The sequence below is a fragment of the Bidens hawaiensis genome, unplaced genomic scaffold (assembly GCF_021521415.1).
Source record: "Bidens hawaiensis isolate Kalapana, Puna unplaced genomic scaffold, B.hawaiensis_p1.1 tig00002772_1, whole genome shotgun sequence".
Taxonomy (NCBI): Eukaryota; Viridiplantae; Streptophyta; class Magnoliopsida; order Asterales; family Asteraceae; genus Bidens; species Bidens hawaiensis.
The window spans coordinates 1399838-1471926 of NW_027491150.1; the positions used below are offsets into that span (position 1 = coordinate 1399838).

General features: G+C 40.6%; 2 protein-coding genes across 2 annotated transcripts; both read left to right on the forward strand.

The window, feature by feature from the left end:
- Positions 1-22072: 22072 nt before the first annotated feature.
- LOC143621065 (axial regulator YABBY 1-like) lies at positions 22073-26200 on the forward strand. The gene is made up of 7 exons (XM_077092597.1): positions 22073-22473; positions 22693-22878; positions 23142-23253; positions 24295-24343; positions 25168-25243; positions 25343-25417; positions 25992-26200. Exons 1-7 carry the CDS (start codon positions 22360-22362, stop codon positions 26058-26060), a joined length of 681 nt encoding a protein of 226 aa, XP_076948712.1. The 5' UTR covers positions 22073-22359; the 3' UTR covers positions 26061-26200.
- A 5736-nt stretch (positions 26201-31936) lies between these two features.
- On the forward strand, positions 31937-34988 carry LOC143621228 (protein FAR1-RELATED SEQUENCE 5-like). The gene is made up of 7 exons (XM_077092726.1): positions 31937-32000; positions 32721-32855; positions 32964-33476; positions 33629-33758; positions 33836-34076; positions 34112-34750; positions 34845-34988. The coding sequence occupies exons 1-7, from the start codon at positions 31937-31939 to the stop codon at positions 34986-34988; spliced, it is 1866 nt and encodes a 621-aa protein (XP_076948841.1).
- The last annotated feature ends 37101 nt before the right edge of the window (positions 34989-72089 follow it).

Consider the following 72089-nt stretch of genomic DNA (forward strand, 5'->3'; position numbering starts at 1 on the left):
AGCGGTCCACCTATTGAGGGATTCACCGGATAAAACCCGACCCCCACGCACGCCAAATGGCACGACAGCGAGGAGCTAGTAAAACCGGGTGAGATCAAGACTCGAACCCTGGCAAGCCAGGATCGTCCCTCATATCTCCCATATAAATTGGTGATAGTGAGGTTTGAACCTCCTACCTCTCACTAGTAAAGTGAGTGCTCTACCATTGAGTCACAACCAATTTATCAAACCTATAATAATAATAATAATAATAATAATAATTGAAAAATAAAAGAAAAGAGGATGGAAGGTGTTAAGTATTGAAAGCAATAGGTGAAGGTGAGAGACCATGCAAAGGTCCCTTTCTTACCACCTCTGCCGCATCTGCAACCCCCAAAAACACATTCATCGGAAATGTCAACCATACATTCATTCATTCATTTTCTCTCTCTAGCTCATGCATGGTGGTGCGTGGTGGTGGGTACACGGACAACTTGTACATTTCACCATCTATCCTTCATTTATTTCCATCTATGCGACCACAAGAGACGAAATACACAACATATATATATGTTCCAAACATAATTATTGAATTATTATTATTTTGATAGCTGAAGAGGTAGGTCCCAGCAGAGCCCAGTTGGACCCACAGGACTCACCTTGAAGAGAGACGTCTGCGCAGAAACCAACTGGATCCGCAGGACCCACCATGCTCAGAGACGTGACGTCCTTACGCGCAGTACGCAAGCTGTTCCCGCAGGAAATGCCTCCCAATGGTGAAGTACTCCGCCTGTTCCCGCAGCTGCGGATACAAGCCATCAGGGAAGGCCACCCGCGCAGCAAGGCTACACGCACAAGGCACTTAGCTCTCAATAATTCAGTAGTCACCTGAAGGAATGAGCAAAGCCGGGAACAATCCCGCACAAAGGCGGGAGGGGGAATACTCCCGCCCAAATGAGCCAGTCCGTACGATACTGGAAGATCTTTTGTACTGTACCTGACGAGGTATGGGCAAAAGATCTGACCAGAGATACGACAGCCCATTGACAACAGTATGGCGAGCAGCATGCTCTTGTACTGTATGTCACTATTAGCCGCTACCTACTCACCAATGTAACACCCCGACCAAAGGCGGATTATACATCGGGGCGCCACATATTGTCTCATTACTCGTGACACTATTGGGTGTCAATATTTAATAAATATATTCATTCGCGCATGCGCAACGTAAACACAAGATAACATAAATCAACATAAATCAATATATTATAAGGCAAAATATTCGAACAACAATAACTTGTCTTGATACATTTTAATCTAGGTCCAAAAGTAAAAACGTCCTACGTGTCCACAAGCTCCAAATGTAGCTACAGCAAACCTGAACATGTGTTAAAATAAACGTCAAACACTTGCGTGTTGGTGAGAAATCAAGTTTAATACAATACATAGATAACAATAAATCTGCGCGCAACATGTGTATGTCTGGTTTTCAACAAGGGTGTAATCTGATCGGGACCAACTCTAAGATTCATAAGACTGCCAGTGCTCACAATTGAGCTCACAAACAAGACAAACTGTGCATGTGCAAACAAAAGAGAAAATCATAAACGATAGTTCTCCCGTGTTCATCTAATGGTACCATGAAAACTGCGGAATAGACCGACAAGACGGTTAATGATCCACACATACAAATAAACAGCCAAGTCTACGTCCTCAACACATGGGATACTGCGCGACTAAAGTTCATAAACAGTTTAAGACTCTAAGTTTGTATGAACACATGAACATCCCAAAACATTAAAAATAAAAAGGGATTAGGTACGAGATTACTCACTTGATAAACGATGCGGTGAAAGATAAAGCAAGAACCAACTTTAAACAAGCACAAGTTAACCTATAAATAAGATTATTGTTTTAATGATTTGTTTTAAGTCTTGATATAAGTTAGCATAATTATATATATAATATATTACCGGAAAAAGCAGGGTAGAGGAGAGGAGAAAACGGAGGCAAGAGAGGAGGCGGCAGAAGGACAATCGGCAGAGAGCAAAGGAAGAGAGATAATAAGTGTTTGTGTGTGTAGTGTTAAGAAAAATAAGATTATTATTTATAGAGAAACCCTAGGGAACACAATCCCTAGAAAAAGGGGAAAAGATCTCAAAAAGCAAAAGATTCCAAAAGCAAAAGATATCAAAAGATATGGCAGCTGCAGGGGGCAAGATAAAGCTGTCAGGGAACAGTAAAAAGCATGGGCGGATCAGATACAGGTACAGGTCAAGCATGGCAAAAGCAGATCTCCAAAGATAATGTCAGTCACTTTATCTGCCAACCAATGGGGTTGGTGCGCATGCTGCGCCGAAAGTAACTTTTCAGACATAAAGCAGATTAGGTCAACAGCTCAAAAGATAAGACATCACAAAAGCAAACGGCTAGATTAAACAGAAGAAAACTCAAAGGGTTTAGCGCGAGGAAGCTCGAGCGCGAAGGCAGACACAGAAGGTCAAGAGAGCGCGAGCGCGAAGGCAGACAGAACCAACCTTAACGCGTCGCGGAAAGAATTACATTTCTAAGCGCGCCGCGGGAAGAATCACATTTCTTAGCGCGCCGCGGGAGGAACTAAAATTCCTAGCGTGCCGCGGGAAGAACTATAATTCTTCGCGCGTCGAGGGATGAACTACGATTCTTAGCGCGCTGCGAGAAGAACTACAAATCCTTAGCGCGTCGCGGGAAGAACTACCGTTCTTAGCGCGCTGCGAGAAGAATTACAATTCTTAGCGCGCTGCGAGAAGAGTTCGTCTCGCGTATCGCTGTAACAGGTGGTCTTCACGCAGGATTCCTTGTAAGGGGTCTGGCGCGTGGAGCTGCGCAGACAACCTTAGGCGGGAAGGAACAAAGGACAAGCAAAGAGTTAGAAGAAAAAGAGGGAAACAAGGCGTAAGGGCGGGACGGCGACAAGAGGGAAAAGAAGGCGGAAAGAAAGGAGAGGGACGGGACGGCGGAAAGAAAGAGAGAAAGAGGCGGGAAGGAAAATATATACATTATTATTAAAAGTAAAATATAAGTATAAATAAATATTAAATCATAAAAGAAAGAGATCGGGTCAGAGAAACGGGTACCTGGGTCGGGTCGGATCGGGTCAGATGTCACAACCAACTCCTGTCATACCACGTGCATAGCCTGCAGTTGGTGGAAAAGGAATAGTACACAGCAGGCCTGGTCACTGTCAGCCGCTGCCTACCCACCAACTACCAGCATGGCACGTGCGTAGGCCACAGTTGGTAGAACAGGAATACTATTCAACCGGCTATACCCTCTTGGAAACCTACCTTCGGCTATAAATACCCCAAATGGTATGATCATCTCATCTTATCTTGTATCTTATATCTTATACCTGATATCTGCTCTAGCAATCTCTTAATATACACTTATATTTAAAAGCAATCTAGTCTGATTCTCACGCCGGAGGGTGGTCACAAGGAGGTACCCCCCCTTCTCAGTGACGAGATCACGGTGTCTGTTTTGCAGGTTATCAGAAGAACCATCTTTGCCGGATCTAACCCCTCGTGGGAAACATCTATTTAACCCCCAGATTATTCGTAATCTGCCCGGGGTCGATTAGTGTTTCTTCATTGGCGCCATCCGTGCATAAAAGCTAGAACTTCATTTCTTTTCAGTTTTTTCAAACTTCTGGAAAGATGGTTAAAGAAACTCCGGTAACCACAACCCCAGCTACTGGGGGGAATACCGGCGACTACACAGTTTTTACGAACACTACCCCGGTTACCCAAGCCGGGGCAAGTGCAGTAAATTTTACGAACACTACCCCAGTTACCCAAGCTGGGGCAAGTGCAGTAAATAATCGCTCACTGGGATTCACCGATACCCAGTTAGAGAGACAACGAACGAGGCTCCCCCGCCAAACACTCAATGAAGTTAAAGCGTGGGCGGAAGCACGTCAAAAAGAATTCCAAGCTGAGTTGGATGAACGCTTACGTTTACTCCAACAGGCTGATGAATTCGTAGAGTACTTTGACGATGATTCGGAAGAATCCGATAGTGACGCAAACCCTCGTCATAGGGCGAAAGGGAAGCGTAAGGAAACGGACTCCCAACCGAGAAGGCATTTTGGAGAAACCTTCAAACCAAAAAACGCGGGTGGAAACCCACGTGACTTCAAAACATTTAGACCAACTGCGGCAAATGCGGGAACGTCCAAATTTGCAAGGGACATTGCGGAAGCAATCGCCCCGAAAAGTGCCAAACAGATGTCCAACATCGGCACTTACGATGGTATATCTGATCCAGACGATCATTTAAACAGATTCATAGCGGGGGCAACCGTCAGTAATTGGACGGAACCTACGTGGTGTTACATGTTCCAAATGACGCTTGTTGGGCCAGCTAGAGCGTGGTTCGATCGTCTACCGGTCAACCACATCTACGACTGGGCAGACTTCCAACAGAAGTTTAGCCAACACTTCAGCCAACAAAGAAAGTATACCGAAGAGCAATGGACATTCCTCAATTGCATTCGAGAGGAAGATGAATCTTTGCCAGACTTCATCACTCGCTTCAACTCAAAGAAGCTAAGTCTGGGTAATATTAGCGAAGATCTTGTTCGCGCTGCTTTCATCCAGGGCGCGAACGACCCAGAGCTCATCCGCACCTTAACGGGTAGAGATGGCATGCCATCCACATGGGATGCCATCATGACAGCAGCTAAACGCTTTGCGGAAACGGAGAAGCAACTGGGTAGAGATCTCCCCCAGAGCACAAACCTCTACACCCAGAAAACAAGAGAAGACAACGTCCTTACCGCCCGACTAAACAAAAAGCGGAAGCTAGGCATTTGGCAGTCAAGGGTAAACTTTGACACCTCATCCGGCTTGCAACATTGGTTAGGCAGAAGGGATAACGTACAGTCGAACCAGAACTCCAGATGGACGCCACTCACCAAAAGCGTCACCGAGATATTCGCCACTGAGGAGCTCCCATGGCCAAAGGCTCCAATAATCCGACATCGTCACAATGCTGATCGGAGCAAATACTGTGACTTTCACAGGACAAAAGGCCACAACACTGAAGAATGCACAGACGTAAAGGACATCGTTGAAGCATTTGTCAGAGATGGGACGCTCGCACACCTCGTGGCGTAACGAACGCTGAGCAGGCTGATGCGTGTAGAACCCCAGCTGGGGAAAACACGAATAAAATTGCAGCTTCAATGCCGGAGACTAAATACTGCGTAAACAACGAGATCCCGAACCAGGTGCATATCGGCTCGATGGCACTCCCATCCCAACAACATGGAAGGGAGCTCAATTACACAGTTTGCATGTAGATCAATTCCAAATTTGTAAAGAAAAGGCCCAGAGCCACTTATAATGGAAATGATTCTCCTTAGAACATCGACCCTGATGATTTTACATTTATACTTATGAACTTTCCACACGGATATGCCGGTCTTCACCGCATACATAAGTGTGAAAGAAGTCGTTGCGTGGGGAAGGCGGCAAAACCCGCATAAACCCAAAAAAAAGCAAACCTTCACGCAGGTCAGTTAAAGGTAAAGTTCAGTCATCCCACTAAATGAAAGTGCCGGTCTATCCGCACGAATCATGATAGAGGAAACTGAACACTAACCTATTAACAACCGCGCGTCGAACGGTTAATTTATTCAACACTGATATGCCGGTTTTCACCGCATAATTACGTGGAAAGTCGTTGCGTGGGGAAGGCGGCAAAACCTGCATAAACCCAAAAAACGGCAAACCTTCACGCATGTCAGTTAAAGGTAAAGTTCAGTCATCCTACTAAATGAAAGTGCCGGTCTATCCGCACGAATCATGATAGAGGAAACTGAACACTAACCTATTAACAACCGCGCGTCGAACGGTTAATTTATTCAACACTGATGCCGGTACTCACCGCATAATTACGTGGAAAGTCGTTGCGTGGGGAAGGCGGCAAAACCCGCATAAACCCAAAAAATGGCAAACCTTCACGCAGGTCAGTCATAGGTAAACTTTGGTCATCCCACTAAATGAAAGTGCCGGTCCTAACCGCACAAATCATGAGAGGAAACCGAACCTATTGACAACCGCGCGTCGAACGGTTAACTTATTCAAAATACTTTAGAAAATTTCTAACAGAAGGATGAGGAAAACCTCCACGCAGGTTAGATGTAGGTAAAGTTTAGCCATCCTACTAAGTGCAAGTGACGGTCCTACCCGCACAATCACGAAAGAGGAAGCAAAACTTCAACCTATTATCTACCACGTTCAAAGGTTAACTTATTCTAAACACTTAGAAAATTTCTAAAAAGATGAGGAAAACCTCCACGCAGGTCAGATATAGGTAAAGTTTAGCCATCCTACTAAGTGCAAGTGACGGTCCTACCCGCACAATCACGAAGGAGGAAGCAAAACTTCAACCTATTATCTACCACATTCAAAGGTTAACTTATTCTAAACACTTGGAAAATTGCTAATTTAAACTAAAGTATGCATGAGCAAGTCATATAACGTTTATAAAGCAAGTCATCCAGTGAAAGTAGCGGTCTTACCCGCACAAAGATTTATATTTCATAATATTCATTACAAGAATGGCCGGGTAACTACCCGCCTACAAGAATATAAATCTATACAAGCTAAACCTATCCTAACAGTGGGAAGGGATCTTCAGGATCAAGCTTCAGGACCACTTCCACTTGGACCAGCACCATCAGTAGAGCGTGGCGGTTCAAGGAAAGCTTTAAGGATAGCTAGCCCATCATCAGCAGCAGCAACTTCGTTCACCTTCACCACCACCGGATGCGGGAAGGCGGCATACTGATTCACTGCTTGGTCATAAACAGCTTCAGTATCCACATCATACAAAGGGAAGTTGGAAGGCGGGATGCCTTTCTCAACGAACCCTAGACCAAGCAGGAAGCCGGCCTTTTCCCCATCCTCATGAGAAGCGTTGAGGGCTGCGCTCATGGCATCGTCGTATGATGTGTTCGTGAAGACTCGATGCACAACCTACAAAAAAAATATACAAGTATCAAAACCTTTTCTATTTACAAAGAAAAGCGTGAAGACATTATGAAGCTAAGCTTACCTGAGACAACGCTTCTCGAAGAAGGCATTCCTTGGTAACCAGATCTTCCTGGAGGGCAGCTTGAGCTTGGTTACGGGCGCGTTCGGCTTCACTTTTGTTAAGGTTGGCAAGCAACACTTCTTTAGCCGCAGCCTCTTCAACGCCCTTTAGCTTCCGCTCAGTATGGTCAAGCACCCCCCTCTGGTCCAAGATCTCTTGGAGCTTCTTGGCGTCTTCCATCGCCAAGGCATCATGAGCCTGTTGGAGCGCCTCTAGTTTGGCTTTAAGTTCCTCATTCTCGAGGCGTAAAGGCTCAGCAACAGCTTCAGCCTTGGTGGCCCTCTCGGTTGCGTTCCGTGCAGTTTCCTTAGCCAGCCGAAGCTGTTCGTTAACAGCTTGGGCAGCCTTGGAACGGGCCTCGAGCCGGGCCTGAACTTCAACCTCGAGGGCCTTGAAGGCCTTCTCCTTTTCCGCAGCCACTGCGGTAAGCCTCCTATTCTCCTCCCGGACAGCCCGCGCCTGAGCTACTTCTTGGATGCGAGCTGCTTTTAACTTGTCGTTTTCACGACAAAGCAGCTCGACGCGCGGCTGCATCCGGGCCAGGAGAACCCGAAGCTCATTGGTTAGCCTACCCTCCTGGTAGCTAGCCATGGCTTCCCCCAACGCACCACTGGGAGCTGCGTGACGAGCCCACTCCACGCACTCCACAGGCGTGCGAAGGGTTGTTCCTCGGCGGATGTTCCATCGTGGAACATACACTTCATTGGAATCCGACACTGCAAAAAACAAAAAGCAGTTAGGAAAAGATGATAAAAAAAAAGGCCAAAAGAACCCTACGCACCTGTAGGATCGACAACAGGCCGATAGCCGCCAAACCCATCACCTGAACCCAAGGGAAATCCATCCAAGAGGTCAGGCAGATGGGAAGGAGGCAGAGGTTGGCGAGAAGCCCCAAGCATACCTGGAGGTTCGGCCGTAGCTGCCGACGTCGGAGGAGGCATGGAGGCCGCCGCGGTAGAAACCAACGGAGGTGAACTCACCGGAGGTGAACTCACAACCGTGGTCGCCGCTGCGGAAGTACCCGCAGGAATAGTCACCGCCGGCTCAGTAACAGATTCAGTAAATATGGCACTGACAGCCGGCGGAGATGTCATCGCAGTTGTTACAGTTGGCTCAACTGGGTGAGCAACTGAACCAACAACTGAAGCAGGCGCAGCCGCCTGGGTCATCGCCTCAGGTAGGTTGACCAAACCTACCGTCATGGGTCCGGAGGTGCTCCTCCCCGCTCCACCCTGGAATGCGGTAGCATCCACGCCTGCACAAAGAAGATATAAGTATAATGGTGGAAAGATATGAAGTTAAAAAGTAAAGGAAGTTTGTACTTACGGGTTTTCTTGAGCCTAAAAGTGCGAACAGGCGGGGACGAACCCGATGGAGCCGGCCTCTTCACGCCGCTCACCGTCGTTGTCCTGGGCTGCTCGAAGGTGACAGTCGTCTCAGCCTCCGGAGCAGTGGTCTTATCACCACCAGGGTTCCCCGCCACCTCCTCGCTCTCGGTCTCTGAATCAGACCGAGGCACCGGATCGGCAGTGGAGGCAACCTTCGCCTTCCCCTTCCCGCCGGCAGCCTTCTTCTTCCGCACCAACGGAGGACCATCTGCGGATTCCTCATCAGAACACAAGATTAGAGGAATTCCAGCAGAGGTTTCAGCATTGAGGGGTCGAGGGTTGAATAACTCCTTACCTGGCTGCCTGGCGCTCAGGATCTCGTGGCCTGGCGGGTAGACCTCCACGAACCGATCCGCCGTCTGTTCAAGGATGGGCAACTCATTCTCATCTAGAGCACGAGTACCCATCCGAGCGGGACTATCAGCCTCCCGCGGATGCAGGAGCGACTGCAAGTCGTTCCCCTCTGAAATAAAAGAAAAACAGTTAGAAGACAAACCTATATAAACAAAGAAGACAGAGCATACCGTAAGGGACAGAGTTCAAACCGTATTCGAGGACGATGGGAACCTGTGACGCCTCCTTCCACACCCGGCTCATCCCAAGCATCACCATCCCAGACTCCGCAAAGCGGTAGACCGGAGTCTGGACCCGGGAGATCTTGGCGAACCACTCCGCTTCCTGGTAGTTGAGGGCGTGAAGGGCGGGGAGTGCTCTCCCATTCTTAAAGGTCATCGCAAGGGGGATGACGCGAGCGGAGATATAAAAAAACTCACGCTTCCACGACCGAAGACTGCACTCGGTAGCGCAGATCTTCAACCCCTTGATCCGATTGACCAAGGTGTACCACCCCTGGATGCACCTCCAATAATAGAAGGTCATCAACCGGTCAGGATGGGGCTCCACGCCAAGAATGAGGCACACCCACTCAAAGTGGCGGATCTTGGCGATCGCCATCGGGTGTACCTCTGTCAGATGCACGCCGTGCCTCTCCAAGACACGATATACAAACTTCGTCAATGGGAACCTGAGATTCCCATAAACGAAGAATGCAGCGTACACCCCTATCTTGCCCTGGGGGGCATCGTACACCGTCTTGTGTGGCTCCGGAAACTCAAGCTCGAACGACTCGAGCATGAACTTCCGGACGACGTACCGATAGAGGTCGGCCGGAAGAGCACACTGGCATTCGCCAGCAGTGCTCTTATCGTCTTTATCAGACGTAGACGTCGGGATCTCTTCGTGCACGTCAGATTCTTCGGCAGCAGCTTCAAAATCGTAGGTAGAAGACATGGTTTGGAGGTAAAGAAGAGTGATTTCAGGAGAATGCTTGGCAGAAAGTATTCGCCGGAAATCGTTTACAAGAAGAGAAGAGTGAAAGTGTGAATTACAAGAGACCCTCTCCCCCTTTATATACTCAACGCAATTAATGCGATGAATTTAATGCGGAAGAGAGAGAAATCGCAGGTGCAATGAAACTATGACACGTGGCAAAGTGCAAGCTGGCAACAGCTGTTGAAAGGACGCGTGCCATTAATTTCGCGGCCACGCGCCCGAAAAATCGCGCCCACGCGTCTGAAAAAGCGTCTGGAATGACCATGTACTGTCACGTCACCATAACTTCCTGCACGTCCTGACAGTCAGAAGAAACCGTCGGACGACGTTTCAACAGTTTGGACTGTTCTTATCCTTTCACCAACTCTTCGAATTTCAAAATTTCAAAAAGATTCAAATGTAAGCGGGAAAATACCCCTTACCTTGGCAACCAAGTAACTGTAAGACAGGTGCGAGTACAGTGTTAAGGCAAAACACTTCACATACTTAGCACCTGCAGGGAATTGAAGCCAAGAATACCTCGGCGACCAAGTAACTATAAGACGGGTGCGGGTACAGTGTTAAGGCAAAACCCTTCACATACTTAGCATCCGCAGGGAATTGACGCCAGGAATACCTTGGAAGTAAAGTAACCATAAGACGAGTGCGGGTACAGTGTCAAGGCAAAACCCTTCACATACCTAGCGCTCCGTAGGGAATTGAAACCAAGAAGGATCTTCTGGGCAATGCTTGCGGAAACGGGAATAACATCCCCGCATAGCGGGAACGTCGAGAACTACATTGTTTGAAGCTTCAAGATGGAATTGGTGGTTTTAACATAATTGATCACTATGTTTAAAACTACCAAAACCTCATGGAGAATCCACACAAGTGTGACTCAACGCTCCTGACTTGCGAGGAGGTTACAGACCTACCCGCATCATACCCAAAGATCAAGCCGGAAAGTCGGGAATTTCTGCAAGTGACATAAGGACTTCCGCGGGAAGAATCCCCATGGAAAACCTTAAAACTAAACCCTTTTCAAAAACCCTTTGCTTAAGTCCAAAAGTTCACCTCACTTATTAAACACTCATGAGAAGAACATTGGACTGGGGGGACTTGAAGAGGTAGGTCCCAGCAGAGCCCAGTTGGACCCACAGGACTCACCTTGAAGAGAGACGTCAGCGCAGAAACCAACTGGATCCGCATGACCCACCATGCTCAGAGACGTGACGTCCTTACGCGCAGTACGCAAGCTGTTCCCGCAGGAAATGCCTCCCAATGGTGAAGTACTCCGCCTGTTCCCGCAGCTGCGGATACAAGCCATCAGGGAAGGCCACCCGCGCAGCAAGGCTACACGCACAAGGTACTTAGCTCTCAATAATTCAGTAGTCACCTGAAGGAATGAGCAAAGCCGGGAACAATCCCGCACAAAGGCGGGAGGGGGAATACTCCCGCCCAAATGAGCCAGTCCGTACGATACTGGAAGATCTTTTGTACTGTACCTGACGAGGTATGGGCAAAAGATCTGACCAGAGATACGACAGCCCATTGACAACAGTATGGCGAGCAGCATGCTCTTGTACTGTATGTCACTATTAGCCGCTACCTACTCACCAACTCCTGTCATACCACGTGCATAGCCTGCAGTTGGTGGAAAAGGAATAGTACACAGCAGGCCTGGTCACTGTCAGCCGCTGCCTACCCACCAACTACCAGCATGGCACGTGCGTAGGCCACAGTTGGTAGAACAGGAATACTATTCAACCGGCTATACCCTCTTGGAAACCTACCTTCGGCTATAAATACCCCAAATGGTATGATCATCTCATCTTATCTTGTATCTTATATCTTATACCTGATATCTGCTCTAGCAATCTCTTAATATACACTTATATTCAAGAGCAATCTAGTCTGATTCTCACGCCGGAGGGAGGTCACAAGGAGGTACCCCCCCTTCTCAGTGACGAGCTCACGGTGTCTGTTTTGCAGGTTATCAGAAGAACCATCTTTGCCGGATCTAACCCCTCGTGGGAAACATCTATTTAACCCCCAGATTATTCGTAATCTGCCCGGGGTCGATTAGTGTTTCTTCAATAGCACAAACAAACAAACAAGAGGATGGAAGGTAGTCTAGAATGTTTTAGGGAAAATGATATAAATGTCCATTTGATTAGTCAAAATCAACAGAATAAACGGTTAAACACGATGTTATTTTAAAACTATCCACACAAAAGTTTAAACCAATCGAATCGATCACTTAGGGAGGCGGGTTCAGCGGGGAAACCACCGACGACCGCAAGGGTAGTCATTGTTTACAAAATGGGTAAGAGAGAGCTTCTGAGCTTTTGAGTTGTGTGGAAATTAGGAGAGAGAGGGGGGGGGGGCACCCGAGGAACTCCTGTCTCTCTTATGTTGATCTTGTCTAGTCAAATGAACATTCTGGTTTACAAAATCATTATTATAAGTTCGTATTCTATGAAAACGGATGCAACATTTAATGTTAGCTTCTATAAACTATCATTTAGGTTTAAATCCACTTGGATCCCTAGATCTCAAGAGGTCGGAAGCCACATTTGAGATGATTAATTATAACCACCGTTATATATTAATTTGACATGAGTTCTAAGAAAAATGTTACTCTCTAATTAATTGGTCTTAACTGTGGGCTACGCACGTGCCGTGCTGGTGGTTGGTGGGTAGGCAGCGGCTGATAGTGACATGGCCGGCTGTGTACTATTCCTTTTCCACCAACTGCAGGCTATGCACGTGCCACGACAAGGGTTGGTGAGTAGGCAGCGGCTGATAGTGACATTAAGTACTAGAGCGTGCTGCTCGTCGTACTGTTGTCAGTGAGCTGTCGCAGCTTTGGTCAGATCTTTTGTCCATACCTTGGCAGGTATAGTACAAAAGGTCCTCCAGTAGCGTACGGACTGGCTCATTTGGGCGGGAGAATTCCCGGCTTTGGGCGGGAGTATTCCCGGCTTGCTCATTCCCTCTTCAGGTGACATTACTGAATTATTTGAGAGTTAGTGCCTTGTGCGTGTAGCCTTGCTGTGCGGGTAGCCTTCCCTGATGGCTTGTATCCGTAGCTGCGGGAACAGGCGGAGTACGTCACCATTGGGAGGCTTTTCCTGTGGGAACAGCTTGCGTACTGCGCGTAAGGACGTCGCGTCTCTGAGCATGGTTGGTCCTGCGGATCCAGTTGGTCTTTGCGCAGACGTCCCTCTTTAAGGTGAGTCTTGCGAGTTCAACTGCGCAGACGTCTCTCTTCGAGGTGAGTCTTGCGGGTCCAACTGCGCAGACGTCCCTGTTTAAGGTGAGTCTTGCGGGTCCAACTGCGCAGACGTCCCTGTTCAAGGTGAGTCTTGCGGGTCCAACTGGGCTCTGCTGGGACCTACCTCTTCAAGTCCCCCCAGTCCAATGTTCTTCTCATGAATTGTTAATAAGTGAGGTGAACTTTTGGACTTAAGCAAGGGGTTTTGAAAAGGGTTTAGTTTTAAGGTTTTCCATGGGGATTCTTCCCGCGGAAGTCCTAATGTCACGTGCAGAAATTCCCGACTTTTCTGCTTGATCTTTGGGTATGATGCGGGTAGGTCTGTAACCTCCTCGCAAGTCAGGAGCGTTGAGTTCCACTTGTGTAGATTCTCCATGAGGTTTTGGTAGTTTTAAACATAGTGATCAATTATGTTAAACAACCAATTCCATCTTGGAGCTTCAATCAATCTAGTTCTCAACGCCCGCTATGCGGGGATGTTATTTCCGTTTCCGCAAGCATGGCCCAGAAGATCCTTCTTGGTTTCAATTCCCTGCGAGTGCTAAGTATGTGAAGGGTTTTGCCTTGACACTGTACCCGCACTCGTCTTCTAGTTACTTTACTTCCAAGGTATTGTTGGCTTCAATTCCCTGCAGGTGCTAAGTATGTGAAGGGTTTTGCCTTGACACTGTACTCGCACCTGTCTTATAGTTACTTCGTTGTCAAGGTAAGAGGGTATAGTCCCGCTTACTTTTGAATCTTTTTGAATTTTTTTTTTTTTTTTGAAATTCGAAGTTTGTGAAAGGATAAGAACAGTCTAACCGTTGAAGGGACGTCAGCGTGGTCTGACGGTTTCTTCTGACAGTTTCAAGACGTGCACGAAGTTATGGTGACGTGACAGTATATGGTCATTCCAGACGCTTTTTCAGGCGCGTGGGCGCGAGTTTTCGGGCGCGTAGGCGCGAAGTTTACGGCGCGCGTCCTGTCAACAGCTGTTGCCAGCTTGCTTTTTCCACGTGTCATAGTTTCATTGCACCTGCGCTTTTCCGTCTCTTCCGCATTAAATTCATCGCATTCATTGCGATGAGTATATAAAGGGAGGAGAGGATGCATCTCAATTCACAGTTTCACTTCATCTTCTAAGCGATTTCCGGCGAATACTCTAACTTTTGTCGAGCATTCTCCTGAAATCGTTCTTCTTTCCATCCTCCGAAACATGTCTTCCATTCGTGATCCTGAGGCTATTGCCGAGGAGTCCGACGTGTACATCGAGAACCCGACGTCTGACAAGGACGATAAGAGTACTGCTAGGGAGTGCCAGTGTGCTCTTTCCGTCGACGTTTATCAGTACATCGTCAGGAAGTCCATGCTCGAGCCCTTCGAGCCTGAGTTTCCTGAGCCTCACCAGACGGTGTACGATGCCCCCAAGGGCAAGATAGGGGTGTATGCTGCATTCTTCATCTATGGGAATCTCAGGTTCCCATTGACGAAGTTTGTGTACCGTGTTTTGGAGAGACACGGTGTACACCTAACGGAGGTGCACCCGATGGCGATCGCAAAGGTTCGCCATTTTGAATGGGTGTGCCATATTCTGGGCGTTGAGCCCCGCGTCGACCGCCTGATGACCTTCTACTTCTGGAGGTGCATCCAGGGCTGGTATACCTTGGTCAATCGGATCAAGGGTTTGAAGATCTGCGCTACCGAGCGCAGTCTTCGTTCTTGGAAGCGGGAGTTTTTCTATGTCTCCGCTCGCGTCGTCCCCATTGCGATGACGTTCAAGAACGGGAGGGCGCTCTCTAGCCTTCACGCCTCCAATTACCAAGAGGCGGAATGGTTCGCCAAGATCTCCCAGATCCAGACTCCGGTTTACCGCTTTGCGGAGTCTGGGATGGTGATGCTTCGGATGAGCCGGGTATGGAAGGATGCTGGGGCAGAGGCGCCACAGATTCCCATCGTCCTCGAATACGGTTTGAACTCTATCCCTTACGGTATGCTTCATATCTTTTTGCTGATTTAGGGTTTTTCTTCTAACTGCTTTTCTGTTTATTTTCAGAGGGGAACAATTTGCAGTCGCTTCTGCAACCGCGTGAGAGCGGTGGTCCCGCTCGGCTGGGTACTCGTGCTCTCGACGAGAACGAGTTGCCCATCTTGGAGCAAACGGCGGATCGGTTTGCGGAGGTCTACCCGCCGGGCCACGAGATTCTGAGCGCCAGGCGGCCAGGTAAGGGACTCTTTAACCCTCGCCCTCTCAATGCTCAAACCTCTGCTGGAATTCCTCTAATTTTGTCATCTTCTGATGAGGAATCCACAGATGGTCCTTTCTTCGTGAGGAAGGACGCGTGCCATCGTGAAGGGCAGGGCGAAGGTTGCCTCCACTGCCGATCAGGGGAACCGGTCTGAGTCGGAGACCGAAAGTGAGGAGGCGGCGGGGAACCCTGATGGTGGTGAGACAACTGTCTCGGAGGTTGAGACAGCTGTCACCTCCGATCCGCCCAGTACGACGACGGTGACCGGCGTGAAGAGGCCGGCTCCATCGGGTTCGTCCCCGCCTGTCAGAACCTTCAAGCTCAAGAAAACTCGTAAGTGTAAATTAATCTTACCCGCAATTCTTTCCGCCATTGTTTTTAATATCTTGTCTTTATGCAGGCGTGGATGCTACCGCATTCCAGAGTGGAGCGGGGAGGAGTGTCTCTCGACCCATGACGGTAGGTTTGGTCAACCTACCCGAGGCGATGACCCAGGCGGCCGCGCCTGTTTCAAGTGTTGGTTCAGTTGCTCACCCGGTTGAGGCAACTGTTCCAAATGTGACGTCATCTCCGCCGGCTGTCAGTGCCATCTTCACTGCATCTTTCACTGAGTCGGCGGTGATTTTTTCTGCGGGCTCCTCCGCAACGGCGGCCACGGTTGTGTGTTCACCTCCCGTGAGTTCACCTCCGATGGTCTCTACCGCGGCGGCTTCAACCGTGCCTCCGGCACCGGTGACTACCTCGTCTCCGGCCGGTTCAGCAGGTATGTTTGGGGCTTCTAGCCAATCTCTGCCTCATTCCCATCTGCCTGACCTCTTGGATGGATATCCCTTAGGTTCGGGTGATGGGTTCGGCGGCTACCGGCCTGTTGTCGACCCTACAGGTGCGTAGGGTTATTTTGGCCATTTTTTATATCATCTTTTCCTAACTATTTTTTGTTTTTACAGTGTCGGATTCCAATGAGGTGTATGTTCCACTGTGGAACATCCGCCGGGGAACAACCCTTCGGACGGCTGTGGACTGCGTCGAGTGGGCGCGTCACGCGGCCCCAAGTGGCGCGTTGGGGGAAGCCATGTCTAGCTACCAGGAGGGTAGGCTGACAAATGAGCTTCGGATTCTCCTTGCCCGGATACAGCCGCGCGTCGAGTTGCTTTGTCGTGAAAACGACAAGTTAAAGGCGACGCGTATCCAAGAAGTGGCTCAGGCGCGGGCCATCCGGAAGGAGAACAGGAGACTTTCCGCCGTTGCTGCGGAGAAGGAAAAGGCCTTCAAGGCCCTCGAGGTTGAAGTTCAGGCCCGTCTCGAGGCTCGTTCCAAGGCTACTCAAGCTGTTAACGAACAGCTTAGGTTGGCTAAGGAAACTGCGCGGAACGCGACCGAGAGGGCCACCAAAGCTGAAGCTGTTGCTGAGCCTCTGCGCGCTGAGAATGAGGAGCTTAAAGCCAAACTAGAGAGGCTTCAGCAGGCTCATGATGCCTTGGCCATGGAAGACGCCAAGAAGCTCCAAGAGATCTTGGATCAGAGGGGTATGCTTGACCACACTGAGCGTAAGCTAAAGGGCGTTGAAGAGGCTGCTGCTAAGGAAGTGTTGCTTGCCAACCTTAACAAAAATGAAGCCGAACACGCCCGTAACCAAGCTCAAGCTGCCCTCCAGGAGGCTCTGATCACCAAGGAATGGCTTCTACGAGAAGCGTTGTCGCAAGTATGCGTAGCTTCATAATATCTTTACGCTTTTCTTTGTACTTAGAAAAGGTTTTGATACTTTGTATTTTTTCTTGTAGGTTGTGCATCGGATCTTCACGAACACATCTTATGACGATGCCAAGAGCGCAGCCCTCAACGCTTCCCATGAGGATGGGGAAAAGACTGGTTTCTTGCTTGGTCTGGGGTTTGTTGAGAAGGGCATCCCGCCTTCCAACTTCCCTCTTTATGACGTGGACACTGAAGCTGCCTATGACCAAGCAGTGAACCAGTATGCTGCCTTCCCGCATCCGGTGGTGGAGAAGGTGAACGAAAATGCTGCTGCTGATGATGGGCTAACCATTCTCAAGACTTTCCTTGATCCGCCACAGCCAACTGATGGTGCGGGTACAAGTGGGTTTGGAGGGAGTGGTCCTGAAGTTTGAACCTTGAGATCCCTTCCCACCGTTAGGATAGATTTATATTTCTGTAGGCGGGTAGATACCCGACCATTCTTGTAATGTTTGAATTTTTTATGAAATATAAATGTTTGTGCGGGTAGGACCGCCAATTTCACTGGATGACTTGCTTTATAAACGTTATATGACTTGCTCATGCATATTATAGCTTAATTTGGCACTTGTTTTGCCGCATAAACAATATATGATTCGCTCGTGCATACTTTAGTTTAATTTAGCAATTTTCCAAGTGTTTTGAATAAGTTAACCGTTCGACGCGCGGTTGTCAATAGGTTAGTGTTCAGTTTCCTCTATCATGATTGTGCGGGTAGGACCGTCACTTTCATTTAGTGGGATGACCAATCTTCACCTATAACTGACCTGCGTGAAGGTTTGCCGTTTTTTGTGTTTATGCGGGTTTTGCCGCCGTCCACACGCAACGACTTCCCCACTTATTTATGCGGTGAATACCGACATATCAGTGTTTTGAATAAGTTAAACCTTTCGACGCGCGGTTGTCAATAGGTTAATGTTCAGTTTCCTCTATCATGATTGTGCGGGTAGGACCGTCACTTTCATTTAGTGGGATGACCAAACTTTACCTATAACTGACCTGCGTGAAGGTTGTCCTCATCTCTTACAAATTTTTGCCGTTTTTTGTGTTTATGCGGGTTTTGCCGCCGTCCACACGCAACGACTTCCTTTCACACTTATTTATGCGGTGAATACCGGCATATCACTGTGGAAAGTTCATAAGTATAAATGTAAGACCATCAGCGTCAATGTGATAAGGAGAATCATTTCCATTAGAAGTGGCTCTGGGCTTTTTCTTTACAAGTTTGGAATTGATCTGCATGCAACCTGTGTAATTGAACTCCCTTCCATGTTCTTGGGATGGGGGTGTCATCGAGCCTTTCGAGCCGATATTCACCTGGTTCGGAATCTCGTAGTCTCCAACATTGAAGCTGCAGTTTCATTCGTGTTTTCCCCAACTGGGGTTTTACACGCATTAGCCTGCTCAGCGTTCATTACGCCACGAGGTGCGTGAGTTTCCCCCCGCGTTCCTTGGTTTGAAGGTTTCTTCGAAATTCCTTCTCGGTTGGAAGTCCGTTTCCTTACGCTTCCCTTTCGCCCTATGGCGAGGGTTTGCGTCGGTGTCGGATTCCTCCCGATCATCGTCCGAGTACTCGCACTCACTGCTCATGTTGAGCTGTTGTCGAGTGCTTCCAAATTCGTCAGCCTGTTGGAACGTAAGCGTTCGCCCAACTCAGCTTGGAATTCCTTCTGACGTGCTTCCGCCCACGCTTTAACTTGTTAAAGTGTTTGGCGGGGGAGCCTCGTCTGTTGTCTTTCCACCTGGGTATCAATGAATCTCAGGGGATGATTGTTTACTGCACTTGCCCCGGCTTGGGTAACCGGGGTAGTGTTCGTAAAATTTACTGCACTTGCCCCGGCTTGTGTAACCGGGGTAGTGTTCGTAAAATTTGTGTACTCGCCGGTGTTCCTCCCAGTAGCTGGGGTTGTGATTACCGGGGTTTCTTGGTCACTCGCTGGCCTCGGGACTGGAGTAACGTTAACCATCTTTCCAGAAGTTTTGAAAAAACTGAAAGAATAAGTTCTAGCTTTTATGCACGGATGACGCCAATGAAGAAACACTAATTGACCCCGGCAGACTACGGATAATCTGGGGGTTAAATAGATGTTTCCCACGAGGGTTAGGTCCGGCAAGATGGTTATTCTTCTGATGACCTGCAAAACAGACACCGTGAGCTCGTCACTGAGAAGGGGGGGTACCTCCTTGTGACCACCCTCCGGCGTGAGAATCAGACTAGATTGCTCTTGAATATAAGTGTATATTAAGAGAAATAGCTAGAGAGAAGATGATAATAAGATGATCATACCGTTCCAAGGTGTTGGAGTATTTATAGCCGAAGGTAGGTGTCCAAGAAGGTACAGCCGGCTGTATTATATTCCTTTTCTACCAACTGTGGGCTACGCACGTGCCGTGCTGGTGGTTGGTGGGTAGGCAGCGGCTGATAGTGACATGGCCGGCTGTGTACTATTCCTTTTCCACCAACTGCAGGCTATTCACGTGCCACGACAAGGGTTGGTGAGTAGGCAGCGGCTGATAGTGACATTAAGTACTAGTGCGTGCTGCTCGTCGTACTGTTGTCAGTGAGCTGTCGCAGCTTTGGTCAGATCTTTGTCCATACCTTGGCAGGTATAGTACAAAAGGTCCTCCAGTAGCGTACGGAATGGCTCATTTGGGCGGGAGAATTCCCGGCTTTGGGCGGGAGTATTCCCGGCTTGCTCATTCCCTCTTCAGGTGACATTACTGAATTATTTGAGAGTTAGTGCCTTGTGCGTGTAGCCTTGCTGTGCGGGTAGCCTTCCCTGATGGCTAGTATCCGTAGCTGCGGGAACAGGCGGAGTACGTCACCATTGGGAGGCTTTTCCTGCGGGAACAGCTTGCGTACTGCGCGTAAGGACGTCGCGTCTCTGAGCATGGTTGGTCCTGCGGATCCAGTTGGTCTTTGCGCAGACGTCCCTCTTTAAGGTGAGTCTTGCGAGTTCAACTGCGCAGACGTCTCTCTTCGAGGTGAGTCTTGCGGGTCCAACTGCGCAGACGTCCCTGTTTAAGGTGAGTCTTGCGGGTCCAACCGTGCAGACGTCCCTGTTCAAGGTGAGTCTTGCGGGTCCAACTAATCATTAATATCTTAGCATTAATATCTTAGCATTACCTTAATAGTTTCCAAATATTTTGTTTATAAATCAAGCATGGTAGGGTCCCTAAAGTCTAGGGTTTGATACATCTAACACACCATTTGCCTCTTTCATCATTCTAATCAAACCTTTGCAAAGTTTGTCATTGTAAGTCAAGAATTCTACACATTCAATAGAAACATTATAAACAACAAATTAAATGAGCCCTCTTTCGAACTAGATGATAATAATAAATTTCCCATATATACCTAAAATATGAGAATTAAATTACATCTTTATTAAGGGCTGTTTATATCTAATTGATATTTTATCATACGAATGACTTTTAAAATTTTAATAAGCTATTCGTTACAATCATTTTGACGCTTGCAGTTGCTCGTTTTAGCAGTGATGTGAAGTAGTGTGAAGATAGAAAAGACGTATACGATAGAATAAAGAAGTCAAGTTCATTTGATTGAAATACAATTCTTAGAAGTAAACAAATGAGAGGAAAACAACTGCGTCCATGTAGGATGGTGTAAGAGGAGAACAACCACATGGGTATTGCGCAATACGAGTTCCCAACTATTTATAAAGGAAATTTAGTGATATTTTTTTTCGGCTACTATGATATACGAATATATTATTAGGCCATCAAGAAGACACATGCTCGTAAGCTAAATGTCGTTGAGATACAAATGTTGATACTTTTATTTTTTTGATATGGTTTGGAGTCAGGGACTCTCTGGAATCATTTTCCGAAATCTCACTCCTAGAATCTACTAGTAGCTTTTGAGTGAATTTTGCTATGCCTGGTTGTAGTTGTTATATGAATGTTACGATCATTGTAACTGACACGAAATGAAAATGAGTTTAAGTAAGCACGAAGACCTTTCACAAAGTTATTAATTGAAGATAGTGATACATCGACGATTAGATGAAAGGTTTAGGCTTTACAATTGACAAGGAGTCACAACTATGAAAAGTACATCTCGCGAATCTTTGGCAACAATAGTCTAACAAGAAAACTTTAAGGCACATTCAAGTCGAATTATCTATATATTGAACACCTATACGGGCTTTCTTCATTCTATAATTCGTAGAAGATATAGTTTCCTCATTCGGAGCGCCAATCCCCATGGTTGAGATAAATTTGTACAGTTGATTGATTACTAGTGTGGAAATAACTAACAAATAATCAGTTTCATTACTATTTTGAACACCTAACTAGTTAAATGCAAGTTCGGTCATTTTCTATTCTCGAATTTGAATATGTGATAAAGTAATTTGTTACACAGAATTCTAATCATTATAAGTGATGTTCAATGTTTATTTTCTAACTAAATGAAAAACAAAACGTTTCATATGAGAAATATGTGTTTCTCACAAACCATTATTATATTGTAAAGGGAAAGAATACGATTTAGATTAATTAATTTTCTCTTGCCTATTGTTTGGTTTAATATGATGCTTGGATCATATCAAGTACTTAACTTTAATACTTTGGTATTTTTCAATATTTGTTCCTTCACAATATCATGGTTATGTTAGTTTATATAACCCTTCTAGGTTTGGCTCAATAGCTTACAAATTAGATGTTGAGATGTATTTTTAACTCAAAAAACAAATAAAGCTTATGTCAAGCTTTTAGAAAGAATGCAATCTTTAAAAACGTTACAGACTTACAACAATATTTAGATGGTGTTCATCGATCTTAGTTATACATATGGTTATATATTCCATGTTGTTGATATGTGGATGTTGTATGTAGCCTTATAGCTAGGCAATGAAGATATATATGATGCAAGTGGAAGGGGTAAAGTAAAAAAAAACTGTTTGAAAAAACATAATAATACAATGATTCATGGGTCATAAACAACAAAAGAACAATAATAATATATCAAGGAAAAAACAAGGATATGAAAGGATTGTTGGGCTGGATAATATTCATTATATAGTGTGTCTTTCTCTTTTCTTTCACATTCTCATTAGCAACTTCTTTCTCACATGTCTTTGAGAACACACACACATAAACATAAACTGAAGGAAGTCAGATCCCGAAGGTGGTTAATCTGTCCATCAATCAAATCCAAATAATACATTGTTCAGTCAATCTTATCAATCAATCAAATCACACTGTGAGAGAATCATTCAGGAGAGAGAGAAAATATTATAGAGAGTAGAAAGTGATCAAAAATATGTCATCTTCAGCTTCTTTTTCACCGGACCACCATCACCACCACCACCACCTCTCTCCTCCCTCCGAGCAACTTTGTTATGTCCAGTGCAACTTTTGTGAAACCGTTCTCGCGGTATTAATATTTTTATCTACGTTTTGATATTAATTTCTGTATCACTGTATCGCTGTATATAGTTGAATACCATATTTATGACAAGAAAACTATAAATTACTTTATTATTATTATTATTATTTCACATATTAATGATTTTTTTTTGTTAAAGACAAATGGATAATATTGTTAATGATATCTTTCTTCATATCTTTGTTGATATCTTTGTTGATGTTGTAGGTGAGTGTTCCTACGAGTAGTTTGTACATGACTACTGTAACAGTCCGATGTGGTCACTGCACTCATCTCTTGTCGGTCAACATGCGTGGACTTCACTTTCCGGCTACCGCCGCCGCCGTCGCCGCCAACACTGCCGCCACTCAATTCCATCTTGGCCATAATTTCTTCTCCCCTCAAAATATTATGGTATAAGTTTAATAATTTATTAATATTATCATGAACATATAACTTCTATTTTATTTTATATTTTTGAAATGGATATCTAGGGTTAGGGTTTTGTTGACACATAATTATGTTTTTTTTTTAAATTATTTGTTGGAATCTTGGAATCATAGGAATTTCTTAAAATTGTAAACTGATATTATCATGACCTAATTTCCTAAAGTGTATAAATGTTAAATTTAAATTCTAAAACAATATTAATAATAATATTAATATTAATAATTCAGGAGGAGTTGAGAAACACACCATCTAACTTGTTTATGAATCTACCAAATCCAAATGAGCACTTTGCACCTGTTCGAGTTGATGAGCTTCCGAAGCCTCCGGTGGCAAACAGACGTAAGACTTTTAATCAGTACTTTTGTTCTTTGAGTTCAATGTTTTTTGTTTTGTTTTTCTGTTTTTTTTGTTTTACTAACTTATTCATTAACTCATTATAACAAGATACAAAAATAAATTAAAAATGTGAATGATAAACTATTGGTGCTTCTAGTCTTTTGATAATTTTGAGAAAATGAAACAAGATAATTACCAAATTATTTTTTGTTTTGTTTTGGTAACTTATTCATTGAGTTATTATAAGAAGATAAATGAATAATGTACAATCTATGCTATTGGTGCTTCTAATCTTGAGTATTTTGACAAATGAAGCAAGATAATTACCAAATTATTACAGTGGTAATGGTACTTTCAAAAACTTATGTTTCTGGTAAGAAAAAAGTCTCTTTCTCTGGATTTTATTTCATGTCTTTCCTTTCTTTGTTGGTTATGAAATTTATAATTTCTGCAACCAAAAGGCAACTTTTCTTCATCAACTAAATATGCACCAATTTACATTACTACTTGTTGAAGAAACCCTAATATTACTCAAAACAGGAGGTGTTCTTGATAAAAGGCAGCTCACATATATTCTATACGAACATAAGTAAACGCGTTGATCATGTTAAAGAATCATGACCCAAATTTCTTCATTTTCTCTTCATATTTTTACAGTAATTAAATTAATTTTTCTAAAGCGGTTTGTACCTTATCCGTTGTATTATTTGATAATAATCGCTATTAAAGGGTTTTTTTTCAACCTTTTATCAATGTAATGTTTTTAAGTACAAATAGTGGCTTAGTCTAATAACAAATGTGTATGTCTTAAAATCAAATGGTTGTAAATTCTCATATGAAGTAACAAAATTAGTTGTTAAAAAAAATGTTGTTTTAAAGTGTATCAAAATGAGAAAGTGTTACTACCAAGAAAATATAATGGTGATGGATAAAGATAAAATAATGATGATGTTATGATAGGGGGGGTTAAGAAATAGTCAGCAGTGAAACGATTTTAATGTCTTGTCTGTTTAATTTGTCGCTTTCTTTGTCTTCTATTTGCAGCTCCAGAGAAACGCCAAAGAGTGCCTTCTGCTTACAACAGATTCATAAAGTAAGTTTTTTTTTATTATATTAAATAAAAATTTTAACTTTAAGGGCAAAATACATCATATATATATATATATACCAGTGTACAAAAAATGAGGGAATGTGAAATAATTTCAATATTATTTATCATATAAAAAGGGCTGATCAAATGAGTTTTTTTTATTATTATTTTTTAAATAATGAAGGAACAATTTATAATCTTTTCAGATCAAAGAACCTATGAACTTACTAGAACAGAAAGAGCAAAAACAAACTTCAAACCTAAAAGTTTTGAAGTACCCATAATTTAATTATTTATTTTTTTAAAGTTAAATGAGTACTGTTTAGACAGCATGGTACAATGTTTAAAATGAATTTCTTGTACTGTCCAAAGGTTGCAAAACTTATGTAATCTTCCTTGGTGTTGTGCAAAGCCTTTGACTTGAAACTCATTCGACACGACTCGTTTATAATCGAGCCGAGCTGATTCATGTGTTTTGTAAATGTTTGTTCGTTAGCTCGATCGATTAACTTGTTTAAGTTAAGCTTAAATGTTTATAATTTATAAATCATCACCTATATTTTTTTTAAAATAACCAACGTAATAATTTGGTTCATGAGTCCACAAAAGACCATTTTAATATTAAGTTTCACTTCAATATTAATATATATCATTAATTTAAATGAGCTGGTTCGACTATCATACGAGCTGAGTTCAAGCTCAAATTTTAACTCATTAAGAAATAATTAACGAGTCAAACCGAACCGACTCATTTAACATTGGTCCGAAGCTGAAAAGCTGGTCAACTCATACGTTTGAACACTTTAATTCAAACATATAAATTGCAGGGAAGAGATCCAACGTATCAAAGCAGGAAACCCTGATATCAGTCACAGAGAGGCCTTCAGTGCAGCTGCAAAGAATGTAACATTAAAATAATCTTGATTTTTTACCATAGGTTTAATATTTAAACTAGGGTTTCCTTTTATATCTAAATCTTTTATTTAATAATTTGTTTTTTAGTGGGCCCATTTTCCTAATATCCACTTTGGACTCATGCCTGATCAACCCGTGAAGAAACCCAATGTGTGCCAACAGGTATTAATCCTTTTATACACAACTACTTCTCATACGCATTTATCTTCGCCCTACGTAGTGCTGTTTTCAGAAAAATTTGTCATAAGGGTCGTAATTTTTTCAATTAACTATCAATGTATACTCACATATAGAGGTGTATAAAACCGGTTTTTTTTCAAACCGAACCGGTTTAGTCAAATCATGGTCCAAATCGGTTTGGCTTAGAAACCGGTTTAGGAACAAGAAAGGTTGAACTGGTCTAACTCGATATGGTTTGGTTTAGAAGCGGAGGTTTGGTAGTTCAGTTTGGGAACTGGTCCCAAAACCGGCGGGCTGGGTTGGTTTAGGTGAAACTGGTTTTCTTTGCAGTTAACTAGTCTCAAACCGGTTTTTCTGTACATCTCTACACAAAGGGTCAGGGGGATCTTTTACATTATAATAACTAAATTTTTTTTTTCAGAGGGTGTGGCCGACCCTGTATCACAAGGGTAGGTCCGCCTTGGTCCTACCTTTAACATTTTGTTATTTCTTATTCTTCATGTTCTTATGTTTCTCGTCTTGGATTGCTCAACAATTTGTGTTTGATTTTACGCAGGAAGGAGAGGATCTGCTCATGAAAGATGGATTTCTGAGCACTGCCAATGTGGGTGTTACACCTTATTGAAAGAAATGGATTAAGGGCTAAGATATAAATGGCTAGCTAGGGTTTTTTTAAGTTTGGTGTGTCCTTTTGCTTGAATGTCTAATAAAGACCTAATTATTAGGGGTTCTTGTTTTATCCTATAATATATGATCATCTTAATATCAAAGTCTCTTAATAATTTAGTCACTCATGAAGGCCCTTCCATGATGACTCATGACATGGCCGATCTTAAGGTATGACAGGGTAGTCGACGGCTACAGGCCTGATACCCAGCTAGGCTGGAAATTCTTTTTTTTCAAAAAAAATTATATGTATTTTTATGAAAATAATATGTATAATCAGTGTTTCAACACAATTACATAACCACTAGGTTGGTCTAGTGATAAAGGGGTATAACATCTAACCAAAAAATTTTGAGTTCTAGTCGAGACTTTTTAAATTTATTTTTATATAAAATTTTTTTACAAAATTCAAATCATAATCATTTAAGCTCATTTAAAAATAAATTGTCTAAGCAAAAATTTCCGTCTTTGGCCCAAAAAAATATTCATCTTCTCGGAGCCGGCCTTGATCATGATCCCATGCAATATGTATTATAATTGATCTCCTAGTTTTGACATTGGTTTGGGGCTTATGTTCCTTTTTAAGTGATGGAATTAATAGAGGATGGATGGGCATGTGCTAGGTTATCTTTTTATGTCATTGAATACCTAGCTACCATTTATGAGTACCCATTCTCTTGCTTGGACTAGCATTTGAAATATTAAACTTACCACCATCATCGTTGCCCATTGCAAATTTAATGAGAATAGACTTTGCATTGCCCGGCCACTCTCGAGATCTCATGATTTCAAGTTATACTTGACAACCACCGAACCACAAGGCTGGTTGTTGGTCATTTTTGTGCTATGATCAGCTATTTGGGAAATGCGGATTTATGTAACTAACAAACGAGAAAACGAGAAAATGGAATAAACATTATATTGAGTTGAGAGGTGTGACGTTCATACTTGATCAATACTATTCTGATTCTTTCGAGCACCATGGAACCTTAATGGCTATAAGGGGAGAAGGCCATAGACCGTGAAACTTCCAAGGGGAAACCCCCGTGGCAATGTCCGGGAAGTGAAGTCCAAGGGCAATTACCCTAGCATGATTGATCTGATATTCATGATGGAAGAAAAGCTAAAATATTTGGTAAAATGATTTAAAATGTCAAACGCATCAAAGACCTTATGAGTGATGAGGAAAACCCCCCGAGATACTAGAAAAAAAATCCCGAAAACTACTTTTAAACAATTCATAGATTTTTTAAGATAGTCACACCACAACATAAACTCAACAAGATTTGACATATTTGGTAAAATGATTCAAATGTCAAATGCATCAAAGACCTTATATTGTGTAAACCTTTTAATCAAATTGTTCATTTCGGCCGAAAATAGCCCGACAAGCTCATAGGTCGGGACTGTTCATTTTGGACAGAATATTTGGCCGGTGAACTACCTTAAAAAAATGTATTTGCTTTTAAAGGATTTACATGTAGAGTGGACCATTTAAAACAATAATTTGTCAATTACAAATTTAGTGGGCCAAGCCAGGCCAATGATCCATTTTCGTATTAATCTGGAACAAAAGCCCAAGAAAGCACTTAAATAATTTATATTTAAGCAAACAACTGATTTTAAACATAATTTTCACCTTTATGTGCTTATTGGGCTTACGGCTAGCCAATAGCTTAATTACAGACTGTTTTGGGCAAAGAATCCCAAAATGCCCAATAACTATTTTATACAAGCAACCCAAGATAATTTCTCATGAAAGAATCATGATAAACATGGGTCTATTGGGTTAAGATTTTGGCCCCAAAGCCCATATTCTTACCACACATATTTTATGACTAGGATAACTTTATATAACTTTTCAAAGTTTGTTTAACTCGACTCACTACTCAAGTTATGTTTTTGGGCATTTTCTGTTGTCTTCTATCTAGCTAGTCCGAGTAGAAGTCTAACACCATTTATCTATATCGATTGATATGGCTATGTGTTCAAAAGAAAAAACAAAAAATTTGAGCAAAATCAAGAAAATCCACAACCTAAGGAACAAACTATCAACTCCATACAAAGCCAACTAGCTAGGAGGTTTCTTGGCAAATCATGTGCCCGAATACATCAAGGGATTGAGGTGTGATGCTTTGAGCATTTTTCTCCCACCAAATTTTAAAAGGAAAGTGACACTTGTTGCAAAGTATCAACGTTGCACACGATACATGAAATGAAAGGATATCCTAACGTTGCCAGCAACAAAAATCATGTGTATATAGGACAACTTGTGACTGTGTTAAGTCACACGGTGGACAAAAGTGTAGATTTAGAGTATTGTTCATAGTTGTTAAAAATATTATAGGCCACCTTGCCAGCTAGTAGATGTCTAGCCGTTATTTATTTTTATGATGATAGGTGACTTCTGTTCTTATACTCTCTCAATTGATAACGTATTAAACCTTGTTAATGAATCATGTTTGAATACCCAAACTACTTTGGTGTTTGAGGCAATTTTCCAAGTGACAACATGGGTTATATGTAAATACACGAACGGCATGATTTTATCACTTGTAAGTTGTAAAGGACGTTTTGGGTTACATAGTCAGTTACATTAAGAAGCATGCAATTCTAGTAAGGTGGGTTATGATATGTAGACATTGATTTTCTTCGTGTATACACTTGATTGCTAGATTTTAAACCTCGATCGCTTGAATAAGTAAGTGCATCGTCTTTGTTGTGACATGCTAGAAATTATTAAGTATAAGGTTCAAGTTTCTCTCTATAACTCTTAAAGACCTCTATGAGTCAGTGGAACAAACTATCAATCATGTAATTATTTTATCGCCATATATACACTTAAAACACTTCATTCAAGAACAAGTTTAAGAAACATGAAGATTTAAAGAAAGCTAACAAATGTGTATTTGTATGATTTGAAAAATATCATACAAATACTTGCATAATTTAAAAAAAATATATTGAAAAATAGGCTAGTGAAAGTTGATGCACGACCAATGATCGCGTATACTCAACATGTTTGTCGTGTATGTCATGGCTATGAATGTATTTTCTTTTGATCATCTTTATATCACATACAAAAAAAATTACATGTTTCATAATTTTCTATTTGTTCTTTTTTATAAAGCAATTTTAGCCCACAAAATAATATAGAAAAAGGGTCCAATTTAATGGACTGCACTGCGGTGGTTGTGTTTCTTATATACAAGCTTAATAAGTGCATACAACAAATCTCAACCACTATTATATTCACTGACATATTTGATGCATTTAGTTTAATCTTAATAGTGCCTCAAGTTGCAGGCAGCTGACCAGTCCAAATGACTTCCACGTACCAAATAAATATAAAGAATTTGTACTGTTTACAATAGAACAGAATAAAGCCAAAATATTGTTTTGAAATAGGTAAACTTGACTAGATTATAATCAACAAGTCAATTAATTAAAAAACACATCCACATTTGTAGATTTAAAATTTCAAACCCAACAATAAACAACACTAAATTCCACCAAAAATAAAATAAAAAATACTCTTCAACCACAAAACATGGGAATCTTGTTGACTCTAATATAGTCTAATCACCATATAAGGCTGAGGGGTGTGGGGCTTCAACGGGGGCGCTAGAGCCCCTCCGCTCGCGCCCCTAGGCGCTAACACCACACCACCGGGGCGCTAACGGGGGCGCTAACGGGGCGCTAACGCGAAAAACAATGCAGGCGTGAGCTGGTTAGCGGGAGAAGAGAGAGAGAGGAGCACACCTTTTGAGGTATTTTGGACCGTTGGGAGCCGAAAAAAACAAAAAAAATATATATTTTCTATATAGGTTTACGGAAAAGAGCCGTTGAGCTCATATTAAATTAAAAAAAAATATTTTCTTAAACTATAAATATATACCTTTATAAAATATACTTCATTTCACAATTATACACCTTTCCTCCTAAAATCCTCTCAAAACTAACACAAAAAAAATGTCGTTGTTGGAATATATTTATAAAAAAAAAAAAAAAAAAAATTTCGTTGGAGCCCCTACTGGAGCCCCTCCACACCAGAGGCCAGGGCTCCAACGGGGGCTCCAACAACCCCCTTATCCAGTTTCTCTCTCTGCCACACGTCATAATATTATTGGTTGGAGCCCCCACTAAAGCCCCAATTAAAGCCCCCTACACCCCTCAGCCTAATCATATAAAGTAACTCAACAACCAATATAATAAGCTGCATAATTCAACCACATTCTTCACTATAACATATACAATATTAAAAAACTAAAGCAGGTTTCTTTTTCACCAAATTCACTTATAACTTATAAGTGGTAATGTTGATAAAGACTGAGTTACAAGTTATTGAAAACTGCTATAATATTTTCACAACCTCGGAATAAACATACAATTTGTTATTTTCTCGAATAACAAAAGAGTAAACATTAAGTACACGACACTAAACACTCAAAGAACTTAGATATGCCAACACAAACTGACACAACTCAAAGCATATATGTTTCGTATAGGCTTATACGTATACGAGTCGTATGGGCTTACACTGATGTCTGGATAACCGAGGTGGTGTTTGAATAAACTAATTTTTTTATGGTCTAATTTTGATACAAGAGTTAGAATAAGGCAGCCACGGAAAACTCGAACGGTAGATTAACTTTAAAATAATAATAATGTTAGACAAAAATGTACTCTATAAGGCCAAGTTGAACAATATAACAAAGTTACAAAACTATAGTTACCTTTCAAACTCAACATAGTACCACCATGGTTAAAGTCCTTTGGACGGTGACTAAACACAAAAAGTTTTCTGCATGCTTAGCCTCCATCACTTTCAAACTCAAAACATAAATACATAACATAACACTCCTTCAACTACTTACTTTACTTGCACCAATTAACCTCCTTTAAATCATCTTATCTTCTACTAGTGTTCTACATCTCATGTTATTGTTATTGTTATATATATATATATATATATATATAGACATTGGTTCATTTCAAAAGTTTTTTACAGCGAGAAGTGATATTAACCAATCATGTATTTTCTTTCTTTTTTTTTAATTTATATTAAAGGGTAAACAGGTCATATCATATATTTTTTATATTTGGTATGTTTTAATAACCTGCGTATACCTCGTCTTCATCGATCTTCACTTTCAATTTTTGATTTCACAATCCCAGATAATTAGGCTTTCAAACCATCATCGCATATCGTGTCTAGATTGATTGTTGAAGATGACGTCCAAATCGTTTGTGATATTCAACAGGCGTATGTTATGCCCAATATTATTCTTCCCTAAATTAGCCCTAAATCTTTATCGGTTCAGGAACATCAGGTTTTACTTCTCGTTAATCTTTACATCAATTTCGTTTTACCAATCTAATTTCGATTTACCAATGTTTTCAAATTGATTTACCAATGTTTTCAAATTATCCGTGAGAATTGGAATTTAATTTATTATGTTTCAACAAAACTAATAGGATGAATTTTCTGGTAACTGATAATGTTTTGATCTTATGATTTATAATTACTTAGCATTTAATGTTTTTTTCTATTTAATTTTAGTGTTAATTTGGTTCAATGTTTGATGTATTGCAAGATGTATATGAATATTTGTTTTTATAAAAGATCAAAATCATTGCTTAACTGAATATTCAGTCTTAAATGGGTCTTTATTATTATAAAAACTGTTTATTTTCCTTAATCTATCATCTTCACATAATCCTCAATCAAGCATCAGTTTGTTCCAGTCAAGCATCAGTTTGTTCCACACCTTCCACGCCTTAACCTATCATCTTCACATAATTTATCAGTTTGTTCTCAAATTATTAGGTGCAATGGACCATGTTTCATCTTCACATAATCCTCAGTCAAGCATCATACCGACTAATAATTACGAAAGTAAGTTCCACATTTTGCTCAATTTATCAACTACACAAATTCACGTTAATCGCGCAGTCCAAGTATTAGAAACCACATTTTGCTCACTTTATCAATTTATTTTATATAAAACGCAAAACAGTATTTTTTTCCTTAACTTTTTATATCGTCGGTATATTTTGGTTTGATTCATTCATTTGTGTGTATGTATGTTCATACAGTTGTATGTAGGGACGCCTCTCTGTGTGTATGTACATTTTCTCAAATGTGTATAGGTTTTTTTTGTGTATGTATCTTCATATAGTTGTATGTATGGACTCCTCTCTGTGTGATGTACATTTGCTCAAATGTGTATAGTTTTTTTTTGTTGTGTGTATGTATGTTCATACAGTTGTATGTATGGACTCCTCTCTGTGTGTATCTAAATTTTCTCAAATGCGTAGTTTTTTTGTATGTATGTCGCCTACAATCTTGTTATATGCGTTTTATTTTGCTAGTGACATATCTCTATAAACATTATGTTAGTCATAATGGTATACAATTTCAAAAACTAGGTATTTTATACAAATATAATGTTGCAATTAGCCTGATAATTTTTAAATGCTAATAATATGCTGATCTTTTAATGCTTTTTAAGTAGTAGTCATCTTCTTTCATTGATAGTATTCATCTTTTTCAATAATGATCTTTTAATGTCATTTTTGTTTGTATAATGATCTAGGTTTTACTCATTTTTAACAGTATCTAGTCATTTTAACGATATTCAAACCGTTTTTCCAGGAAATGATGATGTTCCCGAGATTCAAACCATTATCCCAGAAACTAATGAGACGTTACTCGGTCAGTCGAGTGTTCCACAAGTTGTTAGCCTTGAACGTAAGAATTAACCAAGTTTCATTACTTACACTTACTTTCATTATCATTTATTATTATTATCCAATTATTAGTATATTGTTTGACTTGTTGATTTAGTATTACATGCAGAAAATGACCAACCAAACTACACGTACGCATATGATGGGACAAAATATTGGATCCCAAATGTTCCATCAGATGAAAAACCTTCCATCGGGTTACATTTTAAAACATGGGATGATGCTGTTGTTATGTACAAGGCTTACGCATCCAAAGCTGGTTTTGACATTAGGATCTCAACCTCAACACGGACAAAAGGTGCCATCTCCCATAGGTATATGGTATGTAGCAAATCCGGTAGCCCACGTTTCAAAGATGTCGATACCATGGACACCTCATCGTCATCTACCAAGCGACGCCACATGAATATAAAGGTCACTGGTTGCACTGCATATATTAGACTTAAAGTTCCATCAACATCAGTCGGGTTTGAGATATATAATTTCATAGAGGCTCACAATCATGGCCTTGTCAATGATTATAATATGGACCTAACCCGAGGACGAAGACAGCTACAGTTTACAGAAAAGAAATTAATTCAAAGTCTTCAAACTGCCGGTTTCGGTCCAACCGTTGCTCACCGTGTGCAATCATCCCTGAAGGGCGGCCAACACTTGGTCACAGGAACAAAGTCTGACTTTAAGAACCATGCTCGAAATGTTAGGTCTTGTGTAGCTGATGCGGATGCTCAAATGATTGTTGATAGGTTTGCCGACAACATGAATAATTTGGAGGATTTTTTTTCCAATACAAAGCTGAAAAAGGTCATCTAAGGTCAATATTCTGGTGTGACAACATATCTAGATGCAACTACAGTATGTTTGGTGAAGTGCTAGCTTTCGATGCTACGTACGAAACAAACAGGTAATGATTGTGCGATTATCTTTTCCTGCAACACCCTTCATTAATTTTTCATATCCCTTACATTTGTGTACGTACAGGCATAACATGATTTTTGTCCCTTTCACGGGCGTGGATTGCCACAAGAAATGTGTTACCTTTGGTGCTGGCTTAATAAATAATGAGACGATTGACTCTTACCAGTGGTTACTAAATGTGTTCATAACAGCTCATGGCAAGCAGCCCAGGTTGGTCTTGACTTATCAGGATGCGGCTATGAAACAAGCCGTTTCAAGTGTTTTGACCGAATCCACACATAGACTGTGCATGTGGCATGTTACAAATAAAATAGCTGTTAAGGTATGAATCTGGTTTTAATTCTACTTTTTTTTTCGCGTGTAACACTTTCAAACATGTTATTGACTTGTGGTTTTTTTTTGTTTAAGCTGAAGGGAGAGATTCAGGTTAATGAAGAAATCAGGTGTCGTGTTAATAAGTTGGTTTGGAATGTGTTCATCAAGCCAGAGTCCTTTGAATCTAGATGGCATGATTTGATTGACGAATTCAACTTAAGCGAAAACAAATGGTTAAAAGACATGTTTGCTATTAGAAAAAGTTGGGTCCCGGCTTACTTTAGAGAGCTTCCAATGTGTTGCCTAATGAAGACTACCTCCCGGTGTGAGAGTTCCAATTCACAATTCAAAGTATATTCTAGCCTAGGCAACAATCTTGTTCAATTCATGAACTGTTTTGAAATGGCATTGAATGCTCAACGAAACGTGCAACGCAAATTGCAAAATGATACGACAACACAGACACCTCGTTTGGAGACCCCTTTGCCAATCGAGCGCCACACATCATATGTCTACACTATAACGATTTTTAAAGAGGTTCAGAAAGAGATTACAAGGGGACTGTATCATTATGCACGTACTTGTCTTGAGTCAGAAGACGGACTGAACATTCAATTTATCAATCACAAGGACAAACGAAATGGTTTTGTTGGTGAATTCAAGGTTCATGTTTCATCACGTATCACCACAGCTTAAACTTAGAGTTTATATAATTTCATGTCATTAACATCTAACCCTTTTTTAACTTATTATGCAGGTGAATCACAATCTCAATGACAACACTTTTTCGTGTTCCTGTAAGAGCTTCACTCGCATTGGCTACCTATGTAGACACGTTTTTAAAGTCTTCCAAATCGAGCTAATAGAGGAAATCCCTGAAAAATACATCCCAACACGGTAGAGGAGTGACGTCCTACCATCGTCACTTTTCAAGATTGAATCCAGATACGGAGTTCCTCTAGACGATAGGTCCAAACTGAGGGAACAGTTTTTGACTTTGACCAATCAGAGTGTGGACCGGGCACGAGGTAACACAGGACTTCTTCAGTCCTTGGTTGACCAAATGCAGTAGATGAAGAACAAAATTGGGAGAAAATTCCTTGCGAACCTTCATACAACCGCAAATCTGCCATAATCCAAGATTTGATTGGTTACAAGATACCCGAAAAGGTCACCATACTTCCACTGACGAGGATTAGAAATAAGGGTTCCTGGTCCCGCAAGCGCAAGACAGGTCCATGTGAGATGGCCAAAAAGAAAAGCAAGAAACCAAAAAGGTTTTGCAAGAAATGTGACAAACATGTTCGTGGTCACGACTCACGTAACCATAACAAAGTTATGCTCGAAAAAGAACGCAGGCGAAAGGAGCGTGAGCAACGGCGAAAAGACAGTCTCCAGGCAAGAAAAGATAAAGTAGCAATGATGGACAAACAATGTATGGAATATGTGGAAACCGACGAGACCGTTTATACATCTGAAACGGACTCATCTGAAGAATCTGATAACAGCAACGACACCGACTCGAGTTTTAAAGACTAAAAGACTGTGTTTTTTGTTTTTTTCAATTATATTTGAGAAACCAGAGTATTCTTCTTGATTAGATTTCTTTCTATATTAAACAATCGTTTTCACTAAACTTTCATATGTTTTATATATACCCGCCTTTGTGAACCCTTTGTTTGATTAGTTATGCACGTAGCCCTTGGCAAATTATTGTTAACTATTCTACGCCTGTGTCTCGAAACCCACTGCTTCAATAACACATGTTCACCTTGAATGGCAGAACCAAGGATCAATGTGTTTAACAATTACTACATACTTCCCTTTCGCAATTCTATATGTGTAACCATATATCTACTGGTCTATAACTGATGAACAAGTGCTTTTTAAAACATCACGCCTGCTGTTATAAACAGATGTACCATGTACGTCGAAATGTCTGTTCAACTCTGCCTGTACATACAGCCACTTTAGCGGTTGACGCCAAAGCATGCTCTTACATAACATACCGTACATCGGCTATCACGCACATACAAACACACAGGTTCACAAACGTGCACATATAACTCTGTCAAACATTCGCATACATACTATTGGCTGCGTGCGTTAACACTTTTGCGTATGCGCATACGCAGTGACATTGTACTTACGTACTCCCACATGCATGCACTTACATCCGTTGGTATATATGTCCCCACCCAAACGTTCACGTCCCTACGCGTATACGTCGGTATCTATCAACGCACACATATCTCTTTGTTCGTACGCATCATGGCCTTACTTGTGTGTTATGACGTCTCATTGGACTTTGAACATACACATGCGCACGCGGCTTGTTATGTAGGCACCACTTTTTTATGTTGGTGTATGTGTAGGTTTCGTATGTACACAGACACGTTTGTTAGCATACAACACGCACATGCACCAACTATTAAACATTAACACACACCAACTTCACACACTTGTGAAATCAGTCTCACTGGTTCGAAATCTCTCATACATATTGCTATTTAACATTTGCAGCTGCTGTGTGTTCACTAAACCTAAATATGGATGTATATGATGTCTTAGAAGTATACTTATGTGGGGTCGGCGCCTTCACATTAACCCCAAACACATTAATCAAACCGACATTCCTCAATGTAATACACATTCATCTTTGTTTTAATACACATCACATGATCAATATTTAACCATTCTATGTCTACCTACATCCAAATCTTTATCCCATATGACCTATATCGCCACGTGTTCTTGACACGCATCCTTCTAATGCCAAACACATACACAAAAACCGCTACGACTAGCATACAACATCACAACCCAATAACCTATTTCTGGCAACCACAAACCATACGCGCAAAATACTTTAACCACTAAACAACTACATTTAAAGTAACATACAAAATTTGCAAACTTAATAACTTCATTAGGAAACTTAAATCCGATTACATTAACCAAACACAAAAAACCCAGCCGTGTACAACGGCTGACACATCACATACGACTACACATCAGATCAGATCCGTCTACGTAGCCCACAAAACATAGTTTAACACTTTAACGAAAATTAACTAAGGTAAAAAATACAATAAAACATAAACGCTTAAAACATAAAACCATTAAACTTAGGTAGTTGCCTTCAGCTTGTCATACTTTCATCGTTAAGCACCGCTTCATCGATAATCGGTTTATGCTTGTTTATGGCAGCTAGAAGGATCTTGGCTGTGTCTCCTTTACCCTTAAGCCGAGTAACACCTTCTTAGACCTCAACGACCCATCACCTAGTCCACATCTGCAGTTCACTCCACCCATGAACGTCTCCATATGCCTTATCACAAACAACCCGGACTCCTCGTAATCCCTTATCGTACACTTTAACTTCAACCATTTCGGTTCTACCCCCTCCATTGCAGTTGCTTTTGGATGATCGGCAATTGTCAGATAGCTGACAAAAAACTCATTCTGCATCCAACCCCAATCATTTAACACATAAAACTTTACCCCCAAACAAAAAACAAAAGTAAACAAAACTAGTACACAATTCAAAACAAAACTAACCCGTTTCATGACCGTGCGCGTGCATAAACCAACATACTCTTCATCCGACTTCTTCTGGGCTTTCGACCGGCGTTTGTTTGCTGACTTGTCAACACTATCTAACACATCAATAGCCAAATTTTTCACATCAAAACACACCAGATAGATGTGGCTACCCGACACAATAGGTATAACAAACATCTCATATGGTCTTAGTTTAAGTTTCGTTGCTTCGTTTTTCACCGCGCGCCTAACTAACTCCTTGATCATCCCGAAACCCGCTGTGAACGTGAAATCTTTAAATCCAAGTATGCTACCATTCTATAAATAAAACACAACCAGTTATTGTTAATATGGTTATACTACTAACGACAACCACAGATTATCTATAAATATAGCAGACACCTACACGTTACTTAACCTTCACCAACTCCAACAATTTACTAGACACACCTAACTACCTTCACAACATTTTTCACCAGCACCTATGTGTCTATAACTTCCATGCCCATCACAAATATGTCCCGATTCGCTTCCAATCTATCTACCACGTGTACTGTCCACTAACAAACATTGTTCACCAACCCACCAGAACATACTACTATAAAATTCTTTCAGCCTTTATGATTAGATAACAATATAACGACTTACAAGCTCGACGGGACCAAGAAACAACCGATACGGTGACGATTCGCTCCTATACGCCTCCGCCTCATTCATTACCATTGAGAAACAGGTGATTACGTTGCTATTAATCGTCATGTTGGGCTGCAGTGACTTAAAATCACCTCTATACCCTTCCACACCTTCATCAGTAACAAAAACCGCTTCCCTGCACAACATCACACCTTGGTTACAACCATTAACGACGACATACTATCAAAATATTAAATGCATCAAACAAAACTTACATATCAGGACCACCAGTCTTATGTATGTATCTCCACACTAGAGTTTCATATTTATCTTCGTTACTCTGAATGTCAACCGGCCTTTTCATATACGGCGATTTAACCAGGTAGCTCAGCCGTGTCTCCCTTTTCTCCCTTGCGATGCCTTTACCTTTTTGTGCAATCAATCTTGACAACACACCCAAGGGTACGTGGTCCGTATCACTGTCCATCCCTTGTTTATTTTCATTTGCCGGTGTCCTCAATTCATCGTCCGCCATCATTTTATCAAGTGACATTGTTGTTGTGGCTGGTGTCTTCACCACATTTCCTTCATCAACTTGCGTCAGTCCAAACTAAATGAAGGCTCATCGACATGCACAACATTTTCTGGCATCATATTCAACCTACGACTACCACTACCACCAACAGATCCACCTATGCCGCCACTCCCGCATCCACTCCCACCTGCACTTGCCTTGTCCGCACTATCGCAAATTTTTTTAACAACCTGTGGATCACTCCAAAACTGTGAGGCAATCGGATCGGCCGCACATACACTAACAACTTCACGTGAACAATTTTCTCCTCTTCCTTCTTGCGTATTACCCAGCCTCTTCTCACGGTTATCGCCGTCTACCTTTCCAAGACTCCCCTTTTGATTACAAACATCCATGGGTTTACCAGTTTCTACCCGCACCTCCAACACATTACCACCAAAGTCTTTATTTCCACACGTACCAACATCAGATTGCCACTCCCAGTGTGTTTGAACGGTTTCCTTGTACTTTTCGGCAAGTTCCTTTGCCTCATCATTTCCTGGATTCTCACCACACACGACTGTCGCTATTATCTCAAACTCTTCCTTGCATTGGTGAATCATGTCCAACACATACCCCATACGTTCCAACTTCTCCTACATAATTAACAACAGGGGGTTTCATAAATTCAATCAAACATATATCAGTTACTATATTAATCCTTAACTATATACAACATGTCTACTTATATACCTGCAGATACGATGTTGCGTCTGACTTGCTGGCCTTGCTCTTATCTTTGACTTTACCAATCCTTTTGCAACCTTCTACAACAACCTCCGGGCTTTTACATCTACCAAACCCACCCCCTTCCATTTCAATGTTCTGTCTTTCCTTCAACTTCTCCAACGTCCAGCCACCAAACCCAAGATTAAATAGTGTGCGTGGTATTTTGTCGCTTGTTACCGTGTCAACATAATACAACTACAACAACACAACAAATAAATACTTTCAAAACACATAACTACATACGCTCCTCACATTTATAATATATAACATTCAAAAAAATTATTAGCATCGACCATCACAAAACTGGTTACGTGAACGTTAATCAACTATTTTTAACATCTAAAATCAACAAAACCGTTTACTACCTTCACCAGGCTGTTACGTAACCACAAACTAGTTTCAACCAACTTCACACACATTAGACACGGTACAACAATGGAAATAACCATTACAAGTGTCAGTTAACTTACACTAAGAATCGTCAAGGGCCCGAGATAGTAAGCCTTCCGCTCGTCACGCTTCCATCTGTTCGTACAATCTCTAGCACTCCGGTATATAACCTCACACCTATCAATGTTATTGAAATCACACTCCTTGGTTAAGTAAGGTAGGAACGCCTTCAGACACTTACCGTTGCCGGAACACTCAACCATTGTTGTAATGAAGAGCATCATAAAATCCACCCTAAATGACCAGCCCACTTCATCATACTCCCCTAATCTACTGTCTATATCAGGGGGGCTCAGATCGCCTTTACCATAAGCAGCTTTCCATGTATTACTTGCGGTGAGAACGGACTTGGCATCATCAGATTTTCTGATTACAACACCCGAGTTTAATAATCCGATCAACGCATGGATACCGGACTTTGTTATCTTTATTCCACCTTTGCTCAGTTTCACAGTCATTGTGGTGGTATCAAGATTGTCCACCACATAGTATCCCAAATTACCAGGTATTCCGTCCAACGTCATCCCAATAAACTTACCAAAACCCATTGCCTTCACACACTCTTTCTGTGCATTTGATAGTTTTTTCATCGCATTAAACAAAGAGTGCGGAGACGATCTTGTCCTAATACTAGGCACATCGTACTTCTCATACTTCACCTTTCCTTTCAACTTCTCCTGTTTTGGTTCTACTAGTTCCTGATTGCCTACATTAGGTTGCTCGTCCACAAAGTCGTCATCAACATCCATTAATGCCTTGGTCACCCCATCACCACCAGGAGAACCACCTTCATCATCACCAACTTTGCCTATAATTATATAAAATATAAGTTAACAACCACATAAATATCCCATAAACTAATACAAATAGTCGACATTCTTTTCATACGGAATACCCTTACCTCTCAGTTTCTTCTTAGCGGGTGAGCGTTATCCTTTCCGCACCTTTGTGGTTGCTGAAATGTTTTCGACATCACCTACACGCACATTTATTGCTTTAATATCAATCCATTATTTTTAAAATACACAACCAACACTGATTTATCACAAAACAACAAACCTTCAACCATACGTTGAATCTCCTCCTCCGCATCCACATCAACAGGGTTCCCCATATCGTTGACAAACTTTGAAAAGCTTGTTTTGATCGCAATCCTTTCGCTTTTCCGCTCTACACAACAGAAACAAAACCTTTATTGAAAAAACCTCACCAACCACAGTAAAAATCTATTATGTCTATACAAAAAACTAAAAAACCACTTAACAAAAACTTACTCGTCGACATACTAAAACCTGGCTATTTCCGCTTACGACCTGCAACACAAAGCAAACTATCAGTTTCAAAACTAATCCTTTGTGATAACCTACAGTAGGTTCCCTGGATGGATCTGCACGGGATATCTCGATCTACACAGGTGCGGAATCCCTGCGTAGGTCGTTACGAGCGTAGAACACGAATCAAACAAACACACGATACGAATGAACACACGTTATATTATAACCTTCACACGTGATATAATCACTGAATACAGACTCAATACTCTCTGGTTCTCACGTCTCTCGACTCACACACGCTGTATACGATTACTTTCAACAACTTTAAACAAGACCGTAACCTAGTGTATAAATACACGACAACTTCGCCTGATATGTTCAGGCGAAGTTGTTGCTAACTTCGCTTGACTAACAAGTTCGCCTGATAAGCGAACTTGTCAGTAACTTCGCTTAAACATAAACAAAACACAATTAACATTACAGACTGGATTACAGACACTAGACTATGAACTACTGACATTATGCACCAACAGACTCCCCCTTGGCAGTAGCTTCATATCTTTATCTTTAAGCACTTGTCTTGTAATCTTCATGCATGCACTCCCTCTCTTACACAGACCGTGACTACTCGCTGATATTTCCTCGCTTCGTCTTTCCAAGCAGGAATATAGAATATCTTCTTCTCGTTTAACACCTGCAGATCAGCTTTAGATAAATTAACAAGATGCATCGGATCATACACTCTTAGCACTTCTTGTTCGTCTTCGTCTTCCATCACGGCTTCAGCAGTCTGGCAATCCACATACCACCATTTCAGATCTTTCAGCACATCTTGAGGCATAGTCTTCATTGGAACCTCTTTCAAACACCGAATTGGTTTATATTTCATCACCATCCAAGGTTTGCCATCTGCTCTCATTCCTCTTTCAGTATCTTCAACTAATTTCCCTTTCTGTGGTTTTAACAACTCAAACTTTTTCTCTTTAATACTTTCTTTCCATACTATCTTCCCAATAACTCTGGCCATATTATCATCACTTCTATTAATCAACCCAAGTCTGGCCAAATCCTTTACCTCACACTCAGGTAAGGTATTTAGAGATCTCAACGTCCTCTTAAAGTATTGGATCCCATCATATCTTTTCAACACGAACACTTTTAGCTGTTCATCATATAACCAACAGATAATGCCTTTCTTTGACTCAGCGTACCCTTTAATATTATAACTTTTCTTGAACATTGCAGGTACCACTGGCTTCTTCGTTTTGATAAACCAATGAGCATAGCCTTCCTTCCATCTAGGCTGCTCCTCCCATTCTGTATCATCAACTACTGTATCTTCACATACATTCGACTTCTCAACGGTTGGAAGCTCGTGTTCAACATTCTCCTCTACAATCTCACCTTCTTCAACATCATCTTCTATCACTATATGTGCACCAATCTTCTCAATTTCTTCTAATGGCAGCACATCATCATCACACACATCATCATCATCTAACATATCATCATCCAACTCCTTCAAGGCATCGATCACATCATCTCCCATCTCCTCGTCATCTACCATCACCACCTCATCACCACCAGAACCGCCAGCTGCACCTGCAGACTCCCCCTGAGCTGTGGTTGTCCCAAGAGCTTGAGTAGTTCTTGGCAACTCACCACCTGCACCTTTCGATGCATTGGGATCATCGTCTCTGTCATTCTTCTTCTTTGTCCTGAGCTTGTCGCCTTTACAGGTCGTCTCCCCCTGAGATGCCAAGAACTCCTTCATAGCATCTATAATTTTTCCATGTTCAACCAGGAGGGACGACTGTAGTTGATTTTCTGCTACTAGGCGTTGAATAGCCTGGGTCTGGATAAGATTCACCCTTGATTGTTCTGCCACGACCCGTTCAAGTGCGGCTATTCTTTCCGAGTCTGATAGGGTTGCATCGAAATCGAACCTCATATGCGATAAATCGTGAGTGTACTGAGGAGGGATTTCCGATGAAACCGGGACATCAGAAGTAGCTGTGGACGTAACCGCAGGTGGTATCGTGACCGACAACCCTGCAGTGTGAACCACTGTTGACTCAATAACCTGTGCAACAACCTCCGACGGAGTAAGCGTTGGAGGCGGCAACGATACAATATCTGGAGTCGTCAGCTGGAGTGTGATGGATGGGAGGCCAACAGATGATGATGTAGCCACCAAGGGAACGTCCGTGGCGCTTGGCCTTGTGACCTGTAATGGTGTAGGAACAAGTGACATACCTGACAGTGCGGGCGGAGCGAAACGTACCACCCTAGAGCTCTCACCGGCTCCCCTACCTGCACCTGTCCTGTCCCTTCTTGAACGTCTGATCAACTTATGAATGTCTTCTTCTTCTTCTTCTAACTCACTGTCGTCATCTGTCATCTTTCTCTTCCCATACGCCCTCTCTTGAGTCACCAACATACGTCTTGCCTCATCCATTACATCATCAAAATCTGAGTCAGCCACCGTTGTAGCTGCCCTAGTAACATGCACAGTCGAGGCACGTTCAACAGGGACCTGAACGTTCTCCTCTGGATTCACCCGATCCATATCAAAGAAGCCTTGACCACCAAATTCTGCATCAAGGTCCACTTCCTCCTCCGGTGACACAACAGGAGCAGCAGGTATAGCTTGAGGTGCTCCTGCCTGTTGTGGTGCCGAGTCCCTAAACTCATCCCCACGAGCAGGCATATACTCCGGGTTGATTAAGTACCCAAAGAGTGGAGTATGCCTAGGACGCAGTTCAGGCTTGCTTCTAGCACTCGAAGTTCTACATTGAGCAAAGATACGCTTGTTCACACTCTCCACGTATCTGATAGGGTGACGTTGAGGCAACGTGGGAGCAACATGATTCAAGATCATTTGGAGAAATCTTGGATACATGATGAATCTCTCACGCCCCATTGCCCTTCGCTGTCGATCAATCTCATAGAAGACCATCTGACTCAAGCTGTAACGCTTGTTATAAGTCAGAGTAGTCATCGCCGACTGCAAGGTCGCGCCCATCCCGTCAGTGCCCGCCTTCCTCCCTGACATGCAGACAATCATTACGTGCATGAGGAAGCGCCACTGATCGAGCAAGAAACCTTTCCTTCTTTGTGTATCCCCCAAGGGACCAGAATATCCCATTCGTAGAAATGCTCCATCACGGAACGGAGCAACAAACTCTGTCGGGTCGTCCCTCGTCTCCTCTCCGAATTGCAAAGCCACCCGGATTGGTCAGACGAGAACTGAACATTCTGACCATTTACTATTGCACGCATCACCGGGGGGTCGACGCGGCAGTCAGATTCCACCGTTTGCCAGAAATCCTCAATGTTGGGCAAGGAAATCGGCAGAGTGGTCGTAATGGCGTGGAATATCCTCGAGCGTAAAAGGAAGGTGATGATTTCGCGGAAATCATCAACTCCGCTCGCTTCCGGGTCTAAGGTGATATACATGTTGTGACCCGGGAAGAACTGTCTTTGTTGATCACCTCCGTCATCGCCACCAACACCTCCAGCACCAGCAACAGCAGCCATATCTGCAACAAACGAACCAAGTTACATAAACGTTAAAGCATAACACAAGTTCGCTTGTTACCATGAGCGAAGTTGTGATAAAATCTGTATAGGCGAAGTTAAAGGTGGGACGAAGTTGGGAACAACTTCGCTTCATCTTTAAGTTCGTCTAATAACTAATAAGTAAAAAGGTCCGGGCGAAGTTAATGATAACTTCGCCTCATCACAACATCGCCTCAGGCGAAGTTACGGATAACTTCGCCCAAACTGTAAGTTCGCCTGAATCTGAATCGGCGACAGTAAGGTTTATCAAACGACGTGTTGGTGATGAAATTGGAGATCGCGGACTCCGAAATACATGATTTTATGAAGTTTTAGACGTTCATGCAAATTACTATCACGTAATATCAAGCTTGAAAATCGGGTGTTTAGGTTTCAAATAATCGAGGTCACGAAACGGGTCGAATCGACCTGTGATTAACATTAACAACCATGATTATACGAATATAGAACCTTACACACCTTGAATCACGGAATGGAATCAAAATAAGAACAACAGAAGATCGATAAGAACAGATCGATAACTTCGCTGAAATATCAGAGGATAAGTTCGCTGGTTTTGAAAATTATGAAACTGTTGACCTTAAAAATTCCTTTATATAGGAGCGGATTTATACAGGCGAAGTTGTGGATAACTTCGCCTAGGGCGAAGTTATTCACAAGTTCGCCGATATATCAAATTTTACAAAATCAACCCCTATAATTTGAACAATTTGCAATTAAGTTTTAAAACTTCCTTAAAGAATTAAATAACAAGATCAAGTCCAAGTAACCAGTTATAAAATCATAAACTACCTAAGTACGAAAAACTTTTAAAAATTAAAGTACAAGGGATCAAATTTCAGTCTCGACAGGGACTACTACGTTTTAGAAAAGATCCGAACAGGAATCATACTAACTACGTGACTGTCACATAGATCCGTGTTTAGCTGTATTATGACATAAAGAAACAGGTTGTAGGCAGGTAAATAACTTAAGATGGTTTTCATCGTTTCTGTGATACGAGTTAAGTTCAATTAAGCTCAAAAATTAAGTGGGCAACAACTCAGAGAGTATGATGCCTCCTATCTATTCTCAAAGCGTATTTGGCTTTCCCCAAGTCACCCCGAATTGACTTCGACCCATAGTGTCTGATTAAGTTTGTAAGTACTCTTCATCTGCTTCCCGTTCTCTTTCTTACTCCATGATTGAGAAGTCTTGACATTTTCAGCTCTAGAATGTTTCAATGACTCATAAGGGTTTTTTGTTTTTTTTTTTTTTTTACGATAAACATATAGAGAACAACTGCAAGTCCCGAATCTGGATCACTGCAGTTTCTTCACACACTATCTTTACGGGAATCAGAACACTTACGGGCTCGTGTATGACTGGGTAATCGCTTTTCTGCCTATCATTCGGAAAGATATATATGAAGACATGCAAAACTCTTAAGGAGTTTCCACGTAAAATCGAGTAGATTTAGTTTGTATCACTTCTACTTTTACGCACCATAAAAAGCTACCATGACATACAATGACTGTTCTAAAGCCTTTTAAGCCTAATAACTTCACTAGTTAAGCACACAGAATCAGTAAATCTATCATTTTCCAAGGTTGGATCAATTTTCTGTTAAAACATAGTAACAGAACTTCTTACGAAGTAGTAGACTTGAAAAATAATTTCATTTCCCTAAAAAAAATTTTTGATTTCAATCGCCCCGATCAGTTCAAAGTCTTCAGGTAAACGGTTATCCTGCGAATCCAATGGATTAGCTGGATCGACCACATACAGGTATGTGTCCTTCTAACTAAGTATGATCGACTAATTTTCAGCGAAAGAATAAAAAGACATCATAATCGCCCCGGTCACTTTCAGTCATCTGGTTAATGGCAACCCTCATACTCTACAAGTAGAAAATGAGGACCAAACATATCCGAGTATATGTCCTTCAAACTGAGGTAACCGACATAATTTTAAACGATAGTGACATTTTTTTTATATATGCACAAAAAGCATGGTTACTCGGGATTGATCATCCCATTCAACTCAACAAGGTTTTGAAATCTTGATTTGTCAAACGCTTTAGTATATAAATCAGCGAAATTATCAAGCGTATCCACCTTTTCAAGCACAATCAGTTTCTTCTTAGCACAATCTCGTATAAAATGATGACGTATGTCAATATGTTTAGTTTTACTGTGCTTCACGGGATTGTTAGTTACTGAGATAGTAGCTGTGTTATCAATGCAAATATGAGTAAGTGAGAAATTCAGACCATAGTCGCGCAACTGTTGTTGAATCCACAGAACCTGGGAGCAGCAGTTGGATGCTGCCATGATTCTGCCTCACATGTTGAAATGGCGACTGATGTCTGCTTCTTGCATTGCCAGGACACTAATCTGCCTCCTAGAAACTGACATCCTCCAGTAGTTGACTTCCGACTCTGATTTCACCCTCCATAATCAGAATCTGTGTAAGCGACTAGCTCCAAGTCTCCTCCTCTCGGGTACCACAACCCCAGCTTCGGCTTGCCCTTGAGATACCGCAGTATCCTCTTCACACCCTTCAAATGAGATTCTTTTGGGTTTGCCTGAAAGTGTGCACAAAGACAAACAGCAAACATTATATCAGGCCTAGAAGCAGTTAAGTACATTAAAGAACCTATAATAGCCCGATATTGGGTTGGGTCCACGTCTGCATCGTTGTCTGAATCAGCACCCAATATGTGATTGACGCAGACTGGAGTATCGAATGGAGTGCTGTCCTCCATCTTGAAGCGTTTGAGCACATCATGGACATACTTGGTCTGATGAATGAACATCCCATCCTTCTTCTGATCAACCTGCAATCCTAAAAAGAAAGTTAGTTCACCCATAGCACTCATTTCAAACCTTTTCTTCATGACGGCCTCAAACTCCTGACACATGGAGACTTTTGATGCAACAAAGATAATGTCATCCACGTAGACTTGCACCAGCAGGAAGTCGCTTCTTTCTCTCTTGAAGAACAAGGTGCTATCTATCTTCCCTCTTTCAAACCCATTTTCAAGCAAGTAATCTGATAAGGTTGAGTACCAGGCACGAAGTGCCTGATGTAGTCCATACAACGCCTTGCTTAACTTGTACACGTGGTCTGGAAAGTCTGGGTCAGGAAAACCCGGAGGTTGCTCAACGTACACAACCTCATCAACTTTCCCATTTAGGAACGCACTTTTCACGTCTAACTGAAATACCTTCATCTTCTTATAAGCAGCAAATGCCAAAAACAATCTAATAGCTTCCAATCTTGCCACAGGAGCGAACACTTCATTATAATCAATCCCCTCTTGTTGATTAAAACCTTTAACGACTAGCCTCGCCTTGTTTCTTATAATAATCCCTTTCTCATCTCTCTTGCACTTAAAAACCCATTTTGTGCCTATCGCATGCACATTCTTTGGTTTTTCAACCAAAGTCCAAACTTCCATTTTCTTGAATTGAGCCAGCTCTTCTTGCATGGCTTCGACCCACGAGCTGTCCTTTAGAGCCATTTGATAATTCTTTGGTTCAATCTGGCTGATAAAGCAGGTGTACAAGCATTCGTTGATTATGCCTGTCTCCTTAATGCTTGTGTAAACACATGTGTGCTCATTCAAGCTACGTCTTGTTTGTACACCGGAGGACACATCACCAATCACATTCTCCAAAGGGTGATCTCTATGAATTCTCGTGGTCGGAACCGAACCGACATGCAAATTGTCTTCCAAGTTAGAAGAGAGATCGTCAATGGTTGTTTCTTGCTGAGAGTGAAACGGATTGAAAAATTCTTCTTCAGGAGAGGCAGCAGGGGTATCGATAGCATTTGATGAGGAAGGTTGACATTTATCAAACAGCTGTCTTTGCACTAGATTTTCTTCCTCATCAAGGATCATCTTCGTAGCAACTCTTTCTTCTACTTCTGCACTATCCAAATAAGGTATGTTAAAAGACTTAAAAAGTCTATCATAGTCGAAAAACTCAGCAGGTCCGTTGCTTGGTTTTGGCGGTTTGTAACTTGTGATATCGGTGTTACACACCACCTCAACCTTGCCGGTCGATGTATTAAAGACACGTCTGTTGGGAGTCCCAACAACATAACCGACTAAGATTCCTTCATCGGCTACTTCAACAAATTTAGAATTTGTCTTTAAAATCGAACAAGGGGACCCGAATGGTTCAAGACCACTCAAGTTGGGCTTCCTCCCATGCATAAGCTCATAACACGTTTTATTAAGTCTTTTAACAGTCAAGACTCTATTCAGGATATAACAGGCTGTAGCAACAGCTTCAGCCCAGAACACCACAGGAAGCTTCGAATCAGCCAGCATAGTTCTGGCTCCTTCAATTAACGTTCTATTCTTCCTCTCAGCCACTCCATTCTGTTGCGGAGTATACGGAGCGCTGTACTGGTGCTCAATCCCTTTCTGAAGGCAGAAGATCTCCATTTCAAAATTCTTGAACTCCGTTCCATTGTCACTCCTGATGAACTTAACCCTTTTATCCATAACGTTCTCAACTTTGGTAATCAAATTCTTCACCATCTGAGCTGTTTCATCTTTTGATTTCAGGAAATATACCCACGAATATCGTGAGTAATCATCAGTGATCACCAAGCAATAAGAAGTACCTCCTAGACTTTTTGCATTCACGGGACCGAAGAGATCCATGTGAAGCAATTCTAGAGTACTGACAATAGAATTGACCTTCTTGGTGTGATGGGATTTCTTGTGCTGCTTTCCCTTCTTGCACGCTAGACATTTGTCTTGAAAGTTGAAACTTTTCAAGGGAACGCCCAGCACAAGTCCATTCTTGACAATGTGGTTCATCTTCCGAAGATGAATGTGCCCCATTCTCCTATGCCACAATTCGGACTCCGATTCGCTCGCTTTTGTCATAAGGCATGATTCTTCCGTGGCCATTTCAGTCGACCTCATATCCATAATATACGTATTCCTCTCACGTGGAGCCTTCATCACAATCCACTCCTCTGGTATCTGAAAACCAGGATGCAACACAATCGCCTCATTCTTTGTAAAATGTACGGTGTACTCCTTATCACAGATCTGCGACACACTCAGCAGATTGTGCTTCAATTCTTCGACAAAGTTTACTTTCTCTAGAGTCATCTTTCCATTAGACACCGTTCCCATTCCTGTAATCTTGCCTCCACTTTCTCCGGCAAAGCTCACTCTCCCTCCTTGAACAGGTTTCAAATCGTGTAACAAGAATTTGTTACCCGTCATGTGCCGGGAACAGCCCCTATCCACAACCCATTGATTGTTGGCAGCCCTGTTCAACTGTTCCTGCACGATTAAAGCAGAGAGTTAAAATCTGGGGACCCAAGACCGATTGGTCTTGGGTCGATACATCCCGTACCTTGGCTGTCCAAAGTTAGTATCATAATCATTTCTGTGAGTCCTAACAGGATACCTTCTTGTGGATTGTCTATGAGGCCATCCAAACCGTCTTGAATTAAATGAATTATTAGTTATGGTTTGGGTGTTACCAGTGAAAAACTGAGATCTATTTCTTTGAAAACCTGGATTAGTCCATTTTCTGAAATTCAATGGGTTTTCAGTTTTATCATTTGTTGGTGCATAGATGTCAGTAGTTCATATGTCTAAAGTCTGTAATCGAGTCTGTAATATTGTTTATGTAATTGTTTGTGTAACAGCGAAGTTGTTGACAAGTACGAATTCTACACCCGCGAGGTAATTCGTTCTATCTAATATCAGATGGATCGGTTCCCGGAACGAGTAACAGCGAGGCAATTCGTTCCATCTAATATCAGAGCAGATCCATTAGATGGATCGGCTTGTACATCTAATATCGGCTTGTACTTCATCACCACTTAAATAGGTCGAAATTCGTTCCATCTAATGGATCGGCTTGTACATCTAAATTCGTTCCATCTAATATCAGAGCCGATATTTGTGGTGTAATTCGTTCCATCTAATACCCGAAATGGAGCGAATTACACCAGAAGTACGAAGTTGTTGACAAGTAACAGCGAGGCAATTCGTTCCATCTAATATCAGAGCATCGAGAAGTTTCTCCAAAATCGGTTCCCTTCAGCAACCTTGGGGCCTTTGTAGCTGACCCGCTTCAACTTCCATCTTGACAAGCTCCGAAATGTTGATCGACGACATCCTTTTTGAAGACAACGAGCGAAGTTATTGACAACTTCGCCTGAGGCGAAGTTGTCGTGTAAAATATATATATGTATATATATATATATATATATATATATATATTTGAAGTTATTGAAACATATTAGTGATGATAATATCAAGACTTCACAATCTTTGAGTAAGAGAGAAGAACGGGAAGCAGATCAAGAATATTTACAACTTAATCAGACACTATGGGTTGAAGTCAATTCGGGGTGACTTGGGGAAAGCCAAATACGCTTTGAGGATAGATAGGAGGCATCAATATTTCTGAGTTGTTGCCCACTTAAATTTTAAGGATTAATTGAACCTAACTCGTATCACAGAAACGATGAAAACCATCTTAAGTATATTACCTGCTTACAACCTGTCTCTATATGTCATAATACAGCTAAACACGGATCTATGTGACAGTCACGTAGTTAGTATGATTCCTGTTCGGATCTTTTCTAAATCGTAGCAGTCCCTATCGAGACTGAAATTTGATCCCTTATACTTTAAATTTTTTTTAGTTTTTGTACTTAGATAGTTTTATGATTTATTAACTGGTTACTTAGAATTGATCATGTCATTTATTTCTTCTAGGAAAGTTTTATAACTTAATTGAAAAATTGTTAAAATTATAAGGTTTGATTGTGTAAATATATAGGCGATGTTGTTGAATAGGCGAAGTTGTGGTTAACTTCGCCTAGGCGAAGTTATCCGTAACTTCGCCTGTATAACTCCGCCCATATAAAAGGACTTTCAACAGTCAATTTTTCATTATTTTCAGCGAACTTATATCCAAAGATTCACTTATTCTCCGGCGAACTTGATTTAACCTCGATTACGTGTTTTTTATTCCGATTTTTTCACCGATCAAAGGTTCGGATATTGTTTTATCATATATTATAAGGTCGTTCATGCTAATCAAGGGTCGTTTCGACCCGGTTATTAACCTCGAACCATCGGTTTTGAAACCGATTTTCTTAAACTTGTGTTTTTACGTGGTAAACACTATTCTGATCGTCCACATGTCCTTAAAACTTGTGTTTACGAGTGCTTAATCGTCTATTCTAGCCGAATCATCACCTGCACGTTGTTCCATGAATCTCACTGTCGCCGATTCAGATTCAGGCGAAGTTAGGGTTTATGCGAAGTTAGCCGTAACTTCGCCTGGAGCTTAAGTTCGCCTGAGGCGAAGTTATCCGTAACTTCGCCCAGAACTTAAATTCGCCTGAGGCGATGTTGTGATAAGGCGAAGTTTACATTAACTTCGCCTAAGATCATTTTACTTAATATTAATTAGACGAACTTAAAGATGAAGCGAAGTTGTTCCCAACTTCGCCTCAACTTTAACTTCGCCTATACAGAGTTTATCACAACTTCGCTCATGGTAACAAAGCGAACTTGTGCTATGTCTTTGTGTCGTTCTAACTTGGTTAGTTTGTTGCAGATATGGCTTCGATAGCTGGTGCTGGAGGTGCAGGAGGAGACGATGGGGATAACCAACGTCAATTCTTCCCGGGTCACAACATGTACATTACACTTGACCCGGAAGCGAGCGGCGTTGACGATTATCGCGAGATTATAACGTTCCTCCTGCGCTCAAGGATCTTTCATGCGATCACAAACATGCTGCCGATATCTCTGCCGAATATCGAAGACTTCTGGCAGACGGTAGAATATGATTGCCGTGTTGAGCCCCCGGTGATGAGAGCTACGGTGAACAATCAACAGGTTCAGTTCAACTCTGAACAGATCCGGGTGGCATTACAGTTTGGTGAGGAGACTCGAGACGATCCTACAGAGTTCGTAGCTCCTTTTCGTGATGGAGCGTTTCTTCGAATGGGCTACTCTGGTCCATTAGGAGATACCCAGAGGAGGAAGGGTTTCCTTCTAGACCAGTGGCGCTTCCTTATGCACGTTATGATCGTGTGCATGTCGGGGGAGGAAGGCGGGCACAGACGGTATGGGTGCGACCATGCAGTCTGCCATGACTGCACTGACCTATAACAAGCGTTATAGTTTCAGTCAAATGGTCTTTTACGAGATAGACAGGCAAAGACGGGTGATGTCTCGGGAGCGGTTCATCATGTACCCACGCTTTTTACAGATGATATTGAACCATGTCGCTCCGGCTCTACCACAGAGACGCCCGATCAGATACGTCGAATCAGTGAGCAAACGTATCTTTGCTCAATGCCGCACGTCAAGTGCGAGGAGCAATCCTGAACGTCGTCCCAGGCATACTCCTCTATTTGGGTTTTTAATCAACCCAGAGTATGTTCCTGCTGGCGGGGACGAGTTCAGAGATCCTCAACCGCAACAGGCAAGAGCAACTCAAGCTGTTCCTGCTCCTGCTGTGCCTGTTGTGTCTACTGCAGAGGATATAGACCTTGACGCTGTTTTTGGAGGTCAAGGCTATTTTGACATGGATCATGTGGAGGAGGTGCAAGTCTCAGCTGCACAAAGTTTGGGTGTGAGTATGACTAGAGCAGCTACGTCGATGGCTGACTCAGATTTGGACGAGATTATGAATGAGGGGAGACGGTTGATGGTGTCTCGAGAGAGAACAATTGGGAAGAGGAAGAGAACGGAAGATGATGATGAGTCGGAAGAAGAAGAAGACATACATAAGCTGATTAGAAGATCAAGACGGGAGAGGACAGGTGCTGGCATTGGAGCTGGAGAGACTTCAAGGACTGTACGATTTGCTCCGGCCGCACTGTCTGGTATGTCCATTGTTCCTTCTTCTGTACAGGTGACGAGTACAAGCGCTGCGGATGTTTCCGTAGTGGCTACATCAACGGCTGGCATTCCATCCACCACTATCATCCAGACGTCGACTCCGGAGATCGTGTCTCTACCGCCGCCAACGCTTACTCAGTCGGTGGTAGCAGCACGATTTGTAGAGTCAACGGTTATTACTGCTGCAGGGTTATCAGGTATGATACCACCTGCGGTTACGCCTGCTTCTGGAGTCTCGCCTTCGCCAATGTCAGACTCAGAGAGAATAGCTTCACTAGAGCGGATCGTGGCAGAACAATAAAAGACTATTCAAAGCCTAGTGGAAGCAAATCAACTACAGGCATCCCTCCTGGTCGAGCATGGGAAAATCATAGATGCCTTGAAGGAGTTCTTGGCATCTCAGGGGGAGATGAGCTGTAAAGGCGACGAGCTCAGGACGAAGAAGAGGAATGACCGAGACGATGATCCCAATGCATCGAAAGATGCAGGTGGTGAGCTGCCAAGACCTTCTGAAGCTCTTGGTACTTCCACAGCTGAGGGGGAGTCTACTGACGTGGCTGGTGGTTCTGGTGATGATGTAGTGTTGGTGGAAGATGATGTGATCGATGCACTGAAAGAGCTTGATGATGATATGTTCAGTGATGAGGTACTGTTTGATGAAGATGTGCTACCGAGTGATATGATTGAGAAGATCGGTGAGCAGATTGTGATTGAGGATGGAATAGAAGAGGGGGAGATAGTAGAAGAAAACGTTGAACACGAGATCCCTGAGGTTGAGAAAGCCGATGTGAGTGCTGAGATGGATGAGACTGAGTGGGAGGAGCAGCCTAGGTGGAAGGAAGGTTGTGCTCATCGGTTTATCAAGACCAAGAAGCCTGCTGTTCCAGCCATGTTCAAGAAGAGCTATAACATTAAAGGCTATGCTGAGTCTAAGAAGGGAATCATATGTTGGATTTATGATGAACAGATCAAGTTGTTTGTGGTAAAGCGTTATGATGGCATTCAATACTTCAAGAGAATGTTGAGATCTTTCAACACGTTGCCGGAATGCGAGGTGAAGGATTTGGCCAGGTTGGGCCTGATAAACAGAAGTGACAACAATATGGCGAGAATGATTGAGAAGATTATGTGGAAAGAAGTCATAAAAGAAAAGAAGTTTGAACTATTAAAGCCACAAAAGGGAAAGCTCGTGGAGGATACAGAGAGGGGATTGAGAGCAGATGGCAAGCCATGGATGGTGATGAAGTACAAGCCGATCCGATGCATCAAGGAGGTTCCGATGAAGAATATGCCTCAAGATGTGTTGAAGAATCTAAAATGGTGGTACGTTGATTGCCAGACTGCTGAAGCTATGATGGAAGATGAGGATGAACAAGAGATACTTAGAGTTTACGATCCGATGCATCTTGTCAACTTATCGCAAGCTGATCTGAAGATGCTCAACGAGAAAAAGATCTTTTATATTCCAGCTTGGAAGGATGAAGCAAGAAAGTATCAACGAGTTGTGACAGTATGTGTTAGAGAAGGAGTGCACGCATGAAGATACAGGATTACGAGACAAGAGCTGAAAGATCAAGATATGAAGCTGCTGCCAAGGGGGAGTCTGTTGGTGCTTAGATGTCAGTAGTTCATATGTCTAAAGTCTGTAATCGAGTATGTAATTGTTTGTATAACAGCGAAGTTGTTGACAAGTTCGCTTAGGCGAACTTGTTAACCAAGCGAAGTTGTTGACAAGTTCGCCTAGGCGAACTTGTTCAACGAGCGAAGTTATTGACAACTTCGCCTAAGGCGAAGTTGTCGTGTATTTATATTGTTTAACTGTTTACGGTTTATGGGTTGGTCAGTTAGTGTTTTGGTTGATCGAGTTCAGTTTACGTGAGTCTATTGACGTGAGTCTGTAAGGAACACGATCCGAGTTATCAATATAACGTGAGTTTTGTTCGTATCGTGTGTACGTGTGTTTGTGTGATTATATTCTACGTCTGTAACGATCTACACAGGGATTCCGCACCTGTGTATATCGGGATATCTCGAGTGATCCGTCCAGGGAACCTACATCATTAAATTGATTACTGTTAGCTCTTTTCTCAGATTTTAAAGGCCTCACACCTCTGAATTTTTGCTTTAGAGGGCAATCAGCAACAAGATGTCCTTGTTGATTACATCTAAAACAACACCTATTTTCAACTTTCTTATCAAAAGTTGTCTTAGATGTTGAGGCTGTATTACTGCCTGTTTGTCTCACATATGGTGGGACATACGGGTTTAGTGGAGACTTCTTTTCAGATGTTTTCTTTATCTCTCCACTTTTTGGTAATACTTCCTCTTGATTTGTCTCACTCGACTCAGAAGACTTGTCCGAGTTAGATGAGACAGGACTCAGAGCAGAAATTTTAACACTTGCAACAGGCTTACTAACTTCTGGTTCTTTAGTAGTAACTGGAATTGGAACTGTCTGAACAACCTCAAAGTCAACAGATTTCTGATTACTAGGGTTAAAAGTGTAATTGTGATTATAAGGTGGTGGAACCTCATGATAACCAATTCCTCCCCTCTTAACTGAGGAACCTTGATCACTAACAAGGTGATCAAGAATAGCAGAGGAATTTCTGAACTGCTCAAGTTTTCTATTCAGTTCCACCACTTTCACCTGGTGATCAGCAATCTGTTTTTCTCTTTCAGCTATTAGTTTGGTTTTTTCTTCCAAAACTTCATAGCTTAGATCAATCACTTGAATTTTTTCAGCAAGTTTTGCTTTTAGACTTTTAATATCCTTTTCACAAGCTTTTATTTTAACTTTATAGCTATTTTCTCTTGCTTTTGTAAAATGATGATCTTCTTTTAGAGTTTTAAACTCAGCATCCAAACTAATATACTGATCAGTTATAGTTGCTAATTGCTCAGACAAGTTTTCACATTTAGAACAAGTAGGTTTAGAACATACCTCGGAGAGATGGTCTTTAGCATCAGCCATGAAAGCTTTTTCTTCTCCAGTAGCTTTCTCACTTTCTTCATTTTCCACATTCGCCAAATTTGCCTGTTCAAAGATTTCTTCAGAATGCAGGTTCCAGTTATATTCACAATCTTCTCTGGAAATCATGGCACTATAATCTTTACTACCCCCATTATGCTGTGTAGACTTGCCTTGACCACGTTCTACACGCTCATTTCTGCACTCCTTAGCAAAGTGGCCGTTTTGCTGACAGTTGTAGCATCTTACCTTCGTCTTGTCAAACCCTGGCCTTCCACCGACAAACTTTCTTCCGGTCTTTTTCATAAACCGTTTCACTCTTCTCACGATCATAGCCATCTTCCATTGCAGATCCATTTCTTCCAGATCATCAGCATCAATTTGGTCATAGTCTTCATCCAACATAGCTGGATCAACAATCTTCCCCTGAATGTAGTTCTCATAAGAAGCAATAAAAGAAGCATAGAGAGCAAACTGCTCTTCAGCAGATTTGACACTCATAGGCATCTTAGAGTAGTTGTTGCTAGGAATACTTGGAGAGCAACTACTCTTGCTTGCTTGCGGTTTAGAAGCACTAGATCCACCTGCTACAAAGCAAACATCACCATTCGTGTTGACTGACACATGCCCCTCATGTGATGAGTTGGCGCCCGACTCTCCCTTCGAGTAGTAGGCAGCTGATTCAGTCTTCGAACCTGAACTAGAGTTGACTTTAGCACCATACATACCTGGATCTTGAACCTGATCCGTAGGTGTCTCCTTTCTAACCATGTTAAGCTCAAAGGTTCAGAGCTTGTTCACTGCTGTCTCAAGGTCATAGTGAGCAAAGTCTTTATCTTCTCTCATCAACACAGTATACATCTCCCATTTTGGTGGGAGAGCATCAAGAAGCTTCTCAACAATCTCATCTTCTTTGTATGCAATTGAATAGTTGCTGAGTTCAGTCATCAGATGATAATATCTGGTGATGATATCATCAAGTGATTCGTTTTTCAGATACTTGAAGACCGAGAATTGAGTTTTGAGCAATTTGATCTTCGAAGCACGGATTCCCACATTTCCTTCAAACCGGTTCTCAAGAGCTTCCCAAAGCTCTCTTGCTGTCTTGTACTTTCTAAAAGTATGAAGGATCTATTGTGGAAGAGCCATAGTGATAGCAGCATGAGCCTTGCTCTCGGCCTCATACATCTTTTTCTCTTCTTCTTCCATTTTGCTGTACTTTTTGATCTGATCACGACCTTCGTACTCCATAGTTGGTGGAATATAACAATCCTGGATGCATACCCACATTTTCGCATCCTGGTACTTGACATATTGTTCGAACCGATCCTTCCAAGCAACGAAGTCGGTTCCTTTAAGCAACTTTGGGGCCTTAGTAGCTGACCCTGCTTCTACTTCCATCTTAACTAACTCTGAGATGTTAATTGACGACATCTTTCTCAAAAACTAAGAAACCCGAAATTTTTTTTTTTTTTTTTTGAAAAGTACTGTAGGCGAAGTTACGGATAACTTCGCTTAAGTCTTAACTTCGCTGAAGAACTTCGCTGATTCTTAACTTCGCTTGAGGTAAGCGAACTTAGGAGGTAGGCGGAGTTGTAGAGAACTTCGCTTGAGTTAGGCGAACTTGAGAAGGTAGGCGAAGTTGTGGATAACTTCGCTTAACCTTATATCTTCGCCGAAACCCTACGAACAGTGACGGCAACTTCGCCTGATGAACACGAAGTTTCTGCAGATCTGATTTCTGGGTTTTTCGAGGTTTTTGACGGTGTAAAGGGTTGAATACGATGGTAGGAGGTAAGAATGACACAAAAACACAGAAAACACGTCCCGCGAATAGTCGAAACGGGACGACTTCTACACCCGCGTGAATATCCCGAACCACACAATTGAGCAAATGCTCTGATACCAATTGTAGGTTCCCTGGATGGATCTGCACGGGATATCTCGATCTACACAGGTGCGGAATCCCTGCGTAGGTCGTTACGAGCGTAGAACACGAATCAAACAAACACACGATACGAATGAATACACGTTATATTATAACCTTCACACGTGATATAATCACTGAATACAGACTCAATACTCTCTGGTTCTCACGTCTCTCGACTCACACACGCTGTATACGATTACTTTCAACAACTTTAAACAAGACCGTAACCTAGTGTATAAATACACGACAACTTCGCCTGATATGTTCAGGCGAAGTTGTTGCTAACTTCGCTTGACTAACAAGTTCGCCTGATAAGCGAACTTGTCAGTAACTTCGCTTAAACATAAACAAAACACAATTAACATTACAGACTGGATTACAGACACTAGACTATGAACTACTGACATTATGCACCAACACCTACACATAAGTTGGATACACATACACAACACAACCACGTCATACACTGCTAGTACCTACAAACAATACAACATATCACACAACAATCAAAGCCGGATAAACAGTATCGTCCAAACCCAACAACCATACTACTTTACGCATCTACATGGAACACTCATATCGACCAACTGATTATGAACATCAGGTTATCTCAGGTCAACCAAAATGTATCTACACAGTCTAAACCAAATTTAGAAACTAACCGACGTAGTTGTACATACACAAACTTTCAAAATCAACCGACTACGCAAAACAACAAACATAACAACACGGTGCACCCATCTACACATCACCTAATAACTCCTACACACAAACATTCAGATTAGCCATTCCAATTTATACCAACATGGTTCACCCACTAACTTGTATCTACACGGTATTACAACTTCTGATTGTATCTAGACGGTATTACAACTTTTGACTACCTTGACTGACCACCACTATATTGTAACTACACAATCCTTACAAAACACCTGACTACGCAACACCACAAACATAACAACATTGTTCACCCATCGCCACAACACCATATAACACATACACACAACACACTAGACACAAACGCCTAACAACAGCTTCAATTGCTAACAACAACTAACTTCACCACTAGCTGTAGATGTAATTATCACCCTCTTATGTAGGTACAATAGTTGCCAAATTAGAGTTGACATATCACACAAATAACCAAACATATTTCAAACCCTAAAATTATCGACGTTAACACAGCATACATCATCATCCATATTATTTTGTTAACGGCGCACATCATTATCATTCACATACGCTACATCTAACCACATAAAAACACACACTGCACAAATCCTACACCAACAATCGATGAACATACCTTCGACACTTTGTGTAGCTCAGAAACCGATAAACCACTAATGCGTCTTCAACAACAATGGGCAAACAATTGACTACCGGCGGATGCTTCTTATACTCAGACGATTGTAATCACAAGCTTTAATTGTGTCGATTGTGTATCTCGATTTGATACAAAAGAGGATTTTTGGGCTAGATCAGTGTTGTACTGGTTGTTATAAATAATTAGGATATATAAGATGATTCTTTTCATCGGTTTTTGTGTCGTCATCGTCTAATGGAAGGGATTAGATTAGTTGAAATTGGATGGAATAGTTGGCGCCTCTATAATTGTGTATAACTCTGAAAGTGAAATAAGGGATTCTAAAACCAGTTCCTTTTTAATAGCTACACAGAAATTACTAGTTTGCCCTCTCCAGCCATTATAAACTACTAACAAGTCATTTTTTATTGACTAAAATGACATCTTGTTAAATCCACCATTGATCTTTTTCATCAATGGTTGTGATTAACTTCTCGCACTTCTCGCTGCAAGATTACTTCTCGCAAGAACCATCCCCTATATAGGTATATATATACATATATATATATTACTTCCTCTACTTCATATTTCCGGCGAACCAAAACAATCTCCGGCCGTCAGTTCAACACCTCCGAATACTAGAGGTAGTCCTCATTACTTTGAAATCTTTGACTTAAACCAAGTTTGTAGCGTCAGTTCAGCCATTTGTTTTTGATGGATAATATGCTTATGATATATAAATAACTAAGAAAACTAAATTATTAACATCATGTTAGGTTGTCAAATATTTTGGTCGAGACTTGCATACTTAATTTAGTTATTTTTTTTATACGAAGGTTAATCGCCATATTTTATTATTGGATATATTTACTAAACATACAAAGGGTGCTTGTTAAAAATCTAAACACATAGTTACTTTGCATTTATTTTGTAGACTGATTCGTCACAGGCATGAGGTTTAAGCGGATTCGTCTAGCGGACTTTGAATGGTGTCCTATTCTGCATAATTTACTTCAAGGAAAGTTACAACAATGACGTTTTTCAACGCTTTAATTACATGTAAGTTTTGATAGTTCTTTTTTATGGGAATGGATTCGGATAGACTTTTACCACACATTGAAGATAGCTTTTACATGCTAGCTATCATCGAAACATGTAGGGGTGTTCGCGGTTTGGTTTGAAATTTTACTTGTACAAATTTAAACCAAACCGGCCAACGGTTTGAAAGGACACCCTTTTCTTATAGTTATGTTTTTTTAGTATCCATTTTTAAACTAGCTAGCAATGAAAGATGTTTGGAGTTTTGATGAAACAAAACCTGAACCAAACAATAGATATAATGTATAAATCAAAGTTGAAAAACAATTTAGATATGTTATTTGTTGTATAGATTTTACTTATTTTGTATCTGGTTTATTTTTTTACAAACATCTAAAAATGTTTATTATGAAAGTTCTAATAAAACAAACTAAACAATGTAACCGAAAGTCATAATCTTATCAAAGCAGCTAATTTAAGCAAATGATATATAGTTATGGTAGTTTTTTTTTGTATCATATAAAAATAAATAGATGTTTCATGTATTTTTATATTTACTAAATGAATGCAAAATAGTTTGGTGATAAGGGTTAAGTTATTCTACAAAGGGCAACAAAAATGAGAAGTGTGAGAAGCAAAATAATTAATTGACATGTGTCAAATATGGACCAAAGAAAAAAATGTATAAAAGTAATAGTACACATTTTTTTTTCTCCACATGCAAGTCACATGTTAATCCCTCCATCATTTTTAAATGTTTATAACTTTTTTATATGATATTTAAAAAATAAATAAATTTCACCATAAGATTTTTAAGGGAATCTAATTTATATTTTGCTCTAACTGTGAATCCAATAATTAACGGAAATATGATCAATGACTTCTGGACTTCTACTCAGTTGGTTGGAGATGAGATACATGCAAATGTGGGTAATAAAGATGTGGTTATTACTGAAGCAGTGATAAGGGAATCATTGCAACTACAAGATGAAGCAGAACCTGTGTTATACTCGACACGGCATTTACTTACATGTTTTCAACAAATGGGATATCAAGGGATAATTGATGATGGATGTTTCGCTAAGGGGAAGTTCCCAAAGGAATACAAGTTCATTATTCATTGTCTACTACACTCATTTGCACATAAGAGAGGTGGTTGGACATTGTTTTGTAAGACCTTAGAGTCAGCAATAGTTGGTTGTGTTCACAGAAGGAACTACAATTTTTCAAATCTTATCCTGGAAGGTTTGAAAAATAATATAAGAAGTTTTTGATGTATCCAAGATTTTTGCAAGTGATTTTGGATAGAATAATTCCAGATGCAGATAAGAGTGGTGGTTCTTTAAATTTGCAAATTTCAAAGATGTTGATATTTGGGAGGCTAAGGAAGCATAGCATGATGCTGATTCCAAAGAGGGAGTTACTGATTTATTTCCATGGATTGCAGATGCTACCATTCCAGTTGTGTTTCCAGATTCACAACCACCAACTCATGAATCATCTGAAGCTGAGTCAAGTTCAGAAGTTGGAATTTCTATTATTGAGACTTGTCAGTTGAACAGTGAAAATGCTATTATGTCACCAAAAACTGGAATTCCTGTTTCTACCCCACCAGTGTATGGAGATGACAATAATCTTCGGACAACTGATATTGCTTGTGCAGGTCGCACACTTGTACAAATTCAAAGAAATATCCTTGTTCTCTACCTTTAAATCTATTGATGACATTGTACGACTGCTAACCCAGAGCACGAGAAGGATAAAAGTGTAGATTTAGAGTATTGTTCATAGTTGTTAAAAGATAATATAGGCCACCTTGCCAGCTAGTAGATGTCTAGCCGTTACTTATTTTTATGATGATAGGTGACTTCTGTTCCTATACTCTCTCAACTGATAACATACTAAACCTTGTTAATGTTGATGAATCATGCTTAAATACCCAAACTACTTTGGTGTTTTGAGGCAATTTTCCAAGTGACAACCTGGGTTATATGTAAATACACGAACGACATGATTTTATCACTTGTAAGTTGTAAAGGATGTTGAGGGTTACATAGCCTGTTACATTAAGAAGCATGTAATCCTAGTAAGGTGGGTTATGGTGTTTTTGTATTGACGTAGACATTGATTTTCTTCGCTTGTACGCTTTATTGCTAGATTATAAACCTCGATCGCTTGAATAAGTAAGTGCATCGTCTTTGTTGTGACATGCTAGAAATTATTAAGTTTAAGGTTCAAGTTTCTCTCTATAACTCTTAAAAGACCTCTATGAATCAGTGGAACAAACTATCAATCATGTAATTGTTTTATCGCCATATATACACTTAAAACACTTCATTCAAGATCAAATTTAAGAAACATGAAGATTTAAAGAAAGCTACCAAGTGTGTGTATTTTGTATGATTTAACAAATATCATACAAATACTTGCATACTTATAAAAAAAAGTATTCTAACAAAGATATGCTAGTGAAAGTTATTAACGAACGACGTGATACATAAGCAAAAGTGCGTATCATCGACATGTTTGTCGTGCATGTCATGGCTATGAATGTCTTTTCTTTTGATCCTCTTTGAGTCTTCGGCTCTTTATATCACACAAAAAAAATTACATGTTTCATAATCTTATATTTGTTCTTTTTTATAAAGCAATCTTAGCCCACAAAATAATATAGAAAAAGAGTCCAATTTAAATGGACTGCACTGTGGTAGTTGTGTTTCTTAAATACAACCTTATCTGATCAACAATTATTATATTCACTGACATATATTTGATGCATTTAATTTAATCTAAATAGTGCCTCAAGTTGCAGGCAGCTGACCAGTCCAAATGAAATGACTTCCACGTACCAAATAAATATAAAGAATTTGTACGTACTGTTTACCATAGAGCATAATAAAGCCAAAATATTGTTTTGGAATAGGTAAATCAACAAGTCAAATAATTAAAAAACACATCAACATTTGTAGATTTAAAATTTCAAACCCGACAATAAACAACACTAAATTCCACTTAAAAAAGAATAAAAAAAATACTCTACAACCACAAAACATGGGAATCTTGTTGACTCTAATATAGTCTAATCGCCATATAATCATATAACGTAACTCAATAACCACCATATAAAGCTGCATAATTCAACCACAACATATATACAAAATCAAGAAAACTAAAGCAGGTTTCTTTTTCACCAAATACACTTATAAACTTATAAGTGGTAATGTTGATAAAGACTGGATTACAAGTTTTTGAAAACTACTATAATATTTTCACAACCTTGGAGTAAACATACAATTCGTTATCTTCTCGAATAACAAAAGAGCAAACATTAAGTACACGACACTAAACACTCAAAGAACTTAGATATGCCAACACAAACTGTCACAACTCAGAGCATATATATGTTTTGTATAGGCACATACATATACGAGTCGTATAGGCTTACACTGATGTCTGGATAAACGAGGTGGTGTTTGAATAAACTAATTTTTTTTTGTCTAATTTTGATACAAGAGTTAGAATAAGGCAGCCACGGAAAACTCGAACGGTAGATTAACTTTAAAATATTAATGTTAGACAAAAATGTACTCTATGAGGCCAAGTTGAACAATATAACAAAACTATAGTTACCTTTCAAGCTCAACATAGTACCGCCATGGTTAAACACAAAATGTTTTATGCATGCTTAGCCTCCATCACTTTCAAACTCAAAACATAAAACATAAATACATAACATAACACTCCTTCAACTACTTACTTTACTTGCACCAATTAACCTCCTTTAAATCATCTTATCTTCTACTGTTCTACATCTCATGTTATTGTTATATATATATATATATATATATTACTTCCTCTACTTCATATTTCCGGCGAACCAAAACAATCTCCGGCCGTCAGTTCAACACCTCCGAATACTAGAGGTAGTCCTCATTACTTTGAAATCTTTGACTTAATCCAAGTTTGTAGCGTTACAAGAAAATTAATTCTCTAAAATATAAAGAAAAATATGATTTTTTTTATGTAAAGTGGACTAATTTGAGCACACATATTATGTTGAGAACGTACTGAAGTAGGAAGGGAATTTATGGCTAGTTAAAAAGCTTTGATCTATATATTTGGTTATAAGTGTAGCTAACTGTTTTTTTCTTTTTCTTTTCGGATTTTTTTGTTGTTAAACACACATTTTGAGTAGCCTCACTTCTAAAAAAAAATTTACTTAAAAGATAAAGAAGAAAGCTTGATACATGTATTTGACACTAAAATTTATGATAATTATCTAAAGAGTGAACTGCGATTTTCATTCAAGTTAGGGGTGTTCAAAACTATCTGAATCCGAATCTGTATATGAATTATCCGACCATCCGTATCCGAAAATTCGGATTCGAATTCAGGTAGTAGTTTTCTGATTTTTCGGATATCCGAATTATCCAGTATTTTTATTTTAATATTTTTTAATTTTATTTTATAATATACACAAACCCTAGATCACATAACATTAATAGAGGCACCTTCTTTTTCACCGCAACTACTTGAGAGAGAGAGAGAGGGAGCTCTCTCACATAAACAAGATCTGAAGTCTCCGGCCAACGTATCCGGCCATCAGTATCACGGATTCACAGCGGCCACCGTCTCTAAACAAGTACCAGTGTACCACCATCTCCCGTCGCCATCCCGTCTCACAACATCACAGCACCCGTAGCCGTCCATCCAACATCCATTCAGCCACCCGTCCATCATCTTCAACTCAGCCACCATCACAGGTCCACCGTCTCCATCCATTTATTGTTAGATTGTTAATTTATTGTTACTTTGTTAGCTTATTAATTGTAACTTTGTTAGTTGGATTTAGAAACTTGTTAATTGGTGGTTGTATGTTTGATTTGTTGGATTTGGAAACTTGAAAAGATGATGTATGAATTTTATTAGAAAAACAAGTTTTTTTTAAAAAAATTTCCGGATATTCGGATATCCGAAATTTCAGATTTGGATTCGGATAGTGATTTTCACTATCCGAAAGGTTCGGATATCCGGTTTCGGATATCCGAAATTTCGGATAGCCATTAATTTTTTAAGGATAATATGCTTATGATATATAAATAACTAAGAGAGCTAAATTATTAACATCATGTTAGGTGGTCAAATATTTTGGTCGAGACTTGCATACTTGATTTAGGGGTGTTTGGAATTTTTTATTTTAGCTTCTTATAGCTTATAACTTATGTGTTATAAGTTATAAGGTGTTTGAGAAAATTAAGTTTTGTGAGTGTATAAGATATAAGTTACAACTTTGTAACTTATAACTTATGGCTTAAATAAGTTATAAGGAGGTAAAATAAGGAATCTCAAACACCCCCGTAGTTATTTTTTTTATACGAAGGTAAATCGCCATATTTTATTATTGGATATATTTACTAAACATACAATGGGTGTTTGTTAAAAATCTAAACGCATAGTTACTTTACATTTATTTTGTAGACTGATTTTTCACAGGCATGAGGTTTAAGCGGATTCGTCTAGCGGACTTTGAATGGTGTCCTATTTAGCATAATCTACTTCAAGGAAAGTTACAACAATGATGTTTTTCAACGCTATGGGAATGGATTCGGATAGACTTTTACCATACATGGTTTGAAATTTTACTTGTACAAATTTAAACCAAACTGGCCAGTGGTTTGAAAGGACCCTTTTTTATAGTTATGCTTTTTTAGTATTCATTTTTAAACTAGCTAGCAATGAAAGATGTTTGGTGTTTTGATGAAACAAAACCTAAACCAAACAATAGATATAATGTATAAATCAAAGTTAAAAACAATTTAGAAATGTTATTTGTTGTATAGATTTTACTTATTTTGCATATGGTTTTATTATTTTACAAACATCTAAAAATGTTTATTATAGAAGTTTTAATAAAGCAAACTAAACAATGTAACCGAAAGTTATAATCTTATCAAAGCAGTTGATTTAAGCAAATGGTAAACTTATGGTAGTTTTGTTGTATCATATAAAAATAAAATAGATGTTTCATGTATTTTTATATTTACTAACTGAATGCAAAATACTATGGTAATAAAAGCACTTAAAAAATATATTAAACCACAAACTTTAACATGACTAACACTTTAATCATTACATCAGTTTAGAACTGATTGAAAATAATCACACTCATGAATGAAATTATAAATTGGAAACTATCTCAAAACTAAATTACGATAACTCACTCAACCCTTGGCTATTATTTATAATTAACCCTGCTTGATTAAAAATCCTAATTGAGTACAAATCATCATCATCATCGTACTCAGTAAATCCCACCAATAGCAAAGCTATCGTAGGATCTGAGGAGGGTAAGATGTAGACAGCCTTACCTCTATACCCCATAGGAATAGAAAGGTTGTTTCCGCTGAGACCCCCAGCTCGATAGTAGTTTTGCATCAAGCCTTGGACATAAGGCACATAACACTCAACCATCGTGACACTGCCGATTGGTGCATGTACCATTGTCTTTCGGCTATCAACGCCACCACATGATGCCTGATTAGCCTTCCGCCACTTTTAACATTATTTTCACGAGATTAGTAAAATAACGTTAAAATTAGTGCAATTTCACTTTTGCCCACATAAGGGTTCACACATATATACATTATATGCGTGCACCGCAAGCAGAGCGTTAATTGAGTACAAATCAAATAACTAACTAGTAACTTATGAATGATAATTATACAAACCGGTTTTTTATTTTTAAAACCGGTTGGGGTTTGGACCCGAATCGAGTTGGTCAAAGTCGGGTTCTCCTTTACCGGAACAAGTTTAAACATATTTGAAGGGGGTAAAATCCGGACCCTATTCATATTGGGTCGGGCCAAACCTATCCCCCAACAGTTTCTTAAAAAGAAGCTTTCTTTTATCTTGTTATATATAATAATATTTTACAAAATTATATCTAACATCATGTTTATTTGCAGATTTGAGCGGTCCATTGCTTCAATCTATCCAAAGATTTGGGATCAAGAAGATGAACCATGGTGTGTTCCCTTCGCGGCAACACGCATGATGACTCTACTTCATCAACAGTTGCTACCGAAACGTCGAAGAACACTCAAACTATCAAAATATGAGTCGGTGAAGTATGGTTGTAAGAACGTAGAACAACCACGGACATATCTCATCGAAGAAGACTATGGCCTTCATGAGTTAAAAAAACCAACATTTTTCCCTATATCCGACAAATCTGATAACGCACAGGGGACAAAATATCGTGTTAGAAGCTTAACTGGCCATACTGGAAATGAGATTATTGTTAAAGTATTGATAGAGAATTTCTCCCGAAATGACATAATATACCCAGTTTATTCTTCATGTGACTTTCAAAGCTTTAGCATCATGGATGAGTCTGTCACAAGCAAAAAATTATCCGTTTGAGTGTGATGCTTTAACACTGGATAGAGAAACTGGCTCATACATGCTGTTGTGATTACGAAAAAAAATATATGTTGCTGAGGTGAAGCCATTAAAACTGCATGTGAAAATCAAAAGTTCGTGGGGAAAGAAGTAGCGAAAGAATGGACACGCCTGGGTTTCAAGCAGCTTCATTCCCTATATTAGAGTTCCAAAAACCTTTATTAAGCCACGTCACCAAGTCAAGACATATTTACTTTAGTTTCAAGTTCTTTTAGTCATTGTTTTGACTTGTATTATGTAACCTTTTCAAACTTTAAGATTGTTTTGGTAACAGTTTGTCTTGCCTTATTGTAATTGAATCTTTTAATCTTTTTAATTTCGTCTGTGTTTGAATTTGATATAATCGTGATTTCATGCATTTATTCTTTTGACAGAGCTTTTGCTTGTTTAAGGTTTTTTTAAAAATATATGGAAACAACTAAAACACGTATACAACTTGGAGGGATCTTATTTAGACAACCCGACAACGCTACCACTCGGGACTGTTGGATCATTGATCCAACCTACTAAACTACCTGACACACGGAGACTTAACCATAAGACACACGATCATGGCACAACATCATTGCTCGACACACGGAGATTTAACCATCCCGACACACGGTGATGGCACATCATCACTGCCCACACACGGAGGGTTGCCCATACTTGATCAGATTCTTTCTGCAATCGAAACACATACACCTTCGAATGGATTCATACTGCGATCAAAACACGGACACATGCACCTTCGATCAAAACTTACCGCGATCGGAACTTGGACACACCTTCGACTCGATGAACACCAAAACTAAGTTGACACAACCTAGATGCACCCGTTATACCGGGGACCTGAACTACCTTATAACCGCCTCATGTCACTAGCTCGCCACTTAACCGTTGTGAATAAGTTATTCATCGCCCAAAAACAACTTCAAACGCGATCGAAACCTGGACATACCTTGTTTGATCGTACCTCCATCAGTATGGGACACACCTTGTTCAAAGTTCAATCCCTTGCTCCGGTCCATCGGAACAATATGAACAAATCATATAATGATGGCCAAACCTACTTGCTCAACCAAAAAAAAAACCAATTCGTATTCTTTTCTTTGAATTTCGAAGCTGCCACAAAAATATCACACCAAAACTCAAAACAAACCAACTTGTTTTTAATTTCTTGAAATCATCGTCACCAAATATCAAATAGAATTTGACATTTGAACCTAAGGACCAATTAACACAAGAACTCCTTTAAGAAATAAAAACAATTCACATTGATCACGAGTCACGACCCTCGGCAAAACAGGATAATAAGCACAAACACCGATGATCGGATTCTTTACTTTCCTTCCTTCAAGCTTTCCCTCCACCGGCGGACACACCAGCCGGTGGAGGCTGCCTCCAATCTTCAAACCGCTTACCAGTTACCAGTATGAGCTCTAGCTTTGATTCCACTTGTTAAACTTTGAGCAAGCGAATCAAGAACACGAACACTATATTTGATTAACACACACGATTGACTCTTTTATTAAGAAACCGACAAACAAAAAAAACTTAATAATACTAACACATTGAATCTATGGTATATATAATCTCACGGTTCTAATCCTATACTAACTCAAATACATAATTTGAATCTAAAACAAATAGAATTAAATAAAATAAGACTAACTTATCGTATAATAATAAACTAATTATTATATTAAATATTCTCCAAGATTCTATGAGCCTTAAATCTGGTTTGGAGTTAGACACGTTTAACAGTTCGTTCATTTAGTTAATCGAACAAAATTATTTGTCCACATTCATTCATTATTCAACGAATGAACATAAACGAACTTCATGCCTAATAGTTTGCCAAACGTTCGGTTCGTTTACATCCTAGGCCAACATCATAAGATTTAGATAAAAGCGAATAATCTAAATTGAACGGAACGAAGTTATGTTCTTGAGATTTGAGTACAAAGTTAAAAACATACAAAAATCAAGAGAAACAAACAAGCATTAACGTATTTAACAACTCTAGTCAAACATACATCCCACACAAGTTAAGTAAATGCAGCAAAAAAAATCATAATGATAAAATAAAAATAAGACTTAGAGAATGTAGATATTACCCTTGATAATCACTTCGAGTAAGACATGAAGCAAACGTTTCCGTCTTGACAGACCTTTGTTAACCCTTGAATTTTGTACCTTGTAAATCATACAAATGGCAGTGGGCTCAAGTTTGGGCCGGGCAACTGTTACCCATAAACCCTACAGGCTAAGGCTACAGGCCCTACGGCCCCACTTACTACAAAATCTAACTTTTTAGGCAAATTTATGAAAAAGTATAAAATCAAAGTTTGTGATTACCCATTTGTATAACTTTATCAAAAAAAAATTTATAAAATAATTAAGCCATTTGGTTTTTCATAAACTAATGTTATTTATTTGACTTATAAGCTTCGATTCATTTGAACTAGAACAATTCAACTTTTTAAAAAAAAAAAAACATGCTAAACTTAAAAAACTTAATAAAAAACTTAAAATTTAGACGGCTGAACCCAGAGCTGTACAAAAAAAACTGATTTGGGGCCGGTTTACATGTATACAACCCGGACCAAAATTGGTTTCAAACCGGTTTGAGCTAAACCGGTTTGTAACCCGACCCAACCCATATGTTTGGCACCAATTCGTATTCCCGTTCTTTGAAACCGGTTTATAACCCGAACCGGTAGCAAAAAACCGGTTTCTAACATGCCCGAAGTGGTTCGACTTGTTTGGAGTTTCGTGATCAAGACCGGTTTTGGCTAAACCAGTTTTGATCACGAGTTGACCAAACCGAACCAGTTTTGAACCTTAACCTAACCACTTTGGGATAAAACTGGATTTGTACTTACATGTCTTGTTGGACCTAGAGGTGTACAAAAAAAACTGGTTCCCAAACCGACAGTTTCAGGACTGGTTTCCCTTAAGATATACCAAACCGGTTTAACCGAACCAGTTTGAGGAAAACCGGTTTATAAACCGAACCGAACCGACGTAGCCAGACCGGCCTATCTTGCTTCTAAACCGGGTTATAAACCGAACCAGTTTGAGTCAAACCGGTTTTGACCAACCGTTGATCAAAGCGGTTCGCTTTGGGTTTAAAACTGTTTTGTACACCTCTAGTTTGACCGAAAAGGCTAGGCCAGCTATCAAATCAAAAAAGATACAAAATAAACAAGATAATAAAAGCACGTAGCGTACGGTTAATTAATTTCATCTTGTACGTTACGAACAACAAAGGTTTGATTGAGATCGATCAACCAATCAATGGGTGGTGGTAACAAGAGGAAGAAGAAGAGGAAGTGCTATCTTCCTCTATGGTGGATCGGCACTCTCCAAAAGAAGTATCGGTAACTACTTATTATTATTATTATTATTATTTCATATTCAAATGCTATGTGATATATATATATATATATATATATATATATATATATATATATATAATATGCATGTCATTGCATTGATTAACTTCACATCTATATAACTAATTGTGCTATTGTACATTTGTACGTTGATCAGTAATAAGTATAAGGAGAATGCATCTCCTCCGATATCTAAGAAGCGCAGGAAGAAATCTAAATCTCAGGATGACGTAAGCAT

Excerpts from the sequence above, each read along its gene's own strand:
- LOC143621065 (XM_077092597.1), top strand. The coding sequence starts at position 22,360 with ATGTCATCTTCAGCTTCTTTTTCACCGGACCACCATCACCACCACCAC. Across the intron at positions 22,474-22,692 it reads TTTGTGAAACCGTTCTCGCG|GTGAGTGTTCCTACGAGTAG; the intron begins GTATTAATATTT and ends TTGATGTTGTAG. Across the intron at positions 24,344-25,167 it reads GCTTACAACAGATTCATAAA|GGAAGAGATCCAACGTATCA; the intron begins GTAAGTTTTTTT and ends TATAAATTGCAG.
- LOC143621228 (XM_077092726.1), top strand. The coding sequence starts at position 31,937 with ATGGACCATGTTTCATCTTCACATAATCCTCAGTCAAGCATCATACCG. Across the intron at positions 34,077-34,111 it reads TGTGCATGTGGCATGTTACA|ATTCTACTTTTTTTTTCGCG; the intron begins AATAAAATAGCT and ends AATCTGGTTTTA. Across the intron at positions 34,751-34,844 it reads GTTTTGTTGGTGAATTCAAG|GTGAATCACAATCTCAATGA; the intron begins GTTCATGTTTCA and ends CTTATTATGCAG.